General features: G+C 45.3%; 2 protein-coding genes, 1 non-coding gene and 1 pseudogene across 4 annotated transcripts; 3 read left to right on the top strand and 1 right to left on the bottom strand.

Annotated features, from left to right (window-relative positions):
- The first annotated feature begins 32,733 nt into the window (after window positions 1–32,733).
- LOC123188538 (pre-mRNA-splicing factor ATP-dependent RNA helicase DEAH7) lies at window positions 32,734–40,383 on the top strand. Its single transcript, XM_044600707.1, has 15 exons — window positions 32,734–33,146; window positions 33,317–33,532; window positions 33,687–33,757; window positions 33,868–34,093; window positions 34,181–34,360; window positions 34,495–34,610; window positions 34,717–34,814; window positions 34,941–35,040; window positions 35,630–35,807; window positions 36,655–36,884; window positions 36,968–37,147; window positions 37,524–37,772; window positions 38,109–38,170; window positions 38,288–38,440; window positions 38,528–40,383. Exons 1-15 carry the CDS (start codon window positions 33,011–33,013, stop codon window positions 40,122–40,124), a joined length of 3,792 nt encoding a protein of 1,263 aa, XP_044456642.1. The 5' UTR covers window positions 32,734–33,010; the 3' UTR covers window positions 40,125–40,383.
- Window positions 40,384–41,541: 1,158 nt separating this feature from the next.
- TRNAH-GUG (transfer RNA histidin (anticodon GUG)) lies at window positions 41,542–41,613 on the bottom strand. The gene has a single exon. It is a non-coding gene; the product is annotated as a tRNA-His (tRNA).
- Window positions 41,614–41,653: 40 nt separating this feature from the next.
- Window positions 41,654–47,127, top strand: LOC123188536 (protein MAIN-LIKE 1-like; annotated as a pseudogene).
- Window positions 47,128–47,386: 259 nt separating this feature from the next.
- Window positions 47,387–52,260, top strand: LOC123188537 (protein MAIN-LIKE 1). 2 transcript variants are annotated; one of them, XM_044600706.1, is made up of 6 exons: window positions 47,387–47,773; window positions 49,060–49,110; window positions 49,199–49,858; window positions 50,739–50,900; window positions 51,016–51,393; window positions 51,481–52,260. In XM_044600706.1, the coding sequence occupies exons 2-6, from the start codon at window positions 49,066–49,068 to the stop codon at window positions 51,958–51,960; spliced, it is 1,725 nt and encodes a 574-aa protein (XP_044456641.1). In that variant the 5' UTR covers window positions 47,387–47,773; window positions 49,060–49,065; the 3' UTR covers window positions 51,961–52,260. The 2 variants fall into 2 exon arrangements, with proteins under 2 accessions (XP_044456641.1, XP_044456640.1); XM_044600705.1 differs by having other exon boundaries at window positions 49,057–49,110.
- Window positions 52,261–72,089: the final 19,829 nt, after the last annotated feature.

The following is a 72,089-nucleotide window of genomic DNA, read 5'->3' as shown; positions in this document are numbered from 1 at the left end:
TCTAGTAACATGACTTCCAGAACATGATTACCATACCACTTTGGTGCGGATCTCACTCTAGTTTACCTACGAGATTCGGTATTAACTTGATCTGAAGTTACATGATCATCATCATTAGTCTTCCTCACTAATTGGTGTAGTAGTCACAGGAACAGATTTCTTGTGATGAACTACTTTTCAATAAGGGAGAAGGTACAATTACCTTATCAAGTTCTACTTTCCTCCCACTCACTTCTTTCAAGAGAAACTCCTTCTGTAGAAAGGATCCATTCTTAGCAACGAATGTCTTGCCTTGGGATCTGTGATAGAAGGTGTACCCAATAGTCTCCTTTGGGTATCATATGAAGACATATTTCTCCGATTTGGGTTTGAGCTTATCAGGATGAAACTTTTTCATATAAGCATCACAATCCCAAACTTTAAGAAACGACAACTTTGGTTTCTTGCCAAACCACAGTTCAGATTGTGTCATCTCGACAGACTTAGATGGTGCCCTTTTAAACGTGAATGCAACTGTCTTTAATGCATAACCCCAAAACGATAGTGGTAGATCGGTAAGAGACATCATAGATCGCACCATATCTAATAAAGTACGGTTATGATGTTTGGACACACCATTATGCTGTGGTGTTCTAGGTGGCGTGAGTAGTGAAACTATTTCACATTGTTTTAACTGAAGGCCAGACTCGTAACTCAAATATTTTACCTCTGCGATCATATCGTAGAAACTTTTATTTTCTTGTTACGATGATTCTCCACTTCACTCTGAAATTCTTTGAACTTTTCAAATATTTCAGACTTGTGTTTCATTAAGTAGATATACCCATATCTGCTCAAATCATTTGTGAAGGTCAGAAAATAATGATACCCGCAACGAGCCTTAACACTCATCGGATCTCATACATCAGTATGTATTATTTCCAAAAAGTCAGTTGCTCGCTTCATAGTTCCGGAGAACGGCGTTTTAGTCATCTTGCCCATGAGGCATGGTTCGCAAGCATCAACTGATTCATAATCAAGTGATTCCAAAAACCCATTAGCATGGAGTTTCTTCATGCGCTTTACACCAATATGACCTAAACGGTAGTGCCACAAATAAGTTGCACTATCATTATTAACTTTGCATCTTTTGGTTTCAATATTATGATTATGTGTATCACTACGATCGAGATCCAACGAACTATTTTCATTGGGTGTGTAACCATATAAGGTTTTATTCATGTAAACAGAACAACAATTTATTCTCTTACTTAAATGAATAACCATATTACAATAAACATGATCAAATCATATTCATGCTCAACGCAAACACCAAATAACACTTATTCAGGTTCAACACTAATCCCGAAAGTATAGGGAGTGTGCGATGATGATCATATCAATCTTGGAACCACTTCCAACACACATCGTCACTTCACCCTTAACTAGTCTTTGTTTATTCTGCAACTCCCGTTTCGAGTTACTAATCTTAGCAACTGAACTAGTATCAAATACTGAGGGGTTGCTATAAACACTAGTAAAGTAGACATCAATAACATGTATATCAAATATACTTATGTTCACTTTGCCATCCTTCTTATCTGCCAATCACTTGGGGTAGTTTCGCTTCCAGTGACCAGTCCCTTTGCAGTAGAAACACTTAGTCTCAGGCTTAGGACCAGACTTGGGCTTCTTCACTTGAGCAGCAACTTGCTTGTTGTTCTTCTTGAAGTTCCCCTTCTTCCCTCTGCCCTTTTCTTGAAACTAGTGGTCTTGTCTACCATCAACACTTGATGTTTTTCTCGATTTCTACCTTCGTCAATTTCCGCATTACGAAGAGCTTGGGAATCGTTTCCGTTATCCCTTGCATATCATAGTTCATCACGAAGTTCTACTAACTTGGTGATGGTGACTGGAGAATTCTGTCAATCACTATCTTATCTGGAAGATTAACTCCCAATTGATTCAAGCGATTGTAGTACTCAGACAATTTGAGTATATGCTCACTGACAGAACTGTTCTCCTCCATCTTGCAGCTATAGAACTTAATGGAGACTTCATATCTCTCAATTCGAGCATTTGCTTGAAATATTAACTTCAACTCCTGGAACATCTCATATACTCCATGACGTTCAAAACGTCTTTGAAGTCCCGATTCTAAGTCATTAAGCATGGTGCACTAAACTATCAAGTAGTCATCATATTGAGCTAGCCAAATGTTCATAACGTCTGCATCTGCTCCTGCAATAGGCCCGTCACCTAGCGGTGCATCAAGGACATAATTCTTCTGTGCAGCAATGAGGATAAACCTCAGATCATGGATCCAATCCGCATCATTGCTACTAACATCTTTCAACACAATTTTCTCTAGGAACATAGCAAAATAAACACAGGGAAGCAACAACACGAGCTATTGATCTACAACATAATTTGCAAAATACTACCAGGACTAAGTTCATGATAAATTTAAGTTCAATTAATCATATTACTTAAGAACTCCCACTTAGATAGACATCCCTCTAATCCTCTAAGTGATTACGTGATCCAAATCAACTAAACCATGTCCGATCATCACGTGAGATGGAGTAGTTTCATTGGTGAACATCGCTATGTTGATCATATCTGCTATATGATTCATGCTCGACCTTTCGGTCTCCGTGTTCCAAGGCCATATCTGTATATGCTTGGCTCGTCAAGTATAACCTGAGTATTCTGCGTGTGCAACTGTTTTGCACCCGTTGTATTTGAACGCAGAGCCTATCACACCCGATCATCACGTGGTGTCTCAGCACGAAGAACTTTCGCAACGGTGCATCCTCAGGGAGAACACTTCTTGATAATTAGTGAGAGATCATCTTATAATGCTACCGTCAATCAAAGCAAGATAGGATGCATAAAAGATAAACATCACATGCAATCAATATAAGTGATATGATATGGCCACCATCATCTTGTGCTTGTGATCTCCATCTTCGAAGCACCGTCATGATCACCATCGTCACCGGCACGACACCTTGATCTCCATCGTAACATCGTTGTCGTCTCGCCAATCTTATGCTTCCACGACTATCGCTACCGCTTAGTGATAAAGTAAAGCATTACAGCGCGATTGCATTGCATACAATAAAGCGACAACCATATGGCTCCTGCCAGTTGCCGATAACTCGGTTACAAAACATGATCATCTCATACAGTAAAATTTAGCATCATGTCTTGACCATATCACATCACAACATGCCCTGCAAAAACAAGTTAGACGTCCTCTACTTTGTTGTTGCAAGTTTTACGTGGCTGCTACGGGCTTAAGCAAGAACCAATCTTACCTACGCATCAAAACCACAACGATAGTTTGTCAAGTTGGTGTTGTTTTAACCTTCGCAAGGACCGGGCGTAGCCACACTCGGTTCAACTAAAGTTGGAGAAACTGTCGCCCGCTAGCCACCTTTGTGCAAAGCACATCGGGAGAACCGGTCTCGCGTAAGCGTACGCGTAATGTCGGTCCGGGCTGCTTCGTCCAACAATACCGCCGAACCAAAGTATGACATGCTGGTAAGCAGTATGACTTATATCGCCCACAACTCACTTGTGTTCTACTCGTGCATATAACATCAACACATAAAACCTAGGCTCAGATGCCACTGTTGGGGAACGTAGTAATTTCAAAATTTTCCTATGCACACGCAAGATCATGGTGATGCATAGCAACGAGAGGGGAGAGTGTGATCTACGTACCCTTGTAGACCGACAGCGGAAGCGTTCGCACAACGCGGTTGATGTAGTCGTACGTCTTCACGGCCCGACCGATCAAGCACCGAAACTACGGCACCTCCAAGTTCTAGAACACGTTCAGCTCGATGAAGATCCCCGGACTCCGATCCAGCAAAGTGTCGGGGAAGAGTTTCGTCAGCACGACGGCGTGGTGACGATCTTGATGTACTACCGTCGCAGGGCTTCGCCAAAGCACCGCTACAATATTATCGAGGACTATGGTGGAAGGGGGCACCGCACATGGTTAAGAATATGATCACGTGGATCAACTTGTGTCAAGGGGTGCCCCCTGCCCTCGTATATAAAGGATCAAGGGGGGGGGTGCGGCCGGCCAGGAGGAGGGCGCGCCAGGAGGAGTCCTACTCCCACCGGGAGTAGGATTGCCCCCCCTTTCCTAGTTGGAATAGGATTCAGGAGGGGGAAAGAGGAGAGCGAGAAGGAAGGGGGGGGGCGCCGGCCCCCCTCTCCTTGTCCTATTCGGACTAGGGGGGGGAGGGGCACGCGGCCCAGCCCTGGCCACCTCTCCTCTCTTCCACTAAAGCCCACTAAGGCCCATATACCTCCCGGGGGGTTCCGGTAACCTCCCGGTACTCCGGTAAAATCCCGATTTCATCCGGAACACTTCCGATATCCAAATATAGGCTTCCAATATATCAATCTTTATGTCTCGACCATTTACACAACATTGCATACATGATAGAGCCTATGGCTGAAGCATAGGGAACACCTTTCATTTTCTCTCTATCTTCTGAGGTGGTCGGGCATTGAGTCTGACTCAACTTCACACCTTGTAATACAGGAAAGAACCCTTTCTTTGCCTGATCCATTTTGAACTTCTTCAAAACTTTATCAATGTATGTGCTTTGTGAAAGTCCAATTGAGCGTCTTGATCTATCTCTATAGATATTGATGCCTAATATATAAGCAGCTTCACCGAGGTCTTTCATTGAAAAATTCTTATTCAAGTATCCTTTTATGCTATTCAGAAATTTAGTATCATTTTCGATAAACAATATGTCATCTACATATAATATCAGAAATGCTACGGAGATCCCACTCACTTTCTTGTAAATACAGGCTTCTCCAAAAGTCTGTATAAAACCATATGCTTTGATCACACTATCAAAGCATATATTCCAACTCCGAGAGGCTTGCACCAGTCCATAAATGGATCGCTGGAGCTTGCACACTTTGTTAGCACCTTTTGGATCGACAAAACCTTCTGGTTGCATCATATACAACTCTTCTTTAAGATATCCATTAAGGAATGCAGTTTTGACATCCATTTGCCAAATTTCATAATCATAAAATGCGACAATTGCTAACATGATTTGGACGGACTTAAGCATCGCTATGGGTGAGAAGGTCTCATCGTAGTCAACTCCTTGAACTTGTCAAAAACCTTTTACAACAAGTCGAGCTTTGTAGACAGTAATATTACCGTCAGCATCAATCTTCTTCTTGAAGATCCATTTATTCTCTATGGCCTGTCGATCATCGTACAAGTCAACCAAAGTCTACACTTTGTTCTCATACATGGATCCCATCTCAGATTTCATGGCCTCAAGCCATTTTGCAGAATCTGGGCTCATCATAGCTTCCTCATAGTTCGTAGGTTCGTCATGGTCAAGTAACATGACTTCCAGAACAGGATTACCGTACCACTCTGGTGCGGATCTTACTCTGGTTGACCTACGAGGTTCGGTAGTAACTTGATCAGAAGTTTCATGATCATCATCATTAGCTTCCTCACTTACTAGTGTAGGAATCACTGGAACTGATTTCAGTGATGAACTACTTTCCAATAAGGGAGAAGGTACAATTACCTCGTCAAGTTCTAGTTTCCTCCCACTCACTTCTTTCGAGAGAAACTCCTTCTCTAGAAAGGATCCATTCTTAGCAACGAATATCTTGCCTTCGGATCTGTGATAGAAGGTGTACCCAATAGTCTCCTTTGGGTATCCTATGAAGACACATTTCTCTGATTTGGGTTCGAGTTTATCAGGTTGAAGCTTTTTCACATAAGCATCGCAGCCCCAAACTTTAAGAAACGATAATTTGGGTTTCTTGCCAAACCATAGTTCATAAGGTGTTGTCTCAATGGATTTAGATGGTGCCCTATTTAACGTGAATGCGGTCGTCTCTAAAGCATAACCCCAAAACGATAGTGGTAAATCAGTAAGAGACATCATAGATCGCACCATATCTAATAAAGTGTGGTTACGACGTTCGGACACACCATTACGTTGTGGTGTTTCAGGTGGCGTGAGTTGCGAAACTATTTCGCATTGTTTCAAATGAAGTCCAAACTCATAACTCAAATATTCACATGCACGATCAGATTGTAGAAACTTGATTTTCTTGTTACGATGATTCTCCACTTCACTCTGAAATTCTTTGAACTTTTCAAACGTTTCAGACTTATGTTTCATTAAGTAGATATACCCATATCTGTTCAAATCATCTGTGAAGGTGAGAAAATAATGATATCCACCGCGAGCTTCAATGTTCATTGGACCACATACATCAGTATGTATGATTTCCAATAACTCTGTTGCTCGCTCCATTGTTCCGGAGAACGGAGTTTTAGTCATCTTGCCCATGAGGCATGGTTCGCAAGTACCAAGTGATTCACAATCAAGTGATTCCAGAAGTCCATCAGAATGATGTTTCTTCATGCGCTTTACACCAATATGACCTAAACGGCAGTGTCACAAATAAGTTGCACTATCATTATCAACTCTGCATCTTTTGGCTTCAATACTATGAACATGTGTATCACTACTATCAAGATTTAGTAAAAATAGACCACTCATCAAGGGTGCATGACCATAAAAGATATTACTCGTGTAAATAGAACAACCATTATTCTCTGATTTAAATGAATAACCGTCGCATCAAACAAGATCCAGATATAATGTTCATGCTCAACGCTGGCACCAAATAATTATTATTTAGGTTTAAAAATAATCCCGAAGGTAGATGTAGAGGTAGCGTGCCGACACCAATCACATCGACTTTGGAACCATTTCCCACGCGCATCGTCACCTCGTCCTTAGCCAATCTTCGCTTAATCCATATCCCCTGTTTCGAGTTACAAATGTTAGCAACTGAACCAGTATCGAATACCCAGTCACTACAGCGAGCATTAGTAAGGTACACATCAATAACATGTATATCAAATATACCTTTCAATTTGCCATCCTTCTTCTCCGCCAAATACTTGGGGCAGTTCCGCTTCCAGTGACCAGTTCCTTTGTAGTAGAAGCACTCAGTCTCAGGCTTAGGTCCAGACTTGGGTTTCTTCACTTGAGCAGCAACTGGCTTGCTGTTCTTCTTGAAGTTCTCCTTCTCCCCTTTACCATTTTTCTTGAAACTGGTGGTCTTGTTGACCATCAACACTTGATGCTCCTTCTTGATTTCTACCTCAGCATCCTTTAGCATTGCGAAGAGCTCAGGAATCGTCTTATCCATCCCTTGCATATTATAGTTCATCACAAAGCTCTTGTAGCTTGGTGGTAGTGATTAAAGAACTCTGTCAATGACACTATCATCAAGAAGATTAACTCCCAGTTGAGTCAAGTGGTTGTGGTACCCAGACATTCTGAGTATCTGTTCACTGACAGAATTATTCTCCTCCATCTTGCAGCTGTAGAACTTATTGGAGACTTCATATCTCTCAATCCGGGCATTTGCTTGAAATATTAACTTCAACTCCTAGAACATCTCATATGCTTCATGGCGTTCAAAACGTCGTTGAAGTCCAGGTTCTAAGCCGTAAAGCATGTCACACCTAACTATCGAGTAGTCATCAGCTTTGCTCTGCCAGGTGTTCACAACATCTGGCGTTGCTCCTGCAGCAGGCCTGGCACCCAGCGGTGCAGGATGTAATTCTTCTGTGCAACAATGAGGATAATCCTCAAGTTATGAGCCCAGTCCGTGTAGTTGCTACCATCATCTTTCAACTTAGCTTTCTCTAGGAACGCATTAAAATTCAACAGAACAACAGCACGGGTTATCTATCTACAACAACATAGACATGCAAAATACTATCAGGTACTAAGTTCATGATAAATTAAAGTTCAATTAATCAAATTACTTAAGAACTCCCACTTAGATAGACATCTCTCTAATCATCTAAGTGATCACGTGATCCATATCAACTAAACCAGTCCGATCATCACGTGAGATGGTGTTCTTTTCAATGGTGAACATCACTATGTTGATCATATCTACTATATGATTCACGATCAACCTTTTAGTTTCAGTGTTTTGAGGCCATATTTGCATATGTTATGCTCGTCAAGTTTAACCCGAGTATTCCGCGTGTGCAAACTGGCTTGCACCCGTTGTATGTGAACGTAGAGCTTATCACACCCGATCATCATGTGGTGTCTCGGCACGACGAACTGTAGCAACGGTGCATACTCAGGGAGAACACTTATACCTTGAAATTTAGTGAGAGGTCATCTTATAATGCTATCGCCGAACTAAGCAAAATAAGATGCATAAAGGATAAACATCACATGCAATCAATATAAGTGATATGATATGGCCATCATCATCTTGTGCCTTTGATCTCCATCTCCAAAGCACTGTCATGATCACCATCGTCACCGGCTTGACACCTTGATCTCCATCGAAGCATCGTTGTTGTCTCGCCAACTATTGCTTCTACGACTATCGCCACCGCTTAGTGATAAAGTAAAGCAATTACATGACGATTGCATTTCATACAATAAAGTGACAACCATATGGCTCCTGCCAGTTGCCGATAACTGTGTTACAAAACATGGTCATCTCATACAATAAAATTTAGCATCATGTCTTGACCATATCACATCACAACATGCCCTGCAAAAACAAGTTAGACGTCCTCTACTTTGTTGTTGCAAGCTTTACGTGGCTGTTATGGGCTGAGCAAGAACCGTTCTTACCTACGCATCAAAAACTACAACGCGGTATAGTGATTACTTTTTGATCTTCAGAAAGAACCATGTTCATTGAATCCGATTTAACTAAAGTTGGAGAAACTAACACCCACCAGCCACCTGTGTGTGAAGCACGTCGGTAGAACCAGTCTCGCGTAAGCGTACACATAATGTTGGTCTGGGCCGCTTCATCCAACAATGTCGCCGAATCAAGAATCAACTAGTGACGGCAAGCAATATGTATATACCCACGCCCACAACTCATGTGTGTTCTACTCGTGCATATAACATCTACGCATAAAGATGGCTCTGATACCACTATTGGGGAACGCAGTAATTTCAAAAATTTCCTACGCACACGTAAGATCATGGTGATGCATAGCAACGAGAGGGAAGAGTGTTGTCCACGTACCCTCGTAGACCGTAAGCGAAAGCGTTATGACAACGCGGTTGATGTAGTCGTATGTCTTCATGATCGACAGATCCTAGCACCGAAGGTACGACACCTCCGTGATCTACACACATTCGGCTCGGTGACGTCCCACGAACTCACGATCCAGTAGAGTGTCGAGGGAGAGCTTCGTCAGCACGACGGCGTGATGACGGTGATGATGATGCTACCGGAACAGGGCTTTGCCTAAGCACCGCTACGATATGAACGAGGTGGTGGAGGGGGGCACCGCACACGGCTAAGAAATCAATGATCAACTTGTGTGTCTATGGGGTGCCCCCTCCCTGTATGTAAAGGAGTGAAGGAGGGGGAGGGGGCCGGCCTCCTAGGCGCGCCCCAAGGGGAGTCCTACTCCCGCCGGGAGTAGGATTCCCCCTTTCCCTAGTTGGATTAGGAGAGAAGGAAAGGGGGGCGACCCCCCTCCCAATTCGGATTGGGCTTGGGGGGTGCCCCCTCCTTTGCTCCCTTCTCTTCTCTCCCACTATGGCCCAATAAGGCCCATATACCTCCCGGGGGGGTCTAGTAACCTCCCGGTACATTGGTAAATGCCTGATCTCATCCGGAATCATTCCGATGTCCAAATATAGTCGTCCAATATATCGATCTTTATGTCTCGACCATCTCGAGACTCCTCGTCATGTCCTTGATCATATCCGGGATTCTGAACTACCTTCGGTACATCAAAACACATAAACTCATAATGCGATCGTTACCGAACATTAAGCGTGCGGACCCTACAGATTTGAGAACTATGTAGACATGACCGAGACACGTCTCCGGTCAATAACCAATAGCGGAACCTGGATGCTCATATTGGTTCCTACATATTCTACGAAGATCTTTATCGGTAAAACCGCATAACGATATACGTTGTTCCATTTGTCATTGGTATGTTACTTGCCCGAGATTTGATCGTCGGTATCTCAATACCTAGTTCAATCTCGTTACCGGCAAGTCTCTTTACTCGTTCAGTAATGCTACATCCCGTAACTAACTCATTAGCTACATTGCTTGCAAGGCTTATAGTGATGTACATTACCGAGAGGGCCCACAGATACCTCTCCGACAATCAGAGTGACAAATTCTAATCTTGATCTATGTCAACTCAACAAATACCATCAGAGACACCTGTAGATCACCTTTATAATCACCCAGTTACATTGTGACGTTTGGTAGCACACAAAGTGTTCCTCCGGTATTCGGGAGTTGCATGATCTCATAGTCATAGGATCATGTATAAGTTATGGAGAAAGCAATAGCAACAAACTAAAAGATCATCATGCTAAGCTAACGGATGGGTCAAGTCAATCACATCATTCTCTAATGATGTGATCCCGTTAATCAAATGACAACTCATGTCTATGGTTAGGAAAAATAACCATCATTGATTCAACAAGCTAGTCAAGTAGAGGCAAACTAGTGACACTCTGTTTGTCTATGTATTCACACATGTACTAAGTTTCCGGTTAATACAATTCTAGCATGAATAATAAACATTTATCATGATATAAGGAAATATAAATAACAACTTTATTATTTCCTCTAGGGCATATTTCCTTCGCCTAATACAAGAGCAGGCGTTCCAGTCCAATCCGGCGCGCCGCTCAGTCGCTGACGTCAAGAAGTCTTCGGCCGATACCACGACGTCGAGTGCCCATAACTGTTCACGCGTAGTTGGTTAGTGTGTATAGGCCAGTGGCCAGACTCAGATCAAATACCAAGATCTCGTTAAGCGTGTTAATTGATGTAATCGCGAACGCCGACCAGGGCCAGGCCCACCTGTCTCCTTGGTGGTCTCAACCTGCCCTGTCGCTCCGCCACAAAGTAACAGTCAGGGGCCGTCAGGAACCCAGGCCCACCACTACCGGGATGGAACCACCTGTCCTTTCAGCCCCCACATTGAAATCACTTGCGGGTACTCTACAAGCCGACCCGACTTTAGTCACCACCATGTATCATATAATATGTAGTATGTATAAACCCGTGATCACCTCCCGAAGTGACCACGACCCGATAATATAGCATAGCAAACGGAGAAGAATGTAGGGCCACTGATGAAATACTAGCATCTTATACTAAACATTTAGGATTGCAGGTAAGGGTAACAATTGTAGCAACAATGACAGGTTATGCAACAGAATAGGATTAACCGAAAGCAGTAACATGCTACACTACTCTAATGCAAGCAGTAGAGAGAAGAATGGGGGCTTGCCTAGTTGCTCTGGCAAGAAGGAGGGGTCGTCAACACCATAGTCGAACTGGGGTTGCCGACAGTCTCAGGGTCTACCAGAAAGAAGTAACGAAGGGGAAACACAATAAATAACAAAGCAATCAAAGCATCACAAAGTGTAACATGGCATTACGTGGTGCTAGAGATGATCTAACGCAGGGATAGGTGATACCGACGAAGGGGGGAAATATCCAGGAAAGTATTCCCGATGTTTCGCGTTTTCGGACAGATGAATCGGATGAAGAAAGTTGCATGTTCGATATGCTATGGACATGTGGCGGACGAACAGACTGCATATTCAGATTCGTCTCGTCATTCTGGGCAACTTTCATGTACAAAATATTTTCATCCGAGTTATGGATTAATTAATATGATTTTCCAAAGTTTAAATGATCTTCTGAATTTCCAAGATTTATTTTAATTCAAAAATAGAAGAGTAATTGCTATCGGTACACATAAGTGTACCCAGAAGTGTGCGCATGAGACTGGCATGTGGGCCCAGTCAACTGCCCAATCAGCCATTGACTGGTCAAGGGGGGCACTAGGGTCCCACTTGTCACTCACTGGGACTGCCTAGTCAGCGGTTTTACTAGTCAAAAGACCAGTGGGACTCATGTGTCAGTGAGACATTTCAATTAACAAATTTTTGTTATGTTAATTAGTGTTATTAGCTGTGGGGCCCAGCAATCTGCAGCATAGTGTTTAAAAGTCTAATTAATCTAACAGATTAGATGGGGGGCACATGTCATTATCAATTATTCAACTAAAACATTTTATTAGGTTTTAATTTGGTGGTTAGGGGAATGGTTAAACCGGGCAGGCCCACACGTCAGTGGGTCAACCCACTGTTTAGAACGTGCGCGCGTGCGTGCCCATCGGCGAGCTCAGAGAACAGCGGCGCGCGTGGAGCCGGCGGCTCCGGCGACCAAAAGGAGCAGCACCGGGTGCCAAATGGATAAGCGCGAGACGCCGCGTCGAGACGTGCCTTCGCCTGGAGTTAGGAGCGGCTGAAACAGCGTCGGGGTGACGGAAGGCGGCGACTACGGCGGAGCTTGCGGCCAACGGCGCTGGAGGGCACGGAGAGGAGGGGGGGGGGGGGGGGGGGGGGGCCGTGGAGGGCCGGAGGCTCACAACGGAAGCGGGCAGTGTGCTCGATGGAGCCAGAGGAGGTCGGGGCCAAGCGGATCGACGACGAGGTTAGCGGTGGCGTCCGACGGTGTCGGAGGAGGGGCGCCGGTCGACGAGGGGACTCCAGCGAGGGGAGCAAGGCGAGGAGGGCCGGATCCACGACGGGGCCTCCGGGATCCGTCCTTCTCCGGCGAGGAGGCGGCTTGGCGCGACACAGACGTGGAGGACCAGGCAGGTGCGGCCATGACAGGAACTTCTGCGTGGCGGTGGCGCGAGGACGACGATAGGCGGCGGATCCTCGGGCGCGGGCGCGGCGGCGGTGGTGGGGCTCCGGCGCGGCAGGGGATGGGGATGGGGCACAGGGCCTGTCTGCCCTGGCGCTGGGGGGTCTTGCGTGTGTGGCGGCGCTAGGAGGGAGACGAGGGAGAGATGGGGATCGGGACGCGGGGAGTTAGGTTTAGCGGTGGGAGGGGGTTGGCCTAGTAGGCCAGGGGGCATGCGGGGTGGGCCGGCTGGGCCGGCCGGTCACTCGGCCAATGGGCCATGGCCCAGTCGAGGGGGAGGGGTTCATATATTTTTACTTTGTTTACATTTCTTTTATGTTTGTCTTTCTTTTCTATTTTATCCTATTTTCCAATTTACTTTAATTTTATAAGTTATATAATTAGAATATAAATTAGTCCTTCTAAATATACTGCTGCCAGAAAAAGTTTGGTACCCAAATAATTTTAGTTAGAACACATCTACTATTTTAAAAGCATTAAATTAATAGTTTAAGCCATTGTTTATTTATTTTATAGCATTTAGCTACTTTATAAAAGTGTGATTTCTCCACCAATATTACCCATGATTTATTTGCTACATTTTGAACATTTTAGTGTCCATGTTTGAGAAGTTTATAATTTCACTTGTTATTTGAACTTGAATTTGAACGGGACTTGATTCACCGCGAGATTAACAACAGTAACCGGGGTGACATGGCATCGTTAGCAGAGGGTTACTGTAGCTTAACTATCCGGGCGTCACAGCTTTCCTATGGACTCAATGTGATCTTGGATCACTAACATAGAAAATGAAGAGCCTTGAGCTTTTGCCAATCTTTGTCCTTAGCATTTTGAGGGATCCACATCTCTAGTCCATGCCATGTCAATCATTAAACTTTCTAAAATATTCAACTTAAATAAATATTGGTTAAATAATGTAGATGTTGTTATGAATTACCAAAACCACCCGGGGATTAGTTGCACTTTCACCTTAGAGTGCACAACTTCAAGGTCTAGGTCTACAAAAAAGTAAAGGGATACATGCCAAAGGCAACATGGGCGATGCAGCATTGAAACATAACCAGCGAACTGGCTAACAAAGCTATCAAGGTAGCAGAGGGCGGCTCCCAGCCGGTGGCCTCCCTATGTCGATCGACGTAACTCGGTGCACCTTGCCCGTATCCTTGATTCGAGCTCCTCCATATCTCCTCTATCCTGAGTTCTTGTTAGGAGCTTCCACAATTGTAGGAAAGACACAATTTTATATAGAAGGTCAGTCGGATGTCGAATTATTTTCCCCTCTATTAGCGCTTTGTTCCTAGTGGTCCACAACGGCCATGCGATTGCCCCGAAACCTAGCCAAGTCATTCGCTTGTCTCTCCCTCTCGTTGAGGCAACCAATCCGTATAAGTCAGAGAAGCCGCTATGTTAGCAATTTGCTCCTTCCTCTGTCCTCTATCCCCTTCTGTACATGTAGCGGGTGATCTGCGAGCTAGGTTAGCAATTTGCTCCGTCGCCTCTCTCTCCCCATCTGCTGGACCACCGTACCTAGTTCTAGCGCCATTAGCCCTCTCATCCTATAAAATGGCCTCACCCAGCACGGCCAGCAGCCACCATCGTCGTTGTCAGGGAGCATGTACGTCTGTTCAGCCATCAAAAAGGAGCAGACCATCTTTTGAGGCTTAAAGATCCAGAGTATGATCCCCTATTCGATACATGTTTCTTCCCGTTTGTCAATTTGCCCCAACGGCAACATTGCAGTACAAAATAGGTAAACAGATGTTGTTCTCATCCTTAATTTGCAAAGTGTCTGTAAAATACAGTAAGAGTTGTGCATGAATATTATGAATTTTATGTGAAAATGGCTAACAAGGAGTTAATTTGTATGACTGGAGTGGATTGTATTTTCTCTGTATTCTTTTGATTCACTTTGTTGATTTAAACTTCACTTTAATGTCCAGCTGAATTCTCTGAAAGCATTACTTGTTCTTCTTATTCGTGATTTTCCTTGTTGCACTCCACATTCTAACAATGTTTTGGAATTAACGATATTGATATGTGTCACTTGTTAGTATGTCAGTCGTCTTATTACCAATTGCAGATACAATGAATTGTTCCATTGTTATATGTAACACCCTCGATGCGACTATAGCTCACACGTGTCGAGGCACGACTTAGAGACATAATCGCATTGAAGGCGTATGTCGCAAGTTAGGCAATCTTCACAACATCCCATGTAATATAAATAATAAAGGGGAGATAACATAGTTGGCTTACACTCGCCACATCAATCAAGTACATAAATAACATTACATCATCCAAACACTCATGGCCCGACTACGGCGCCAAAATAAAAGATAACCCAATATGCGACACGGTCCCAATCACCCCCAACTGTGCACCACTACTGATCATCGGGAAAGGAAACGTAGTAACTTTGAGAGTCTTCGTCGAACTCACACTTGAGCTCAAACGCGTCTCCTGGAGCGGAATCATCAGGCCCTGCATCTGGTGTAATAGTAATCTATGAGCCACAGGGACTCAGCAATCTCACACCCTCGCGATCAAGACTATTTAAGCTTATAGGTAAGGCAAGGCATATATATATATGTGGAGCTGCAGCAAGCGACTAGCAAGTATGGTGGCTAACTTATTCGCAAAAGAGAGCGAGAAGAGGAGGCAAAGCGCGAGCGAGAACTAGAGAGCAACCTGCGCAAACATTACTCCAACACCGTGTCCACTTCCCGGACTCCGCCGAGAAGAGGCCATCACGGTAACACACTCAGTTGATTCATTTTAATTAAGTTAAGCTTCAAGTTATCTACAACAAGACATTAACAAATTCCCATCTGCCCATAATCGCAGGCACGACTTTCGAAAGTTCAATCCCTGCAGGGGAGTCCCAACTTAGCCCATGACAAGCTCTCACGGTCAACGAAGGAATAGACCTCCTCCCAAGACGTTCCGATCAGACTCGGTATCTCGGTAATTCAAGACACTTCGATAGCTTAAAACAAGACCAGCAACACCGCCCGAATGTGCCGACAAATCCCGATAGGAGCTGCACATATCTCTTTCTCAGGGCACACTCAGATTGTCTAAACTTCCGGTAGGCCAGCCCAGAGTTGCCCCTGGTAGCCACCGGCGGCTGACAGTTTGGACCAACACTTAGAGGAGCACTAGCCCGGGGGGTTAAAATAATGATGACCCTTGAGTCTGCAGAACCCAAGGGAAAGAAAAGGCTAGGTGGCAAATGGTAAAACCAAGGTTGGGCATTGCTGGAAAAGCTTTAATCAAGGCGAACTATCAAGGGGTTCCCATTATAACCCAACCGCGTAAGGAACGCAAAATCCGGGAACATAACACCGATATGACGGAAACTAGGGCGGCAAGAGTAGAACAAAACACTAAGCGAGAGGCCGAGCCTTCCACCCTTTACCAAGTATATAGATGCAATAAGATAACAAGATAATATAATGATATCCCAACAAGTAAATAAATGTTCCAACAAGGAACGGCCTCCAATCTTCACCTGCAACTAGCAACACTATAAGAGGGCTGAGCAAAGCGGTAACATAGCCAATCAACGGTTTGCTAGGACATGGTGGGTTAGAGATTTGACATGGCAATTTGGGAGGCTTGAAAGCAAGTGGTAGGCATCATAGCATTGGCATAGCAAAAAAGCGAGCAAACTAGCATAACAAAGATAGTAGTGATTTCGACGGTCTGATCATCTTGCCTGCAACGTTGTCAGAGTTGACTGGGTCCTCGAAAGCTAACTCAACGGGCTCCTCGTTAGCGAACTCGTCTCCCGGCTCTACCCAAACAAGACAAACAAGCAACAAGACACAATCAACCACGTGCAAGACTCAAACAATATGATGCAATGATGGTACGCTATGCGGGATGCGATGCGGGATGCAAAATGCGAGATGTGACAGGAAATGCAAGAACCTGGCCTCAACTTGGAAATCCAAGTGTGCCACTGGAAAGATGAGATGAAATCGCTTGAAAACGATATAAAGAACGCCGGAATCGGAGTTACGGTTTGGAAATGGCAAGCGATACAAAAATGACACCGGTCTGCGATTTACAGCAAGTAGGCATCTAAATGCAATGAAATGAACATGCTACAACATCCAAATATGACAACAAAATACATGACAGGGATGCACACAAGATGCTTAACAAAAGTTTAGCACTGAGCTACGGCCAAATCATTCATTAACAGGTTCAAACAAGCATGGCAAAAATGCATATGACAAACAGATCTCAAACTTAGTGAAATTAACACTTGTCTGGAATTTCAGATCAGGCAGCCCTCTTCGGAGCCACAAAACTACATGCTACAGGATCTGAACATGGCAAAGTAAAACATGACATGGAGCTACTCAAAGAGCTTAACAAAAGTCCCTTAGTGACCTTGAGCCAAAAGGGATCAGAAAATACAATTGCAAGCATGTGAACATAGCAAAAACATAATCAGTTTTCAGACTTGGTGAAAAACTGACACATGCTGAAACATAACTCAAGTAGGCATGTTTATGAGCTTGATGCACTCACCACGGGGCAAGTCATGGCAAGACAAGCATACATCCATGAAGAAGGCACAAAATGCAAGCTAGACATGGCAAGAGCAATGGCATAGCATGCACGGATCAACTACAACATCATCGGCAAAATTGCAAACAAGTTGACAATCTGCCCGGATTCACAAAGTAGCAAAAATAGAGCTCGATTGACTCAAGTTAGGGTGCCCCATAATTGCAAACAAAGACATGGATGGATATAGCACTACAATATTAACAAAACATCCTTACTGATCATCCTCGAAAGAGGCACGAATCATTAGGAAACAACAAGAACATATGGCCATATGAGATAAACAGCTCCAGGACTTAGTGAAATGCTAAGTCCCTGAAAACAGAATTAGCAAGTGCACCACTTTGCAAGCTTGCACTAGTCACCACACACATCCTAAAAATACATGGGTTGCACCTCTAGAGAGATGACAAAACCCTTTACAAAACACATGTAGAGCATCAGGGCATATCATGCACACATTAATCATGGCAAAAATGACAAAAACCTAAATGGAGTAACAGATCTGACAATTAACTCAAGTAGCCCTCTTCTAACAGCATTTCGGGCATCAAGATGAGCTCAAATGAAAATGATGAATGGAATGAAATGATGTACTCTCTAAGATGAACATTTTGATATGCTATATGCCCAAATCAGAGCTATGGATGCAAAGTTACGGGGTCATGAACATGTGCACATGGACTGAAAATTTCGGGACTTAGACGAAAAACAACCTCCGGATTAGGGTTTACTATTCATCGCGAGCCGGATCCAGATCGGGCGGCGCGCCATTCGAGGTTGACCGGGGCAGCTCGCCGGAGCCGATGGCCGCGGTGGCCGGAGCTTGACGGAGAGGCGGCGGCGCGGCGGCTGCAGAGGAGAACGGCGGCGAGGTCGATGCGGCGCGGGGCGGCGCGGACCGGGTCGAGGCAGAGCGGAGCGGCGGCTGCCGGCGTCGAGTCGGAGCGGCGGGCGCCGGTCGCCGGACCGCGGGAAGAAGAGGCGGGCGGCGGCGCGGGGCTCTGGCCCGAGCGGTCGGCAGGGAGGGCCGGCCTCGGGCCCTCGCGGGCCGGCGCAGGAGGCGGGGAAGTGGGCGCGGTGCGACAGGTGGCGGCGGTTGATTGGCGGCGGCGATGTGTCCGCTAGGAGGCGGACATGTCCGGCGGCGGCGTGAGCAGGTTTTAGGGTTACGGGGGAGACGGAGATCCGAATTTCGGGGGGGGGGGGCGTTTAAATAGGCATAGAGGGAGCTAGGAGAGTCCAAATGGGGTGCGGTTTTCGGCCACGTGATCGTAATCAAACGCTCTAGGTGATGGAGCAGAGTTAGGTGGTTTTTGGGCCAAATTGTAGGGGTGTTGGGCTGCAACACACACGAGGCCTTTTCGGTCCCTCGGTTAACCGTTGAAGTATCAAACGAAATCCAAATGATACGAAACTTGACAGGTGGTCTACCGGTAGTAAACCAAGGCCGCTTGGCAAGTCTCGGTCCAATCCGGAAATGTTTAATCCCCACACACGAAAGAAAGCTAGAAATGACCACCGGAGGAGAACGAAGCGCCGGGATGCAAAACGGACAACGGGGAAAATGCTCGAATGCATGAGATGAACACGTATGCAAATGCAATGCACATGATGACATGATATGAGATGCATGGCAACGACAACAACACATGGAGACAAAACCCGAACCCGAGGAAATAAATATAACTTAACGCCGAAAACGGCAAGAGTTGGAGTACAAATTGGGAAAGTTACATCCGGGGTGTTACAACACTCCACCACTACGAAAGGATCTCGTCCCGAGATCTAGGACTGAAAGAACGCCGGGAACTCAGAGCGGAGGTGATCGTCGCGTTCCCAGGTAGCTTCACGGTCGGAATGATGTGACCACTTGACTTTGAGAAATTTGATTGACTTGTTGCGAGTCTTGCGTTCAGTCTCTTCAAGAATAGCAACTGGGTGCTCACGATAAGAGAGATCTTCTTGGAGCTCAATGTCCTCGAAGTTGACGGTGCGGTCAGGAGTCTTGAAGCACTTTCGAAGCTGAGAGACATGGAACACGTCATGAACATTTGCAAAGTTTGAAGGAAGCTCGAGTTGATAGGCGAGGTCGCCTCTCTTGCTGACAATCTTGAAAGGTCCCACGTATCTGGGGGCAAGCTTCCCTTTGATACCGAAGCGACGAGTACCTTTCATAGGAGAGACACGGAGGTAAACATGATCTCCGATCTCGAAAGCCAAATCACGGTGCTTACTATCATAGTAGCTCTTCTGGCGGGATTGGGCTGCTTTGAGGTTATCACGAATGACTTTGCACATTTCTTCTGCCTCTGTGATTAAGTCATTACCCAAAAGCTGACGTTCACCGGTTTCAGACCAGTTGAGAGGGGTACGGCACTTCCTGCCATACAGAATTTCAAATGGGGCCTTGCCCGAACTTGCTTGAAAACTGTTGTTGTAGGAGAATTCAGCATAAGGAAGACAATCCTCCCACTTCATGCCGAAGGAGATCACACAAGCCCTGAGCATATCTTCAAGAATCTGGTTGACACGCTCGACTTGACCGCTAGTTTGAGGATGGAAAGCTGTGCTGAAGCGGATGTTGGTGCCCATGGCCTTCTGAAAAGAATCCCAAAACTTCGAGGTAAAGATGCTGCCACGGTCTGAAGAGATCACTTGTGGAATACCGTGCAGAGAGACAATACGAGAGGTATAGAGTTCCGCCAATTGAGCTGCAGTGATCGACTCTTTGATAGGCAGAAAGTGAGCCACTTTGGTGAGTTTGTCGATGACAACGAATATAGCATCATTGCCACGCTTGGACTTTGGAAACCCAGTCACGAAGTCCATTTCAATGTGGTCAAACTTCCATTCTGGAATGGCAAGAGGTTGGAGGAGACCAGCTGGCCTTTGGTGTTCTGCCTTCACTCTTCTGCAGACATCACATTCATTCACGAATTGAGCGATCTCGCGCTTCATTCGAGTCCACCAATAAGCCTGCTTAAGGTCCTGATACATCTTCGTGCTCCCAGGGTGGATGGAGAGGAGAGAATTGTGAGCCTCGTTCATGATCACTTTACGGAGGTCACCTTTGGGTACAACAATACGATCCTCGAAGAAGAGAGTGTCCTTGTCATCAAGGCGGTAGCACTTGTACTTGGACTGACTCTTGGCAATCCCAATCTTCACCTTTTTCACCATAGCATCAAGAAGCTGGGCTTGGCGAATCTGGTCTTCCAAGGTAGGAGAGACTTGAAGGTTGGCGAGGAAACCTTGAGGAACAACTTGCAGATTAAGTTTGCGGAAAGCTTCACAAAGCTCGGGTTGATAAGGCTTGAGAATCAGACTGTTGCAGTAAGCTTTCCTGCTCAATGCGTCAGCAATCACATTGGCCTTGCCTGGAGTATACTCGATACTCGGATTATACTCTTGAATCATTTCGACCCATCGAGTTTGCCTGAGGTTGAGATTAGGCTGAGTGAAGATGTACTTGAGACTCTTGTGATCAGTGAAAATGTCCACTTTTCTTCCCAATAGAAGATGTCTCCAAGTCAAAAGAGCATGCACAACTGCCGCCAACTCGAGATCATGAGTGGGGTAGTTCTTCTCATTAGGCTTCAACTGGCGAGAGGTATAAGCAACAACTTTCTTCTCTTGCATCAATACTGCGCCAAGACCTTGGAGAGAGGCATCACAAAAGACCTCGTACGGCTTGGATTCATCAGGCGGAGTCAGAACTGGAGCAGTGATCAATTTCTCTTTCAAAGTGTTGAAAGCAATATCACACTCCGGAGACCAAACGTACTTGACGTGCTTCTGAAGAAGATTAGAGAGAGGCTTCGCGATCTTAGAAAAGTTTTCAACGAATCTTCGGCAATAGCTTGCGAGACCGAGGAAGCTACGGAGTTGCTTCACGTTCTGAGGAGGTTCCCAATTCACAATTGCAGACACCTTCTCAGGATTCACGGCAATGCCCTTGGCAGAGATGATATGACCAAGATAAAGAACCTCATCAAGCCAAAATTCACACTTGGAGAACTTGGCGTAGAACTGATGTTCCCTGAGCTTATCGAGAACCAAACGCAAGTGCTTGGCATGATCTTCCTTGTTCTTGGAGAAAACCAGAATGTCGTCGAGATAGACCAAAATGAAGTCATTGGTGTAGGCGTTGAAGATGAAGTTCATCATGCGAGAGAACATCGGAGGAGCGTTGACGAGGCCAAAAGACATGACAGTGTATTCATATGAACCAAAGCTTGTCCTGAAAGCCGTCTTGGGAATATCTTGCTCACGGATTCGAATCTGATGATAACCCATACGGAGATCAAGCTTGGAGAATACTTGGGCACCTTTGAGTTGTTCGAACAGCTCATTGATGTTGGGAAGTGGATATTTGTTCTTGATGGTCTTCTTGTTCACTGGACGGTAATCAACACAAAGTCGGTCCGTTCCATCCTTCTTCTTCACAAAAAGAACACCACAACCCCACGGAGAAGAACTAGGCCGGATGAGACCCATTTTCTCTTGAATATCGAGTTGCTTCTTCAGCTCCTTCAACTCTTCAGGTCCGAGCTTGTAAGGACGTTTGCACACAGGTTCCGTGCCAGGCTCAAGATCAATAACGAATTCAACTGGCCGGTGCGGAGGCATTCCTGGAAGCTCTTCTGGAAAGACGTCTTGATATTCGCAAACGACTGGAATTTGAGAGATGGCATCCAATTCACCCTTCTCATTGAGAGAAAAACAGACGGATGGTATTATCCCGAGCGGCAAAGACAATTACATCCTCAGACGAATGAGTCAATTGAATCTGCCTGGCTGCACAATCAAGCTGAGCCTTGTGCTTAGAAAGCCAATCCATTCCGAGAATAAGATCAATATCCGAGTTACCAAGGATCATTGGAGAAGCCAGAAACTTGAAATCACCCATCGAGATAGAAATATCCGGAACTTCGTAGTTAGCAAGCAAGCATCTACCCGGAGAGACAACTGCTAATGGCTTATGCATAACTTGAGAAAACCACCCATGCTTAGATGCAAAAGGTCTCGAGATAAAACAATGCGATGCACCAGTGTCAAAAAGAACTTTTGCAGGAACATCATTAACAGGAAGGTTACCCATGATGACATCTGAAGAATCCTCTGCCTGAGCTGCATTCACCATATTGACCTTGGCGTACTTGGGGTTATGCTTGACCACAGCTGTACTTGCCGATCTGACAGGAGGAGGAGGAGGAAGACGCCTCTGGTTGAAGCACTTGTTGGCATAGTGACCCTTCTGTTGGCACTTGTTGCACGTGACCTCTGAAAGCGGACGGTGGTACGGAGCACTCGATCTTGGAGCTTGAGACGAAGTCTTGTTCTGAAAGCCAGGGTTGGGTGGGTGGGAAGAACCACTGCCACCTTTGCTCTTCTGCTGATACGGCTGACGGAACGGAGGAGGAGGAAGCCAATACTTCTGCTGCTTGGCCACTTGAGTAGAGGAAGAAGGAGTAACATCTCTGACTCGCTTCTTGGAAGCATCACACCTCAACTGAGCAGCCTCTTGCTTCAGTGCCATGTTGTAGAACTCATCGTATCTCAAGGGCTCGAAGAGAACAAGAGCTAGCTGAATTTCTTCTCTGAGACCACCCCTGAACTGATATATCATGCTCTTCTCATCAGGGACGTCCTGCTTGGCAAAGCGGGCGAGCTTCTGGAACAACTTGTTGTAGTCATAGACAGACAAAGAGCCTTGCTTCAGATTGCGGAATTCCTCACGCTTGCTTTCAACCACGCTCTGGGAATATGATGAGCTCGGAAATCTCGACGGAAATCATCCCAAGTGATAACACGTCCACCTCTGGAATCCTTGTACTGCTGGAACCATTCTGCAGCTTGATCTTTGAGTTGGAAGGAAGCGAACTTAACAAAGTCCTCAGGCCTGACGTTACTGCACTCGAAATGCTTGCACAGATCCACAAGCCAATCGTCAGCATCGGTTGCCTCAACACAATTGCTGAAAGTCTTTGGCCCGTTAGCAAGGAACTGGTTGAGTGTAGCAAAGTGATTCTGATTGCTGCCTTGATTCCCTTGGTTGCCTTGATTGCGCTCTTGAAGAATTTGCATGATCAACTGTGTGTTTGCATTGGTTGCGGCCATCACAGCTTGCCATGCCTCCGGAGGAGGTGGAGGTGGTGGCGGATCAGGATTCGGAGTCGTGCGCGTTGGAGGAGCCATCCTGAAGAGGTTGACCACCATTAGCACATTGACAGACAAATATTGAAGCTGAATCCAACGGAATGAAAATTGCAACATATAGTCTTCACATCCGAACAAAATGAACGAATGCATTCCTCTTGAAATGGTCACATATCCATAAATTGAGAAGCCACGTAGAATTAAGGTAGAGAAATAAATCAACAAGGTACGGATCAAGAACGAATAATCGGTAAGAAATCCCAATCTCAAACCAATATCCGTGGAAGAAGAACTAGAGCTACTAGAATTCCCACCTATGAAACTCCCGAACCTTTCCGGTTATGCAATCAGGTGTTGGGGATACAGGGGAAGCATAATATCTCACCCAAACTAGCAAATCCTACATCCAGCTGTATCCATCCTTCAACACATAACCAAGAAACCTTCGGAAACCATCTACCTCAACCTTCGAAAAGCATCCGTTATACAAGTTATGGCGATACTCCCGAACTCCCGCCCCAGTACTGGGTGGCGTCGAGGTTATCTCACCAACGAACTGCATAAAAGAGATTTTCGATGTCGGCGTACTAAACTCAGGTATTCCAGAACTGCAACGATAAAATTATGATGACAACACCTCAGAGCTCAACTCCCCGGGACACTTCCACTAAACCCCTGACAGGAGGCACCAAGACAATGTTCTCATCATAAAACCATCGGAACGATTCCAAGATACCCGCGTGATCCTAAAATTTTTTAGTGAAATTTGAGAAGAGAAGAGTCAAAACTCTACGTCAGGATGCCTTACCAGAGCGATGAGGAGACTGGGAAGTAAAAAGAATTCCTAAACTCTCCGATATATAATTCCTAAATGACTCAAAACATTTTTCTAGACACAACTCGGCCGCTAAAAACGATCAAGCAATGGGGCTCCTAAGGTCGGGGAAGGCTCTGATTACCAACTTGTAACACCCTCGATGCGACTATAGCTCCCACGTGTCGAGGCACGACTTAGAGACATAATCGCATTGAAGGCATATGTCGCAAGTTAGGCAATCTTCACAACATCCCATGTAATATAAATAATAAAGGGGAGATAACATAGTTGGCTTACACTCGCCACGTCAATCAAGTACATAAATAACATTACATCATCCAAACACTCATGGCCCGACTACGGCGCCAAAATAAAAGAGAACCCAACATGCGACACGGTCCCAATCACCCCCAACTGGGCACCACTACTGATCATCGGGAAAGGAAACATAGTAACGTTGAGAGTCTTCGTCGAACTCCCACTTGAGCTCAAACGCGTCTCCTGGAGCGGAATCATCAGGCCCTGCATCTGGTGTAATAGTAATCTGTGAGCCACAGGGACTCAGCAATCTCGCACCCTCGCGATCAAGACTATTTAAGCTTATAGGTAAGGCAAGGTAAATATATGTGGAGCTGCAGCAAGCGACTAGCAAGTATGGTGGCTAACTTATTCGCAAAAGAGAGCGAGAAGAGGAGGCAAAGCGCGAGCGAGAAACTAGAGAGCAACCTGCGCAAACATTACTCCAACACCGTGTCCACTTCCCGGACTCCGCCGAGAAGAGGCCATCACGGTAACACACTCAGTTGATTCATTTTAATTAAGTTAAGGTTCAAGTTATCTACAACCGGACATTAACAAATTCCCATCTGCCCATAACCGCGGGCACGGCTTTCGAAAGTTCAAATCCCTGCAGGGGAGTCCCAACTTAGCCCATGACAAGCTCTCACGGTCAACGAAGGAATAGACCTCCTCCCAAGACGTTCCGATCAGACTCGGTATCTCGGTAATTCAAGACACTTCGACAGGTTAAAACAAGACCAGCAACACCGCCCGAATGTGCCGACAAATCCCGATAGGAGCTGCACATATCTCTTTCTCAGGGCACACTCAGATTGTCTAAACTTCCGGTAGGCCAGCCCAGAGTTGCCCCTGGTAGCCACCGGCGGCTGACAGTTTGGACCAACACTCAGAGGAGCACTGGCCCGGGGGGGTTAAAATAATGATGACCCTTGAGTCTGCAGAACCCAAGGGAAAGAAAAGGCTAGGTGGCAAATGGTAAAACCAAGGTTGGGCATTGCTGGAAAAGCTTTAATCAAGGCGAACTATCAAGGGGTTCCCATTATAACCCAACCGCGTAAGGAACGCAAAATCCGGGAACATAACACCGATATGACGGAAACTAGGGCGGCAAGAGTGGAACAAAACACTAGGCGAGAGGCCGAGCCTTCCACCCTTTACCAAGTATATAGATGCATTAAGATAACATAGCAATATAATGATATCCCAACAAGTAAATAAATGTTCCAACAAGGAACGGCCTCCAATCTTCACCTGCAACTAGCAACGCTATAAGAGGGGCTGAGCAAAGCGGTAACATAGCCAATCAACGGTTTGCTAGGACATGGTGGGTTAGAGGTTTGACATGGCAATTTGGGAGGCTTGCAAAGCAAGTGGTAGGCATCGTAGCATTGGCATAGCAAAAGAGCGAGCAAACTAGCATAGCAAAGATAGTAGTGATTTCGAGGGTATGATCATCTTGCCTGCACAGTTGTCAGAGTTGACTGGATCCTCGAAAGCAAACTCAACGGGCTCCTCGTTAGCGAACTCGTCTCCCGGCTCTACCCAAACAAGACAAACAAGCAACAAGGATACAATCAACCACGTGCAAGGATCAAGCAATATGATGCAATGATGATATGCTATGCGGGATGCGATGCGGGATGCAAAATGCAAGATATGACAGGAAATGCATGAACCTGGCCTCAACTTGGAAATCCAAGTGTGCCACTGGAAAGATGAGATGAAATCGCTTGAAAACGATATAAAGAACGCCGGAATCGGAGTTACGGTTTGGAAATGGCAAGCGATTCAAAAATGACACCGGTCTGCGATTTACAGCAAGTAGCCATCTAAATGCAATGAGATGAACATGCTACAGCAGCCAAACATGACAACAAAATACATGCAGGGATGCACACAAGATGCTTAACAAAAGTCTAGCACTGAGCTACGGCCAATTCATCCATTAACAGGTTCAAACAAGCATGGCAAAAATGCATATGACAAACAGATCTCAGACTTAGTGAAATTAACACTTGTCTGGAATTTCAGATCAGGTAGCCCTCTTCGGAGCAACAAAACTACATGCTACAGGATCTGAACATGGCAAAGTAAAGCATGGCATGGAGCTACTCAAAGAGCTTAACAAAAGTCCCTTAGTGACCTTGAGCCAAAAGGGATCAGAAAATACAATTGCAAGCATGTGAACATAGCAAAAACATAATCAGTTTTCAGACTTAGTGAAAACTGACACATGCTGAAATATAACTCAAGTAGGCATGTTTACGAGCTCGATGCACTCACTACGGTGCAAGTCATGGCAAGACAAGCATACATCCATCAAGAAGGCACAAAATGCAAGCTAGACATGGCAAGAACAATAGCATAGCATGCACGGATCAACTACAACATCATCGGCAAAATTGCAAACAAGTTGATTATCTGCCCAGATTCACAAAGTAGCAAAAGTAGAGCTCGATTGATTCAAGCTAGGGTGCCCCATAATTGCAAACAAAGACATGGATGGATATAGCACTATAATATTAACAAAACATTCTTACTGATCATCCTCGAAAGAGGCACGAATCACTAGGAAACAACAAGAACATATGGCCATATGAGATAAACAGCTCCATGACTTAGTGAAATGCAAAGTCCCTGAAAGCAGAATTAGCAAGTGCACCACTTTGCAAGCTTGCACTAGTCACCACACACATCCTAAAAATACAAGGGTTGCATCTCTGGAGAGATGACAAAACCCTTAACAAAACACATGTAGAGCATCAGGGCATATCATGCACACATTAATCATGGCAAAAATGACAAAAAACTAAATAGAGTAACATATCTGACAATTAACTCAAGTAGCCCTCTTCTAACAGCATTTCGGGCATCAAGATGAGCTCAAATGAAAATGATGCAATGTAACGAAATGATGTACTCTCTGAGATGAACATTTTGATATGCTATATGCCTAAATCGGATCTACGGATGCAAAGTTACGGGGTCATGAACATGTGCACATGGACTGAAAATTTCGGGACTTAGACGAAAAAAACAACCTCCGGATTAGGGTTTACTGTTCATCGCGAGCCGTATCCAGATCGCGGCGGCGCGCCGTTCGAGTTGACCGGGGCAGCTCGCCGGAGCGATGGCCCGGTGCCGCGAGCTTGACGGGGAGGCGGCGGTGCGGCGGCTGCGGAGGAGAACGGCGGCGAGGTCGATGCGGCGGGGCGGCGGCTGCGCGTCGAGTCGGAGCGGCGGAGCGGCGGGCGCCGGTCACCGGACCGCGGGAAGAAGAGCGGGCGGCGGCGCGGGCTCTGGCCGAGCGGTCGGGGAGGGCCGGCCTCGGGCCCCGCGGGCCGCGCGGGAGGCGGGGAAGTGGGCGCGGCGCGACATGTGGCGGCGGGATTGGCGGCGCGATGTGTCCGCTAGAGCGGACATGTCCGGCGGCGGCGTGAGCAGGTTTTAGGGTTCGGGGGAGAGGGAGATCCAATTTCGGGGGGGTGTTTAAATAGGCATAGAGGGAGCTAGGAGAGTCCAAATGGGTGCGGTTTCGGCCACGCGATCGTGATCAAACGCTCTAGATGATGGAGCAGAGTTAGGTGGGTTTTGGGCCAAATTGGAGGGGTGTTGGGCTGCAACACACACGAGGCCTTTTCGGTCCCTCGGTTAACCGTTGGAGTATCAAACGAAGTCCAAATGATACGAAACTTGACAGGCGGTCTACCGGTAGTAAACCAAGGCCGCTTGGCAAGTCTCGGTCCAATCCGGAAATATTTAATCCCCACACACGAAAGAAAGCTAGAAATGACCACCGGAGGAGAACGAAGCGCCGGGATGCAAAACGGACAACGGGAAAAATGCTCGAATGCATGAGATGAACACGTATGCAAATGCAATGCACATGATGACATGATATGAGATGCATGGCAACGACAACAACACACGGAGACAAAACCCGAACCCGAGGAAATAAATATAACTTAACGCCGAAAACGGCAAGAGTTGGAGTACAAATTGGGAAAGTTACATCCGGGATGTTACATTATATTTCCCCAACTAGTCTGTCATGGAGTTAGTGGCAAGTGTTACTCTAAGTGTTGGTTCAACCACAGAAATAGGAGTTGAAGATGATGCCAATAGCTTTTCTGTGGCAATTCCCTTGTTGTACTCATCATGTTTGCCATGCACATTCATATCATTTGACTGATTTTTTCTTAAATTGCAAGGACGCAATTTAGTTTTCACAAATCATGGAATAACTATAGCAAGCCAAAACAACAACAAAATCTTCCATTCTGTGTAAGTTTTTTTTTCATTCACTTCGTGAAACCCATTGTATGAACCAAACCAATTCATTAATGTGCCTATGTAGGGTTCAACATATGAGCCCGAGTTTGATGATGCCTTACATCCCAAAAATGGTATGCAATTTGATACATGAGAGGATGGTGTGGCATTCTACAGATCATATGCTTAGGAGGTTGAGTTATCAGTTCGCTCATGGACAACACACAAAGATGAAAATGATGTACTGGTGTGGAAGAGGTAAATTAATAATCTTTTAAAAAATATGTCCTCGAAGGTTTTACATATGTGGTTTTGTTACCCGTTACAGGTAAATAACGTCCAAAAGGCCCATGATAAGTAGATGTGGTGGCTACCAAGTTAAAAATGTTCGTTCACAGCTCAAATGGTCTATAATGCTTCCTCCACTTGTATTACATAATTATTATGGTGAACCATTTAACACAGTAATTTAATCCCTAGGTGTATTCTTGCAGGATGAGGCTCTGGAGTCATTTCGACATGCATTATGCATAACATCAATCTTGAAGTCTGGCACCTACTATCAAAATGAATTTTCTGTGTTCATGCTAGTTGGACCGGTGACTGTTTTGTACTCTATCGCCTGAAATGCTCTCCTTGTGAAGTATGCCTACTATATGCCGCTGCCAAGTTTTATTTCAGTTCCTTTTGTGTAAACCTGGTACATAAAGGAAACAAATTTGTACTAGTCTATATGTACTTCTGTGTCATTTATGCACTTGGATGCTTCCAGTACAAAGGTGATGTGTGTAAGTAGTTCGGGATGCCAACATAATGGAACAATTTTATGTATTACCATGGTTCAAGTGGCTCTGTGTAACTATTTATGTTGTGCATAATCCTATATTGTTAAACCTGAGAGACCGTTGAATCAGGTTAGTGTTGTAAAGTTTCAGAAATTTATGTTCTGCTCCAGGCACAACTGAGGAGTCGGATCAAGACTAATTCTCTCCATTTATATGTACTAGCGCATATGCTCGTGCGTTGCAACGGGAGATATAATGGTGTATCCATCGAAAGGCCCAACAACATCCAAATGATGCCATCCGGCAACGTCGGGAGGGCGCGCAATGGGCATGGCTAATTCACGTGGGGTGATTAGTTAGTGTGGGCCCATCCTTAAATTCACCGGGGGAGAGAGATTAATTAGGGTGAGGAGAGATTTATGTTGCTTCGTCCCCAGATGCGTTGCAGAGCGTTGCAACGCTCGCAGGCGAGGAAGTCTTTTACCAATTCTACATTAAGAAGCATGCTACAGATACAATGCTTTTGATACGATTTTTGTACGATGATTCTGATCTTAAAAGGCCCCCTAATTTTCAAATCTTAAAGGCATTATTTGTAAGTTGTTATAAAAAAATCTCGCTAAAAGGGTTCTGTTAGACCATCTCCAGTATATTAGAAATAATGAATTATAATTCCTTCGCATTTGAACCGACAATCCCTAGTTAGTTACACATACAATACTTTTTGATACAATTTTTGTATGACAATTCTGACCCTAAAGGACCCCCCTAATTTTCAAATCTTAAAGGCATTTCTTTCTTGTCAAACTCTCCTTCCTTATTTATATATATTGATCATGCCCTCGTATTATAATTCCTTTGCAACATATTATTATCTCCTTCTTTTTTAAAGGAACTCTCCTTCCTTATTTAAGCTCACGTAATATCTTTGCAAGGTTGTTCTCTCCCTTCTTTTTTTGGGAGCTCACCTTCCTTATTTTCGCCCAAGGATCCCACGCTGGTATTATATGGTCATTATCCTCTCCTTCCTTTTCTTTGTGCCAAATTCACTTTCCATATTATGCTTGCTAATCACGCCACTCTTTTTCCTTATTTGTGCCCGCTGATCATGCCACACATCTCATGAAATCTAAGCCATATGTCAGCCATCTTTGTTGCCATTAATTCTCCAGGCTGCTTATTGATTTTGAATAGGAAACATATATAAATCGGTCGAACAGATCGTAAAGCAGCGAGGTGGTACTAATTTATAAAGAAACAAACCTTTTGTTCACATCTAGATGCTTTAGTTTTGTTGCTTGGAGCCTTGGGCCTAGACGTACAGCGTTGGGAGTTTGATTCCACGTGAAGACATTTATTTTCTGCGTGATCTCGGTTTTGCGTCATATTTTTGCCTGGGCCGATTTCGGGCCAAGGCCTAGTAAGGCGATTAGCCCAGCCTGTATGCGAAGTTGTATCGAGGATGAAGCGTACCAACAGCGTGACGGATGAAATTGACGTACCAAATCAAGGATGGACGAAATTACGATGGTAAGAAATAATAGCCCCTTTATTAGTAGGTATAGATAATATAGGTAAAGACTGGTTCTTTCAAGTGATGTATGCGAAGTTGTATCGAGGATGAAACGTACCAGCAGCGTGACAGATGAAATTGACGTACCAAACCAAGGACGGACAAAATTACGGTGGTAAGAAACAATAGCCCCTTTATTAGTAGGTATAGATAACATAGGTAAAGACTGGTTCTTTCAAGTGATGTGCAAATTCCGCTCTCTGTTCCAATGCAAAATGGTGCCTCCACTAGTTGTGCTGTGACATGACGTTAATTGGACCGTGTCTATATATATGCTCATGCAGCTTAACAATTACTTTGTGGCCAAATCCACCAGGGGAATGGTCGAATGATTTCTCAGGTTCTGAGAGAAATCACTAAAGATGTGTTGTAGTTCAGACACATCTTTTACACGTTATTTACTTGTGTCCTTAATTCAACACAAAATTTAGGATAGAAGGCTGAAGTAGAATTTGAACTGGGCATAGCGAATGCACAAGCATCAACATGGGGAAGGTCCGCATATACCAAAAATACCCGTTTCCCGCTGCTTCTACAGAATAAAATATGTGACTCACGATCTGAATAAAAAAAGCACATCATGTTGTTAGGAATTTTGAGGCATCGCTGAATCATAGCCTACAACGGTAGCGGCGGTGCCAAACCAAAAGCATGTCCTCGGCCGCGCCAAGCCATAGCCAGCCCCATCATGCACAGGGATAGATGGTGGGAAGGGACAGAGGAAAGAGGATTGCAACAACCATTAGGGTGGGAGTTATACTGAGAGGGCTCACATCATCATAGATCGCCAGAGAGGGGATCTCACGAAGAGATGCACACGAGAGGAAAGAGGAAAGTGAAGGGGACGATAGGATTTCAGAAAGACGCAAGGTCTATTCTATAAAATGTACCATCGGCCACCCTATGATGTCATCCAGTCCATCTATTCTCCATCTTGTGGCCCAGAATCGGTCGGTGCATCAATTCCATCGTTTCACCCCCCCTCCCCTCCTCTTTCTATCTCTGTTCTCTCATGTGGGCTGTGCCGGCGGCGGCATAAATCAAAGCACGGCTACGGAGGTGATTCCGCGGGGGCATGGATCCCTCTTCCCTATCTTCTAATTGCAGTGCCCTCTTCTCCTTCCTCTTCCTCTTCATTTCTTCACGCAGATGGTGGCGTATCTCTCCGGCCGGGCGTGCCGCGCGCGCTGCGTGCTGGGCGATGGGCGTGTGGGCGTGTGCTTGCCTGGCGTGCCTGCTGCGCGCGCGCGCTTGCCGGTCGAGCGCGTGTGTGGTGTAGTGCTGTGTGCGTGGTGCACTGATGTATGTGCTTCTTTGTGCAGGCTGCAGCAGTTGGAGGGGAAAACGGAATAGGAAGTCAGGGGTACCCAAACCCAACCATGATTTATATCCTTCATCAAAACCAAACAAAATAGACCTGTTCGACCCACATAAAGCTTTGAAAAACAAAAAAAGGACCCACATACCGCCTTCAGATCAATCAGTCCCGAATCGACCCAACACGTCCCTCCCGTACCGCCTTCTCTCTGGCTCTACATCTGATTCCCCAAACCGACCCCGCTAACCCGCGCCTCCTCCTCTCTATCCCGCCGCCGCAGCTCCTCCATCGGCCAGCCGCCCCCAACGCCGGCGAGCGAGACACTGCCGCCCTCCCGACGCGGCCACTGGGGCCACGCCCGCTATTGAGCCAGCGTCCTCACTCCTCACCCCGGCCACCTCCCTCTCCGGCTCCAACGGCGCCTCCCCACGATGAGTTCCGACGGCAGGCTGGACCTCGACGCGACGACAAGCACCCTCGGCCCGGAGGATGACACGGCGCAGGGTCTGATACTGCCGACCAAGGATAAGGTCATGTACCGGCCTCCGCCGGGGAGATCCGCGCTAGGTATGATGCTTAGGCTGTGCATCTTCTAATCTAGAGCTATCTGCCAGTCAAACACGGCGCCAATTGCGATTTGTAGACTTAATGAACTGATCCCACTTCGTATTTAACACGTGTAGCCATGCCAGGAGCTTAGAGATTTAGAGTGAGCTAATCGCTCGTCTGTCTTGCAGGTTTGGACCTGCTCGCACACAAGAAAAGAGAAAAGGAAGGTAACAATTCATTTAAGCGGCCTCCTGAGAAGGTAGTGACGGCTGCTTCTTCTATGGATGAAGATGAGAGGCCAGGATCTACAGAAAATGATGCAAGCAGCCTGTCCGGTGGTGACCGTGGCAGCGTGGCTCGCCGTTATCGAGGAACCAATTCCAGTGAGAAAACATTGTCGAAAGGTGCCTCTTCTTCTCTTGATCCATTGACCATATATACAGCTCTGTCGTAAAATATCTACTGAGATATATACCCTCACTGTGTTACGGCTGTATGCCGACTATTCATTTTCAGTGATGTAACTTAGTCAAACTAAAGCTTTATACTCTGTTTCAGAATCTACAGTCACTGATGAGAATGAAAGGGGTCTTACACCCAGACATCGAGATGAATCCCATCGGCAACAGGTCAGTAATAACAACATTCTCTCGCTTGGTTTAGGGCTTACTCTGTCAAGAGTTTTATTACTTTATGTTCACCTTACTAAACTCAGCATTTATTTCCTTGTTGCTTACAGACCCCCGCCTCTAGGTACGAACTGAATGATGACAGAGGATCCCGTGACAAACGTGGTGCACGCGAGACATCTGCATCCATTGGTTATAGTAGCAGTGGAAGGCGAGGATACCGTGATGACAGGGAATCGAATAGTAGGCGTAATGAACGGAGCAGATCTACATCTATCGACTACACAAACAAAAGAAGTCGGGATGACTATAGCTCGAGAAGCTCAAGAACACCTGGTACTTTGTTGGTATAGTATTCTTTGTCATTTTTGGTTCTCGACTGGCTTAACATGCAAGCTGACAGGAGTGTGGTTGCAATTACAGCAAGATCTGACTGGGACAGTGGCCGATGGGAATGGGAAGATACACCTCGCCGGGAGTACCGTGATGATCGTCCTGGCTCCCAAAGACATTATCCAACACGATCTCCTATGCTGGCTGCTGCATCTCCTGATGCACGATTGGTGTCTCCTTGGCTAGGTGGGAATACACCCCGTTCCGCAGGTAAAGGCAGTTCAGCTCTATATTTTGTGATATTTAACTTTGTTTCTGTGAAAGTAAACATGTTACTTCATATTTCACTGACCTGACTATAATTTACTCATACTCATATTATCTATGCTCTTTTAAATGTCCAGCATCCCCTTGGGATCATGTTTCTCCCTCACCTGCTCCTGTGAGGGCTTCAGGTTCATCAAAAGGGTCTTCGTATTCAAGTTCCAGTGGAAGATCTCATCAGCTTACCTTTTCAAATGTAAGTCATGATTCTTTTCGGATCACTTTATAGGTTCTTCTAAACTCTGATTTTGTTTCTTCGATCCGTGGTCATTGTACCTATAATCATTACCCTCTTATTTCAGGATGCTGAAGCTGATAGAAGCCCCTCAGCTGCTGATAGGAACTATGAGATTACCGAGGAAATGATGCAAGACATGGATTATAATGCTGACCGTGCTTGGTACTTATCCTTTTAGGAATTCCTTATGTCCTAGTGTTTATAAATGAATATAGCAACTCAACATTCTTATATTGTCAGAAAACCAAGTTTAGCTAGTCATTCTTCTAACCTTCACAAATTCTTCAGGTATGATTGTGAAGAACACAACACTGTGTTCGATGGTGATAATTATGCTGCAGATGATAGCTCCTACAAAAAGAAGGAAGCACAATTGCCTAAGAAATTGGTATTTTTTTAATGTTTAATCACACTTTGAAGTACTCCATTCTAACATTCACTAGCGCTATTCATAGGAGTAGGAGTAGCACATATTATTGCGACCCCATAGTAGAAAACTATGTCAGTGTATATGGTAAATGACTTGCATGTTGGGTCTAGTACTTTATCTTCTAAGCACAAATTTGTTCTAGTGAAGTGTCATGTATTGTGGCTTCAGTTTTCCTGTAACCATCTGATATAGTACTCATACATGTCAAAATGCATTGTAAAAAGTCAAGTTGAGAGACATCTATTGTACTCCCCCCGATCCATAATAATGAACTAAAACCATGACACTTATTATGGATCGGAGGGCGTAATATTTTCCTCTGTTAAGTTCCGGATCCTGGTGGGCTGGACATAATGAATTAAATGCTTCATCAGCAGGAACTTCTATTAATCTTATTATAATATTCGTACAGCAAAAATTAGGATGCTAATTCAAGAGTATCACATTCACATATTTCAATTGCATTTCAGCGAATATGTTAGTTTATCATTTACTCGTCGATTTAACATGTATACTCTGGTTTTCTAACTATTTTTATTGCTTGCAGACTCGTAAAGATGGTAGTCTGATGACCCTTTCTCAGAGCAAGAAATTATCACAGATGACTGCTGATAATGCTCAGTGGGAGGACAGACAATTGTTGAGGTCTGGAGCTGTTAGAGGAACGGAGGTGCAGACAGAATTTGATGATGAGGACGAGCGTAAAGTAATACTTCTTGTTCATGGTATGTTCTTTCCCTTCAGAAGTTCATTTTGGTGATGTTCTGCTTGCAGCGTTAGTTGTGACTAAAACAAGCATCATACCAAACCTTTTGTGAACCATCCCCCATTTCTCTTGCATTAGAGTTTCAAGAATATTCCTTCTTGTGAAGTGATGGAAACATTAAATATGTTTGTAATGTATAAATTAACCAGCACAGTGCTAATAGCTACTCCCTCCATTCACAAATATAAGATCTTTTGGATATTTCAGTATGGACTATACACGGACTGAAATGGTGAAAAACACACTAAAACGCGTCTATATACATCCGATTAACAAAAAAGTTGGAGCATCTTATATTTGTGAATGGAGGGAGTATTTGTCTGCTTTCCCATCTCCATTCGCTGGTATATGTGCTGGCTAAGTGCTCCCATCTCCATTGCTAGTATATGTGCTGACTAAGTAGCTGGTGGACATGAGTGTTCAATGTGAGCCTGCGATCTTTCTGATCATTCACTCTCAAAAGCTTCTACTACCTCCATCCCAAATTATAAGACGTTTTGTTAGGCTATTTTATAGCCTACCAAAAACATCTTATAATTTGGAACAGAGGAAGTATATGACGATAGCAAGCATCAAACCGCTCACATGTTTCCATCCTTCATATGTCAATTTGGACATATATTTGCGATTCTTCTATGTTTCTTTGTTTTACATAATAGTACATAGTAGCTAGGTTTGAAGCGAATAGAACATGGCTTGGCCCTGGCATGCCCTTGATGTTTTTTCTTGATAACATTTTTTTCTGCTTGTTTACAGTACATTCATGCACTTGAACTAAAACCAGTCGATGGCTTAATTTTTGGCAGATACAAAACCTCCCTTCCTGGATGGGCGAGTTGTATACACAAAGCAAGCAGAGCCTGTAATGCCACTGAAGGATCCAACATCTGATATGGCTATCATTGCACGAAAAGGTTCTGTTTTGGTTAGGGAAATTCGTGAAAAGCAGAGCCAGAACAAGTCGCGGCAACGCTTCTGGGAGCTTGCTGGATCTAATCTTGGAAATATATTGGGCGTTGAGAAAACGTCTGAACAGGTAAACTATTTCCACATTTCATGTGTATGTCTTAAAAAATGTTGTGACTTGTCCATATGTTTTACTCACTTCTGCAAAATCAGGTTGATGCAGATACTGCTGTTGTTGGTGATCAAGGGGAGATTGATTTCAAGGAGGAAGCAAAGTTTTCGCAACACTTGAAGGAAAAAGCAGAAGCTGTCAGTGATTTTGCAAAATCTAAATCTCTTTCTCAGCAAAGACAATATCTTCCCATATATACTGTTCGAGATGACCTGCTACAGGTTTGTACTTGGTTTTATAGACTTATTATGAGTGTTCTGTTTGTTTAATTATTTTTGTCTTACTTTCCTCTACTACAAGACACATCTCGAAGCTGTATGATTACTTCTATATACCGTGAATTGTGATTTACGCAAAATCCGAAACGGTTGCAAATTTGGAATATGGTTGAGTGAAGACCATTAGATCACCTAGGAAGGACATATATACAAATCCCTACTACTTCATTCAGATAGGAATAGTTTGGAATCTAGTTTCCTTTTAGAACACCTTCTATATTCATGCACCATTCTGGACTTCTTTCTGTATCTTCTTGTATTTAGTATCTCTCAAATGATTATTGCTAATAACCAGTGTTATGCTGCTGCTATGGAGCAGGTTGTGCGTGAAAATCAAGTAGTTGTGGTCGTTGGTGAAACTGGTTCTGGGAAGACCACTCAACTTACTCAGTATCTGCATGAGGATGGATATACCACAACTGGTGTTGTTGGCTGTACTCAACCGAGACGTGTGGCTGCCATGAGTGTTGCCAAGCGGGTCAGTGAAGAAATGGAAACCGAACTGGGTGATAAAGTTGGATATGCTATCCGATTTGAGGACGTCACTTGTTCTAGCACTATAATAAAGGTACAATTCTGCTTGTGCTTTAGTTCACATCAACATGTCTTGTGTATATTTGCAGTGTTAGAAAAACTTGATTATAGAAAGGTTCAATTCATAGGCTGGTAACCTCATTGTTGTGTTAGCCTTATGATTTCTGATTAGATATAATTGGCCACATTCCGAGAACTCTTTAGGTTAACATTCTTAGCCTTATGATTTCTGATTAGATATAATTGGCCACATTCCGAGAACTCTTTAGGTTAACATTCTTAAGTTCAACAATTAATTTTGGTTGACTTTCAGTTGTTTAGCATAGAATTCCTAACGCATATTATATTTTCCCTTCTGTTTGTTTTGCAGTATATGACAGATGGAGTGCTTCTTCGTGAAACCTTGAAAGATGCTGACCTTGATAAATATCGGTATGCTGTTAACCTGCCCTTGTTCTCTCGTAGTGCTGATAAATCTTGTGATATTCATATACCTCAGTTTTGGAATATTGCTTGCTGTATTAATGCTTTCCCCCCTCTTTTATGTAGTGTTATCGTCATGGATGAAGCACACGAAAGATCCCTCAATACTGATGTTTTGTTTGGCATATTGAAGAAGGTTGTTGCACGTCGGCGGGATTTTAAGCTAATTGTCACATCTGCAACCCTAAATGCAGACAAATTCTCAAAGTTCTTTGGAGGGTAAGAGAACTTGCTATATCTTTTTCTCCATTATAAAGATTTGAATCCACTGTCTGCAAACCCTATAATTATTTTCTTTGTCTGCAGTGTGCCTGTATTTAACATTCCAGGCAGGACATTTCCAGTAAATATCTTGTTTAGCAAAACACCATGTGAAGATTATGTGGAAGCGGCAGTGAAGCAGGCCATGACAATTCACATAACGAGTGGCCCTGGAGACATCCTCATCTTCATGACCGGGCAGGAAGAGATCGAGGCTACTTGCTATGCTCTTGCTGAGCGCATGGAGCAGCTAATATCGTCATCCACGAAGAATGTACCCAAGCTCTCCATCTTGCCGATTTACTCGCAGTTGCCTGCTGACTTGCAGGCCAAGATCTTTCAGAAGGCAGAAGAGGGCACTCGCAAATGCATTGTTGCTACCAATATTGCTGAGACGTCCCTCACAGTGGATGGTATCTTCTATGTCATTGATACCGGGTATGGAAAGATGAAGGTATACAATCCACGGATGGGCATGGATGCTCTTCAGGTTTTTCCGTGTAGTCGAGCAGCTGCAGACCAGCGTGCAGGACGTGCTGGAAGAACCGGCCCTGGCACATGCTACAGGCTGTTCACAGAATCAGCTTACCAGAACGAGATGCTCCCTAACCCCGTGCCAGAGATTCAAAGGACTAACCTGGGAAACGTGGTTCTCTTACTGAAGTCCCTCAAAGTCGAAAACTTGCTTGATTTTGACTTCATGGACCCACCCCCCCAGGAGAATATCCTCAACTCCATGTACCAGCTCTGGGTGTTGGGCGCCTTGAACAATGTTGGTGGACTTACAGAAATAGGTTGGAAGATGGTGGAGTTCCCATTGGACCCGACTCTAGCAAAGATGCTTCTCATGGGGGAGAAGCTGGAATGCCTTGATGAAGTATTGACCATTGTATCCATGCTCTCAGTACCCTCAGTTTTCTTCCGGCCAAAAGATCGAGCAGAGGAGAGCGATGCCGCAAGGGAAAAATTCTTTGTCCCAGAGTCTGACCACCTAACACTCCTGAATGTATACCTGCAGTGGAAGTCAAACCAATATCGAGGAGACTGGTGTAATGACCATTTCCTCCATGTTAAGGGTCTCCGTAAGGCTCGGGAAGTGAGATCTCAACTGCTAGACATACTGAAAGCCCTGAAGATCCCACTGACATCATGCCATATGGAATGGGACGTGGTAAGGAAAGCTATCTGCTCGGCGTACTTCCATAACTCGGCAAGGTTGAAGGGCATAGGAGAGTATGTCAACTGCCGGAATGGGATGCCGTGCCACCTGCATCCGAGCAGTGCTCTGTATGGTCTCGGGTACACCCCTGACTATGTGGTGTACCACGAGCTTGTCCTGACAACCAAGGAGTATATGCAGTGTGTGAGCGCAGTGGATCCGCAATGGCTGGCGGAGCTGGGTCCTATGTTCTTCTCTGTGAAAGACACGGACACCTCCCTTCTGGACCACAAGAAGAGACAGAAGGAGGAGAAGACGGCCATGGAAGAGGAGATGGAGAAGCTGAGGCAGGAACAGGCGGAGGCAGCACTCGTGGAGAAGGAGAGGGAGCGACGGAAGAGAGCCAAGCAGCAGCAGCAGATCTCTATGCCGGGTCTGAAGAAAGGTTCGACATATCTGAGGCCCAAGAAGATGGGTTTGTAGATAACAAAGCTGGAAGAAGCTTTTGCAGTGTATTTTGTTTTTTGTAGGCCGAGGGAAACTTGTACAATAGTTATATGTTGGTGATTCACTCACGCCTGAAGGAATGTAGTGTAGTTCAAGCCTGCACTCTGCAGCATGTACAACACACATGAATGTAACATTTACATCACTTGAGGAGACGGCACTGTTAAGCACTTGTCACGATGGCAAAGCATTCTTCTTGGTGCTTGTTTGTATGTCAGTACTTATTAAATTTTAATTCTCGGTACTTGACTGACTTGGCTCAAATTTTTAGATTGATTGACATGAAGTCCACCATTTTAATTACTCGGTTCTGAAGTGAACAATTCCTCTGGTGCATCCGCTTGGTATGATTTCTGTAAGGATTTAAGAGATAAACGAGTTTGTGCATGGCTATAAACATCAATTTAAGAGATAAACAAGTTTGTGCATGGCTAAAAAAAACATAAATGTGTGGCTGTATGTCAGTACTTATTAAATTTTAATTCTCGGTACTTGACTGACTTGGCTCAAATTTTTGGATTGATTGACATGAAGTCCACCATCTTAATTACTCGGTTCTGAAGTAAACAATTCCTCTGGTGCATCCGCTTGGTATGATTTCTGTGAGAATTTAAGAGATAAACGAGTTTGTGCATGGCTATAAACATCAATTTAAGAGATAAACGAGTTTGTGCATGGCTGAAAAAACATAAATGTGTGGCTGTATGTCAGTACTTATTAAATTTTAATTCTCGGTACTTGACTGACGTGGCTCAAATTTTTAGATTGATTGACATGAAGTCCACCATCTTAATTACTCGGTTCTGAAGTGAACAATTCCTCTGGTGCATCCGCTTGTTATGATTTCTATGAGGATTTAAGAAATAAACGAGTTTGTGCATGGCTATAAACATCAATTTAAGAGATAAACGAGTTTGTGCATGGCTAAAAAAACATAAATGTGTGGCTGTATGTCAGTACTTATTAAATTTTAATTCTCGGTACTTGACTGACGTGGCTCAAATTTTTAGATTGATTGACATGAAGTCCACCATCTTAATTACTCGGTTCTGAAGTGAACAATTCCTCTGGTGCATCCGCTTGTTATGATTTCTATGAGGATTTAAGAAATAAACGAGTTTGTGCATGGCTATAAACATCAATTTAAGAGATAAACGAGTTTGTGCATGGCTAAAAAAACATAAATGTGTGGCTGTATGTCAGTACTTATTAAATTTTAATTCTCGGTACTTGACTGACTTGGCTCAAATTTTTAGATTGATTGACATGAAGTCCACCATCTTAATTACTCGGTTCTGAAGTGAATAATTCCTCTGGTGCATCTGCTTGGTATGATTTCTGTGAGGATTTAAGAGATAAACGAGTTTGTGCATGGCTAAAAAAAACATAAATGTGTGGCTGCTGGGATTCGAGCCCAGGTCTCCACGGCCACAACGTGGAATTCTCACCACTAAACTACAGCCACATTTGTGCACATGTAAGCCTGAAAGTCTTTATAACATCAATACAAAGGTGCTGCTCGCTCGATGAGCTTTTCTCCTCGTGGGCCCCGCCTGCTCCATTCTCCACTTTCCCTACTCCGCCTCCACCTCCGCCCAAGCCCCAGGTAAGGAAAAGGAGGTGCCCTAACAGCCTCCGGAGGCGGAGGCGAGCGGCGCGTCACCTACCGCCCCTCCCCGGCGAGCAGGTACTCTCCGACTCCTCGTCATTCTCAACATCCCTATCACTATCGGGCTCGGCTAGACGGAGCCCTTGTTCTTAGATCCATCGATGTCACTTCTCCGTAATCTCAGTATCTCATCCTCGGGTGTTCGTGAATCGTGATTGGAATGCTATGCAAAAAGTAGTCAGCGTAGGTTTAATGCATTGTGTAGTTGTTCCATGCATGCGTGTTCCCTGTTGGCAACTGAACTGATTGCGCCGCCTGACTTACCATTTGCCAAAGTAGTGGTGATTGCTGCGTTCGCCGCGGGTCCGCCTTGCGGTTTGTTCGAATCATCGAGCGTGTGGTGGTGATAACAAGAGCAGCGTGCGGGTTTGGTTGGTTCTTCCGCTGACTTACCTGATTCTTGTGACTTCCCATGGACCATGGTAGACGCATGGACTGTTCTGCATTCTGTTGGTGCATTGTAAAAGGCCTCATTTAGATGGTTGACTGCTTTTCTTTTCCAGAGTTGCCATTTTACTTGGATCAACAAGGCACTGATGGATGCACAATAAATAAATCACACACTTTTCCGTATACCGATAGATATTATGGATATTGTTTCCTTTTCTCATTCGTTTCAATTACGACCCAGCTTTGAAAAGGATTAATCTTACATCTTATGATACATGAAAGATCAACTGTGATGGAATAAGTTGAGTTTGGTTCTGAGATTCCAGTTCATTGACAAACAATGACATGGCGGGATGGAGCCCAAGGGGCGAGAGAGCTGAGATTCATCTCGTGGATTGAATAATGCTGATATCTGGTAGCGCCTTGGAGGATATCGTTCTACGTTTAGGGCAAGATCTGCATATATGGACCTAACTTGAAGCTAACCAAGTTCTGTTCTTAGTCAAATTAAATATGGCAATCAAGTCAAATATTTTATATTCTGAATTTCCAAGACTCTATTTAGTGGTAGTTTGCAGGTGCAGTGCTGTACAAACTAGGGGGAAGGCCACCACCCACCACAACGCCAAACGGAGCCTTTACTCCCCTAGTTCAATATGAGAAGAGTACATAACAAAAAACATGCAGATGGATTTAATTTTGAGGACAAGATTGTACTAACTTCTAAAGTGTAATAATTCTGGATCAGTCTTAAATCTTAATTATGATAAATTTTCTTTTGGATTGGTGAATCTTGCTGTCTTGCATGTGTTTCATCTCTAGCTATTGCGATGATTGACACACAGCACAGTCACCCTGCATGATTTGCTGACCCGGCAGGTTTTCGCGGCACTTATTTATTGTAAGGCTTTTCTAGAAAAAACTTATATTTGACAAAACAAAATCAGTCTGTTTATTGTTTGCCATGTTGTGCCCATTTGCTGGATCTGCTGTGAGAACATTTGAAAATTCATGCTATATCGCCTCATTAAAAGCTGGATCTACCTAGGGGGTGGGTGATAACGTACACACACCAGCAAAGGTTCCATTTTCCGTTTCTCCGTTTGTCACGTGCTTAGACTTTATATTGCATGAAATAGATTGTAATTAGGTCACTTATCCGGTTTCATCGGGATCATGTCCCGCACCCCAAGCTGCCACCCCGAAGAACAACAACCCCCTTGGAGCCTTACTCTTAGAGATGCCGTGATTCTCGTCTCACGACCCTTTTCCTTGGCCTGGTCAAACCCAGGTCCTGGTAACTGTGCTTTACACAACGATTTATCATCAGAGGCTATAGAGCTAACTTGCTTGGAGAAAGGAAATTAGTATCTATGAATATTTACCTTGTGACCATGAGGTTATGGGTTCAAGTCCTGGAAACAGCCTCTTGCAGAAATGCAGGGAAAGGCTGCATGCCAAAGACCCAAAGTGGTCGGACCCTTCCCCGGACCCTACGCAAGCGGGAGCTACATGCACCGGGCTGCCCCCAAAACTTGGCATGATTTGGTGCCAAATCTTGTACCTGGATCATTTACTACAAAAGTTTGAAAGTTATTTTGAGTGTCGCAAATAGTTGCCCTCTTATTTTGTTTTGTTAGACATCTGTTTGTGGACCTTGAAAAGTTGCAACATACTGGTGGCATCTAAAGATGTATCATGCTCATCTCCACAGCTGATTACTTAAGGAAAAAACATTATTATTACTCAGACCGACCTCACTGATATTTCTGCCAAAAAAACAGTAAAAACAAATTCAACATCTGCCACTGTTTAGATTTTGGAACAAATAGTGGCCATGGATGGACCTTTTGTGCATGTGTATGTAATGCACTTTACTTGTGCTTTCCCACTATCCATGAATCATCCTACCAGTGGGAGTGGTGGGTAGTCGGCAAATTATAGGACAGGAAAATGTTCAAAACATACTTTAACTAAAAAATGTATTTCCCATAGACGTTGTCTATCTGAAATTTTGAATTATTGTGTGCTTGACTATATTTATGTTGCACAAGCATCCCTTAACTTATCAGACCCTGTGTGTTATTTTACTGCTCAAAATATTCCGTTAGAAATGGTGTGTAATTGAATCTAGTGATTGCTGGGCATCACTTTCAACAGTTATAAGAAATGGTGTCGCTTGTCATTATTCTGGAATATGCACTCTAGTGTATTGCTTCCAATATGTTGTTTCCTTTTTAATTTTTTTTACACATCATTTGTATCAACTGGATCTGCACAAATAACAACATCCCTGTTCGGCCACCTTTTTGCTTAACCATAGTGGATGTGGAACATTTACCTTCAATTTTTTTACCATGTTTTCCAGGATAAGATGAATCCCACAGCTCATGATCAGACAACACAGCAACAAAAACCAAATGGCCGAAGAGCAGTTGGTAGCTCGCAAACCTGGACAGTATGTGGCTCTTTCCTCCTCCATTTCACTCGGTCGTCATGAGCAAAAATATGTACTGACAAGCTCTATTTTCTACAGCGGTATGGTGTTCTGCTACCAAGCCAGCAGACACGGAAGCAAAAAGAATGGATTCTAACTGATGAACAACAACAAGTAGTCAATGCTAGTGGTCTTGGACATCTTGCTCTTACGACAGGATTTACCATTGACCGTTCCTTGCTTACAGCCTTCTGTGAGAGATGGAACAACGAAACAAATACTGCACATTTCATGGGATTTGAAATGGCACCGTCTCTCCGTGATGTATCATATATTCTAGGAATCCCAGTGACTGGTCATGTGGTGACGGCAGAACCCATCGGTGATGAAGCTGTGAATCGCATGTGCTTGCATTACTTAGGAGAGAGCCCTGGAAGCGGAGAGCAACTATGTGGATTGATCAGATTAACCTGGTTGTACAGGAAATTCCATCAACTGCCAGAAAACCCCACCATCAATGACATTGCATTCAGCACCCGGGCGTACCTTCTATATTTGGTTGGCTCCACCTTATTTCCCGACACAATGAGGGGATTTGTATCCCCAAGATACCTACCACTTTTGGGGGATTTCAGGAAGATACATGAGTATGCTTGGGGGGCTGCAGCCCTTGCTCATTTGTACAGAGGATTGTCTGTCCAGTAACACCAAATGCTACTACCCAGTTTCTCGGCGGTGCAACTTTGCTCATGGTATTGTCTCTTGTGTATTTAGTGTTATATGTGTAGCTTTGTGCCATCTTGATCACTAACTAGAGATTTGCCTTGTTATCTCTAGCTTTGTGCCATCTTGTTCAATAATTAGAGATTTCCCTTGTTATCTCTAGTTTTGTGCCATCTTGTTCACTAATTAGAGATTCCCCTTGTTCCTACAAGGCTTGGATTTATGAGTATATTCCTTTGACTCAACCCCAACAAAAGAATCAGAACACGTTGCTGCCCCGGGCATGCCGATGGAACTTTGGAGGAACAACACGTGGGCAGAGAAAGAAAGTTATGGAATGGAGAAAGGATTTCGAGCAGCTTCAGTTGTCCGATGCAAGTGCAAATTACCTATTTTATAATTTATTCCTACAAATGAACTGCTGTTGAATTAATTTCTTAATCATTTCTTCAGGTCAACTGGAATCCTTACAAGGACATAAATCCAGCGATTGTTCCAGGATATTGCATCGCAGCAGATAACATTTGCCACTCTCGGACATGGCTAATCAGCTTTAACATAAAAGAGGTGTATGTACCTGACCGGTTCAATAGGCAGTTTGGGAGGGAGCAAGGTCGCCTCTATCAGGTGCCAATGTGGGCAAGAAGAACTTGGAGTAAGGGGAAAGACTGGAGGGTTGAGTATGCTCGTGAGATTGAGGACTTCCATCAATTGGTTGGTTGTCGTTTTATCCCTTCTACGGAAGCTAACATAAACTCCCTCCCGAATGAGTCTATAGCTGGACAGAGTACTACCAGATGCAGCCGGAATGCATCTCAAAACTTCTCTATGATGGTAAGGCCCCAATAGGAATCTATTTTCTTTGTACATTTTTAGTATATGAGGTGATCCTTGATGCGATCATCGGTTGTGGGGTGTAGGTTGAAGATTTAAAGAATGATCTCCCGGTAATTGATCGTTATCTGGAGGGACAGGTGCTCCCCGTGGAGGTTGCAAGCTTCCTAGAGAGGGTGAGTACGATGATCAAAACTTACTTCCCACCGCAGAGCAATGAAAGGAAAGACGAAGCAGCTCAGAGCAAGAATGTCAGAGCAAAGAATCCAAGAAAGAGGGTGAGAAAACCTTTGCTCTCTGAAGATCCTTCAAGCCCTCAGGATTCTGTGGTAGACCGGTATGCAGGTGCGCTGGTGCCTTATCAGGCTAGCAAGTGTGACAGGGTGTTGGATGGCACCGTGCCTCTGCTAAACAGAGGGGAAGCGTTGAAGGAAAACGAGGTGATGGATCCCTGGCAAATGTCGCATTTGACAGCAGAGTCGTCTTCCTCTGGAGACTCGAGCTTGCCGGAATCAAGGAGGCGGGGGTGTGAGGAATCCGGAACCCCGAGGAGCAACCAGGGGGTCCGAAGGAGTGGAAGGATGTGCGTGCAGCTCAAGATGTTCAAGCACAGGGACGGGGTTGGGGCCGAGGAGACCAACCGGATCTTCCTCTGATAAGGGAGTGACGCTGCCCGTCGTTTGGTCTTGGGCATTGTACAAAGTAGCGGACCTGTTGTCGCGCTGCCGCAGACAGTTTACTGTTTTATGTAGCGTTTGCAGGCCTTTGGTCGTGGTGAGTGAAAACCTAGCCTTTGGCATGCGTGTGTGCACACATGAGTCGTGTAGGCTGGTAGGGCTAGGTGGATGCTGCGCAACCTTTGTGGCGTATGCGCCGGATTGGATGTGCTATCTATCCTCTCCAGTTAATCTGCGGTACTTGCGTTTTGGTGGTGGTGTGCTTTGTGGCCCTCTGTGTTTTCTTTGCGCGGTAGATATGCACAAGTGCAGGCCATGACAGAATGCCAGGATAGGATGTTGCACCAAGTAGATAGAGCAGTATCACGTGCGGTGGTCTCTCAGAATTTCATGTTGGGGGCACGCCCAATCTTGAATTTTGAGAGGAAAAAATGTCGCAGTCATGGCCGGGTGAGAATGCAGGGAAATTACCGTGTGCCGGATGGCTTTGGCATGCCCCCTACTCCTACTCATCAACAAGAAGCAATCTGAAGGAGAAAGTGGCGAGGCAGCCGTGAGTGGGCGAGGGACGCGGTTGGTTGTCAAGTAGGGCTGGTAGCACCATTCAGGAATTGCCATAAATTTGGACTGCTCTACAGAAAAAGAGGGAGCGAGCTTGCAATGCATGTTGTCCTGGTTGCCACGTTTCGGCTTCACGGGCGTCCACTGGAACCCCATGTCAGCGCGAGCCTTTCCTTTCCCAAAGGAGCCAGAGTCAGGCCAGTCATAATAATATATGACCGCCAAGAGAAGAGAAGAGCAGAGCAGAGCAGTCCGTTCGTCGCCAAAAACCCGCTGGCCGCTGCCCTTGCCCATTCCAGTCTGCACTTCCTTCGTCTTCCTGCGATTCACCCTGGTTTGCTCTCTCCCTCTCTCGATTGTATTAGCGTTTCAGTTCAGTTTCTTTTTCCGTCTAGGATCGTCCTTTTCTTCTTTTTGAATAAAAGGGTTCGTCTAGGATCATCATCTGCTCGTGATTGACTAACTCGACTAGAGTTCCTAATTCTCGTCGTAGATCTCTCCTTCGCCAGCCCCCATTCACTTCTCCTGATTAGGGTTCTCGGGGTTTTGGCCCCCCTTCTTTCCCCCCTCAAGCTTGCGTGCTGCCATGGTGGCGGGGTTTGAAGCCGGAGGATACGCTTGTCCAGCATCTTCGCTCTACTCGAGAAAAAAAAAAGGCTTTACAAGGCGAAATCCGTAATGGCCAGATGCGTTTCTCTGGTATTTTGTGACACCGGTTTCTCATCTTATTTTGCTGCGGTGTACTAAATGGCTGGATCATCTTCTTGATCTGGCGCAAGTATCAACTTAGGGCTTGCTTCTCTTCCTCCGGTGTATAGTCAATTTAAAGGAGTAGTGAATTTCTTACACTAGTTGCATAATAGTGCATCTTTGTGTTTATTTCAACTATGGCCTTCTTTCCAACTCGTTTTTCAAAAAGAGAGCAAAAAAAAACAAAAAACTATGGCCTTCTTTGGCTGGTTGGTTAGTAATAGTACGCTCCTTTTCTTTTACCTTGGGTGTCTGTCGCCTGTCAACCGGTCTGAATCTTATTCTTGTGCCAATGTAGGCAAGGCATATCACTGTGAACACACCATCATGAATAATTTTGCTGACGCCGTATTTCAAGGAGTTGACTCACTGCAGTCGTTTATGCTTTTATGGAATTCTGGTTTCCATGCCATTGTCTTGTCTCACATTCTTGTTGATTACAATCTGTATTTGCTTGCCCTTTTACCATTCAAACTCTCAACAATTGGTTTTGATAATTAAATGCAATTTAAAGGCCAAACCATTGAAAGTCTGAAATCTACATTCTTCCCAACTTCCTGTTACCGCACATCATCTATGCTCTGTTCAGACCTTCCATTAATTTTTTATTCTAACAATAGATCATGTCTCTGATTCTTATTTTGCATACACTTATTACATAACTCTTCAGTCTGCCCCCCTTCCTAAACATTTACTGTAGTTTTGTCGTTGTTGATGTTTTCTCTTTTGGACTTTGTGGTTGTTTTATGGCCTGTAAGCTTTTATCCTCTCATAATATAACACATGCAGCCCTCGTGCATGGTTTGAATTTTTTCTTACCGTGTTTTGTTCCATTTGAAATAACTATGGTGTTTTATCTCTATGCAGCAGAACTAAATGGAATCCTCGGAGGCGGTACCAACAGGCAAAGGTCGCAATCAGGTAGTTATCTTCATAAACCAAGTGACACCAATTTGCCAAACTTTCCTTTGGTTCTTGCATGTATAACATGCGGTGCTTAATCATGCAGGAAGCTCGTGAACTATCACTGTGCCAGACGACGGAGGAGCTCAAGACATGGAATCTGAATGAACGGCAGCAACAGTTAGTCGACGCCAGTGGGCTCGGAAATCTGAAATACATGGGAGATCTGGCCATCAACCGCACTATGCTCAGGGTATTTTGCGAGCTTTGGAGCAAAGAAACAAACACAGCAAGGTTCCATGACTTTGAAATGGCACCATCACTCAGGGACACTGCCTACATACTGGGAATTCCGATCATAGGCCGTGCGGTGACCACCGGGGCTGTGCTCAACATGTCGTCAGAAGAGCTGCTCCTCCAATACCTTGGCCGAGTTCCTGGTTCAAAGGACTGCAGGGGTAGCCGTGTGAAGCTCTCTTGGTTACACTCCAAGTTTAGTCAGCTCTCGGAGCATCCCACTGATAAAGAAATTGCGTGCAAAACAAGAGCATATCTCTTGTACTTGATTGGAGCAACCCTGTTTTCAGACAAAGACAAGGGCTATGTCTCTCCAAAGTACTTACCACTCTTGTCGGACTTTGACAAGGTACGAGAGTACGCATGGGGCACTGCTGCTCTTGCTCATCTTTACAAGGCTCTCTCTGCATTAGCGTCTTCTCACTCTATTGCCAGAAAAAGACTATTCGGCAGCGCCACTCTGCTCATGGTATGTGAACTCTCATTTATCAGGGTCAAATCTTACTTCGGTCATTTTCTTCCAGTTCTATTTAACTTCGCAAACCCTTCTTCTTTGTTGAATAAAATTTTCGCCTTAGGTTTGTGTGAAACAGTGATAATGTTACTGTAGACTAATTTATTTTCAAACAATGGGCACTAGCACGGTAGCACCCATGGCATTTTGATCATTAATGGATGGCAAGCCTCACCAGCGGGTGTGCTGAGCCTGCACCCCACACCGAGTGATGCTCGGTTCTCTAATGTTACTGCAAACAGAAAATAACTATGTATGCATGCACAGTGGAATAAGAGCTGAAAAGGCACAAGTGAGATGATACATTCATACAATTGAAAAAAGGAATTGGATGTTAGGAAAGAATGAAATGCCTTTTGTCCTTCATAGACTCTTTGCAAATAAAGTTGTTTTGGCCTTCTGGGTTCTCGCTCTACTGTTACATTGTGAAAAAAGATTACAATGTATTTTTTTTAGCTCTTAGCATTATGAAGAAATATTATAATATGTTTTTGAGAATATCGATGATGCTACATTCACAGAGAAATATGAACAGGAAAAGGAAAATGTGATCTAATTGCATGTATTTGATATACAGAACATGTATAAAGTTTTCACAATTGGATGTTGTCTAAGAATTTACAGAGCTGCTCATGGTTGACACTTGACACTTCTTAAAACGAGAAAGAATTTCAACAGGAGAATGACAATTGGTAAAAAAAAAACATTGGATGATTGGAAAGAATAAAATGTTTCCTTTTTTTCGAGTATTCTTTTTAAAATCAAGTTGTTCTAAGTTGTGACACTGCTTCAGTATGGAAGTGTTCTAATGTATCTTTTGAGTTTCTGTGCAAAGGGGTGGATATATGAATATATTCCAGCGATGCGCCCTGAAATGGAGGATGATCCAGCACTTGTCGTCCCACGAGTATGCAGGTGGGCCGGGCACGCAATATCCCAACCAGCAAAGGAAGCTTCAGATATCAGAAAAGCTTTCAGTCAGCTTCGAGTTTCAGATGTGAGTTTCCCTTTCGGTAATTCGTAGCCATACTTTATCCTTTGTTAGTTATTATTTATTACTTGGCATTTGGATATATGAATTTATTTCTGATAATGCAAGTATTTTATCTTAGGTGAACTGGGAACCTTACAAGGGTATGGATCCTGCATCTATTCCCAACATCTGCTCGGCACCCGATAGCATCTGCTTCTCCAGAACATGGCTGATCAACTTTAACGTGAGGGAAGTATATCTCCCAGATCGATTTGCTCGTCAGTTTGGTCAAGAACAGCATCCGGCCGGCGATGTTGGTGGGTTCCAGCGACATCAGTGGAACGCGTCAGTGGATTGGAGCCTGGAGTATGCATCAGAGATCAAACATTTCGAGCAGTTGATCAATGCTACTCGTCCTGATCATACAGCAGTTGCTGCCACTTGTAAAACGACTGAGGATGTTTTTACGCCAGCGAGCACGGCACGAGAATTTCCTGGTCTCAAATTGCTTGCAGTGGTAAACTCTGGTCCATAAAGGTAATGCTTATGAGGGCAAGCTTTGTCCACAGTCTAAGTGACCTATCATTCATTCATATAATTGTAGGTGGAAAGCATCAAGAAGGAGCTCCCAACCATCACGCGATTTCTGGAGCAACGGTCACTTCCCGTCGAGGTAGCCACGTCGTTTGCTCGGATCCATGAACTACTGGAGGATTCTCACTTGAAGGAAGGAAATGCCGCAGTGGATGCTGGGGGCGAGGGGACCTCTGAGTTGACTGCACCGCACCCTCCTGCCATTCCACCGCATGGGCCTGTGCCTGATGAAGCGGTGCAGAACGGCAGCGATCATCCTGCGCCGGAATGCTGTGACAAGCCGACGGGGGAGGAGGAGGAGGAGGAGGGAGACGGCAAGGCGGGGGAAGAGGAGGCATCGGAAGGGAGCGAGGACAGTGAGGAGGACGGAGGCCATAAGGGGCGGAAGCGACCGCCGCTTCGGAGGAGCAATCGAAGCTGCGTGCAGGCCAAGAGGTTCAAGAACCGGGGAGGGAAAGGGTCCCAAGCCTCTGACCCCATCGTGCTGTGACTGCTGCATTCATCTGCTCACTCCGTGCCATAATATAAGAGCGTTTTCAACACTACTTATATTATGGGACGGGGGAGTACCATTTTATTGCCGGATATTACATTGCAGTGATTTGTTACGCTCAGATTTATACCGGGACGTCGACGGCTAGATACCCACACGGGCCATTTCCCCTCTTAGCCACTTGCAAGAACTAGTGAGATTTGCTTTGGCTGAATAAGAGTCATCGGTAGCTGAATAATGTGAGCGAAACGAGCTATTAGAGCATGGTTAATAGTATAGCCAACTTGCTCTTAGTCATTAACTTCTTTTTTCGAGATATGCCAATGACGTATCGTATTTTTATAAAAAGAAGAAAGCATTGTTTATAAAAACCCATGGTAGGATGCAAACATCGCAACAGGTACATCAACACCAACCAAAAAAGAAAAGGCCTACTCTCCCACGAATCTAGTTAACCCCGCTACTCTAACTCCGGCAATTTTTCATATTTTGATCTATTCCAAAATTTGCTGCACCAAACTAGTGGGTGTTCTAACTTGCTCAACTCAATTGAACACTCTTGCGTACCTTTGTTTCCAGAGATGCCAAGCGGTTGCAATGACGAACGAGTCAAAACCCCTCTTGTCCATCTCGCGAAAGTTTGCACGGGTCCTCTCCCACCATTCCATGAAGGAGTCATCTTCCTTCGGGATGTGTATGTTAACCCGCAAGCTGTCAAAACAACCATGCCACACCCGCCTCGCGTAAACACGTTGTGCCAATATATGTATGGTCCACGGTGTCCTCCTCCTGAAGACAAGTGTAACAAGCAGAAGGAGCATCCGGAAGTACATGCCTGAAAGCGCACGTTATCTCCCAGATGGGAGGGTGGGGTGGTGTGAATGAGAGATTTTTAGAAATTCGTCAAACTCTGAAGAATTTGACGAAGACCAGAGGGGGGTGAATGGGAGATTTTTAGAAATTCGTCAAACTCTAAAGAATTTGACGAAGATCAGAGTGAAGAAATAGAAACACAAGGGAAACTAAGTCATCACAGAATCAGAGTACATGCAATCAGGATACGTAAGAGTGAAGAACATGCAATCATACAATCATGAAGAATATGAACTGAGGAAATGAAAGATAGAGTGATGAAATTCTTCAGTTTAAATTCGTCAGAGCATAGATCACAAATTCTTCAGCGGTGGAATAATGTAAAAGAGGGTGAGGAATTTGAAATCAGGTTGGCTCGGTGAAGAAAATGCAATTTGGTAGACTACTTCCAGTTGCTGCATCAACTGTACGTCTGGTTGAGGTGGCTGAGTCGCAACTCAGAGGACACACAGTCCTTACCGTATTCCTCTTGAGCTAAGCATACCTCGCCCAATCACTCGTTGTAAGTCTTCAAGGTAGACTTCCAAAACCTTCACAGACTTGTTCACCGGCACACTGCAATGACTCTTGGTGTACTCAGAACTTGACGCCTAACCGTCTGGAAGAATAACAATCTTCGAAGGTAACAGGCGTCGGATCACACAGATCAATCTCTTCAGTGATGCTCAATCACTTTGGCTCTGGGTTTTTCCTCACTTAGGATTCTCTCAAAGTCGTCAGAGGATGGGTTGCTCTCAAATAACAAGTGTCAAGTTCTCTTGGAGCAGCCAACCAACAAGTGGTTGTGGGGGGTGAGGGAGTCCTGGACTAGGGGGTCCTCGGGGTGCCGGCTCATCTCACGTGGGTCGGATTGTTGGGCCGCACCATGTCCGGACCGAAGACACTTGTGCCTTGGTGTGTACCCCAAGTCAAGATGGAAGATCCGGTGTTTCCTTGATGTAACCGATTATCTATAAACCCTAGTACCCCTGGTGTCTATATAAACCAGGGGGTTTAGTCTGTAGAGGCTAGGAGAACAATTGCCATCCTACTAGTTGGGTTTAGTTCCTCCGATCTCGAGGTAGATCAACTCTGTAATCCCCATATACACAAGCAATATAATTAAGCTGGATGTAGGGTATTACCTCTCAGAGAGGGCCCTAACTTGGATAAATATCGTGTTCTACGTCCCTTGTTCCCCATCGATCCAAGATCCACAGTTCGGGACCCTACCCGAGATCCGCCAATTTTGACACTGACATTGGTGCTTTCATTGAGAGTTCCGCTGTCAGATCATCAAAGGGTTGATGGCTCTCCTGATCATCGGAGACGGCATCAAACACTAGGGACATCTTCATCCCGGGCAACTTTTCGCGTTCGGCAGCAACTTCCTGCACGCCGACTCGACTGGTCATCTCAACTAGGTCGACATCTTCGCCCCCGAGCAGCAAGTCAGGTTTGGCAACCTTGAGTATGTCACCGACGCTCGGGGCGATCTGATATTCACGGGCTTTTTGGCCGTACCTTCAACAAAAACGACCTCCTAAGCATTGACTTTGGGACCTCTCCCTGGTCCGATCTCCGGATCGGCCCCTGCCGTGCTATCGGCCTCGAGCTCAGAAACACTACCCACGTCTGAAGACCAGGAATCAATCCTATCCGGACTCTCCCTCCCTATTGTGGAGTCGGCCTCGAACCTTCAGGGGATTTCGGCGTCCGAAGATGGGGATCCAACCCCAGCCGAACTCAGCTTCTTAATTATGGATGCGGCTTTGAGCCCCGACACTGGCATGGTGTCCGAAGATCAGGGTCTGGCCCTGGCCGAACTCATGCCCCACTCCACTATCACGACAGGGGTCAACCTCGAAGAGGCCTCATACACCGACCAGGCCAACCTTGCCTTACTAAATGAGGCGCTGGATCAGACCCAGATGATGACTATTGTTGACGGCCAGTCCTCGACTCACGCTCAACGGAGCCTTGAGGCAGGCCATAGGGAATTTTACGTCCCACCCACCACCCACCTCATAGCCACTATCAAGGACTTAACCGACACGCTGGATTATGCCTCCGAGGAGGATGACGAGATGGACGATGATGGCGAGGCCACGGCCCCTCCCGCCACTGGCCGATGGACGGCCACATCCACCCACAACATTTACATGGTGGACACCCCCAAGGACGAATGTGACGGCACCAATGGTGACGACACCCCCAGAAGGGATAATAAACTAGGGGAGGAGCCCCCCAAGCGCCGGAGGCAATGATGACGCTCCAAGGGGCGACGAAGCAGGGAAAGTAACACGGGCACCGCAGGCGACGACACCCTGGACAATGCGAAGACCTCGGTGACCCTGCCCCCAAACACCAATCTGATGGCTTAGAGGGGCATGAGGGTCAGCATACTCCCGATGACCCCAATGATTCCAAAGATAGCAATTATATGCCCCTCTTCGAAGAGGAGGTCAGCCTTGGACCTGAGGACTTTATCGTCCCAGAAGATCCATTGGGGCAAAAGTGATTGAAGCAACAACTAATGGCTACCACGCGAATCTTGAAGAAGAAGCAACAACAGATAAAAGCCGAGCAAGACACCCTCAATGACAGTTGGACGAAAGTCCTAGAAGCTGAAGACGGGTATGGCTATGAACAACAGACAACGAGCTACCCCAAGCGCAAACTATTGCCACAATTCGACGACGAGGCCTTCGAGCCCGTACCGCCTAGACGGACTCAAGGTGACCAGCCCGACCGCCCCCCCTTGAGGAAGGGACATGCCGTCTGGAGAGCCCGAATACTCACCTGCTCCCCCTCACCATAAAGGCAAGGAGGCGGCACAACCAGCATATCAATACAATCAGCGACACGATCTGACCGCTAGAGTGGGTTAGTCAATGTCCATTTACGGATCAAGAGACTACCCTCACGAAAGAAGAAACAGATACCAAGCATGGCTCGACCAAAACGATAGAGCTCCGATCAACGCTGGGCACGGATGGATTCTTAGGTTCGACGCGACGTGGCACGAATAAGGGGCGCCACTCACCCAGTGTGCTTCACGGATGAGGTGATGCAGCACCAATTCCCAAAAGGGTTTAAACCCATGAATATCGAGCCATACGATGGCACTACAGACCCGGCCGTGTGGATCGAGGACTTTCTTCTCCACATTCATATGGCACGAGGAGACGACCTTCACGCTATCAAATATCTGCCATTAAATCTCAAAGGACCAGCCCGACATTGGTTGAGCAACCTCCCCGAAGACTCCATAGGGAGCTGGGAAGAGCTAGAGGATGCCTTTCGAGCCAACTTTCAAGGCACCTATGTCTGGCCTCCGGACGTTGATGACTTGAGCCATGTGACCCAACAGCCCGGGGAGTCAGCTCGATAATTCTGGAATCGGTTCCTTACTAAAAAGAATCAGATAGTTGACTACCCGGATGCCGAAGCCATAGCTGCGCTCAGGCACAATATCCGGGATGAATGGCTCCCGCCAGCTTGGCCAAGATAAGACAAAGGCAATGGCGGCTCTTACCTCCCTTATGACCCGCTTCTATGCCGGTGAAGATCGTTGGTTGGCTCATAGAAGCACCAACCCAGAAGATCCTGCCACTTCGGAAGTCCGGGACAGCAATGGAAAACCATGCCGCAACAAAAAATAAGCGGCAACACAATGGCACCAAGGCCAATGACACGACAGTAAATGCCGGATTCCGTAACTCCAAGTCAGGGCTGAGAAAAAAGCCCTCTAAAGGAAATCAGGATGGACCCACCAAGTTGGACATTATCTTGGACAGGCCATGCCAGATACACGACACCGCAGAGAAGCCCGCCAATCACACCAACCATAATTGTTGGGTAATTAAGCAGCCCAGTAAAGCAACAGCCAAAGACGCGGGCAAAAGCTCCTGCGGTGAGGATGACGAGGAACCTCGCAGGCTGAACAATGGAGGACAAAAACAATTCCCTCCTGAGGTTAAAACAGTAAATATGATCTATGCCACTCATATACCCAAGAAGGAGAGGAAGCATGCACTTCAGGATGTCTACGCCATAGAGTTGGTGGCCCCGAAATTCAGTTGATGGTCGGGATGTCCGATCACCTTCAATCGCAAGGACCACCCAACCAGTATCCGTCATGGTGGATCGGCGGCTTTGGTTCTCGACCTAATTATTGGTGGCTACCACCTTACCAGAGTCCTTATGGATGGCGATAGTAGCCTCAACCTGATCTATGAAGATATAGTAAGGAAAATGATAATTGACCCGTCAAGGATCGACCCCAGCGGCACCACCTGTTGGGAAACGTAGCAATTCAAAAAATTTCCTACGCTCACGCAAGATCTATCTAGGAGATGCATAGCAACGAGGGAGAGTGTGTGTCTATGTACCCTCATAGACTGAAGGCAGAAGCGTTTGACAACACAGTTGATGTAGTCGAACTCCTAGCTCCGACTGATCAAGCAGCGAACATACGTCACCTCCGAGTTATGTACACGTTCAGTGCGATGAAGTCCCTCACCTTCTTGATCCAGCAAGGTGCCGAGGAAGTAGATGAGGTCCGTCAACATGACGACATGGTGATGGTGATGGTGAAGTGATCCACGCAGGGCTTCCCCTAAGCACCGCGAGAATATGACCGGGAGTGTAAACTGTGGAGGGAGGCACAACACACAACTAACAATTGATGTTATGTGTTCTAGGCGCCCCCTCCCCACATATATATAGGTGGGAGGGGGAGGGGAGCGGCAAGGGTGCGCCCCAAGTAGGAGGAATCCTACTTGGGGTCCTCCCGAATTCGGCCTCCCCCTTCCATATTTTCGGAGGGGGGGGGGAAGGGAAGAGGAAGGAGAGAAGGAAGGGGGGGGTGCGAACCTCCTCTTTCCCTTCTCCCACTCGGCCTCCTTCCTTGGGGGGCACTACAAAAAAATACACTTCTGTGATGATACGTGTTTGTCACAGTAGGTCGCTTTTTTTGTCATGCATGTACATCCATGACAAATTTATGACAGAATCAAGATAGTCATACCTGTGCTGTCGTAGAAGTGTTCCATGACATTACCAAAATTATCATCACGGAAGTGTCCACTTCCATGACGATAAATCGCGCGTCACAGAAGTGCTTTCGTCAAGGGTGACCGACACGTGGCATTCACCGTAACGGAACGCCGTTAAGCTATCGGGTCGGGTTTTGGATCCGATAACCCGTTAATAGCCCCGACCAATGGGGATTTTCCATGTGTAAAATCATCATTGGCTAGAGGAAACACGTGTCGGCTCATTGTCGGGACAGATGTCATCCACTCACTGGACAGAAGGCGCCTATGATACGTCGACACATGGCACGGCCCAACAAGTTTAAATGGGCCGACCCAACTAAAGGACCACAAGATTTTGCGGACCATAATGGGCCGGCCCAGCTAAAGGCCCACGAGATTTTGCGGACCATAATGGGCTGGCCCAGCTAAAGGCCCACAAGATTTCGTGGGCCATAATGGGCCGGCCCAGGTAAAGGCCCACAAGATTTTTGTGTGCCATAATAGGCCGGCCCAGGTAAAGGCCCACAAAATTCTTGCGGATCATAATGGGCCGGCCCAGCTAAAGGCCCACGAGATTTCGTCGACATTAATGGGCCGGCCCAGCTATAGGCCCACAAGATTTTGAGGACCTTAGTAGGCCGGCCCTTAACTGGCTGCCATGTTTTGGGCCAAATGCCGGCCCATATTTGATACGGTCTATTAATGGCCTGCCACGCTCCGGGCCTAATAGTGGCCCATATGAGATCTGGCCCGTTAAAAGCCTACCACGTTTCGGGCCAAATTACGGCCCAGATCAGGTCCGACCCTTTAAGAGGTTTTGGGCCTAATTATGGCCCATATCAGATTCGGCCCGTCCACTGGACACTATGCTTTTGGGCCCACTTGCTAAAGGCCCACTTAGTAATTCGGCCTCATATTAGTTTTGGCCTGTTAATGGCCTGTTTAACATTTCGGCCCTATATTAATTTCAGCCTGTTAAAATCCCATCATATAGTTGGGCCTAACTACGGTCCGGTTTGCATCCAGCCTGCTCGCAGCTGATATCTGATTGGGCCAAACAAGGACCAAGACAATTTTTCGGCCTGTTAAAAGCCCGTGATTTGATTCGCACAATCATGGGCCGGGGTTCATTTCGGGCTGCTGCCGGCCCGTGAGCTGATCGACACGTTTCAGGCCCAGCCTACATCGTGATTGCATGACGGCCCGATTATGTACCTTAATTTTATGGGTTGGCCGGTTTACTGCGAAGACAAGATATATATACAGTAAAATAACTGCAGCATCATGAATAAGAAAAAACCTATACTATACAATAAAGAAATTACGACATATTACATCCACTGGGCATCAAAGTTCACCACTATGATAATAAAGCACAAGCAGACAACAGATTACATACACTGGGCATCAAAGATTGCCACAAGTGCAAATAAACACGCCGACAAAATAATATACAAAACCGACATCACTTCAATAGAGTTCAAGAAAGGTTAGCCCTGCTGGGGAGCTGCAACGCAAGCAGCTGAGCAAGATGATAAGACTGCGCTTGTTCAACACTTATATCTTCCTCACTCTGAAAGATAAACAAGCAGACAGATGACAGGTTTTGCATATAAAAGTATCAGTGCTGACAATTTATCACATTTCTTACTGACGAATAAAGTGACACAGTTTAAAATTTCATTAACACAATATGGTATTGTTTAGGTCAAGACATGACAGGAAATGACATTGTGAAGGAGTTGGCAACTTCACGACACCACTGGATTGCAGATCAAGAACTCATAAGTATCAATGGTTAGTGTGCTGTCAATTTATACCATTTCAGATTGGCAAATAAAGAGACAGTTTAAATAATAGTAGAATGATATGACATTTTTCATAGTTAAGACATTGCAGAATATGACATTGTGCTGTAGTGGGTAGGTTCACCACACCACTGGATTACAGATGAAGAACAGAAGCATACATGCAGTGCAAAAGAAGATCACTTGCTCTGTATAGTTTAATTTACATGGTATGAAGAAGGAACTTGGTTGTACAACTGAAAACTTAAATTGAGAAAGGACGAACTTTTGTTTATGAACTACATATAATAAACTTTAAACAAGCAATTTGATGCAAACACCAAAAATAAACAGCTGTTGCAGTCATGCCTAACCAAATATATACAACAAAGTTTGAAGGCTTGAGATGGACAAACTTACATTATTGGTGAAGACAGGCTCTATAAAGGCCTTGTCCATGCTGATGGGGGGGCAATTCAAAAAGTTTACCACAGAATCTTCTTCAAAAGCATTGCCTTTATTCTACATTTTGGTAAGAGTAAATATAGATGTGATAATATACAAAAAATGGAGAATATTTAAGATAAGATGAAGAGTGATGCTACATAACCAAGTAGCTATAAATGTAAGTGCAGCGATACAGGCAAAAGGTACAACCAAGAGCAATGCACAGCTAAACTTCTTCAGTACCAACCTTATGGTAAGAGTAAATATAGATCTGACGTGTAGAAAATGGAGGGAAAAGGAAAATAAGCTGCAGAGTGATGGTACATGAACAACTACCTGTCATTATAAGTACACTGATAAAGGACAACATGTACTTACAAGAACAATGTAGAGCTAAAAAAACATTGGCATTGGATATATTCTACACTAATGTAACCATTCATACTGAAAGTGCTAGTGATCGACTAGAGGGGGGGGGTGAACAGGCGATTTTTATGAAAGTCTTCAAAACATGGAAGTTTCGAAGACAAATGATAGAAATAAACGTATTACCATGCAGTGGAAGGTAGACTACACTAGGCAAACCATAGTCAAGTATTCAATGAAGTGAAAGCACAATGACCAATAGCAGCTAGGCAGTAAGGATCAGGTAGGAAGATATTGTGAAGCCAATCAGAACAAGCATTCACTCAGTGAAGACAAAAGATAATGCACTCATACAATGACTTCACAGGACCAACAGTAAGTAAAGGGAAGGGAAGGATGAAACCAGTGACTCGTTGAAGATAATGATTTGTTGGACCAGTTCCAGTTGCTATGACAACTGTACGTCTGGTTAGGGAGGCTGAGATTCAACTCAGAAGACCTCGTCTTCACCTTATTCCCCTTGAGCTAAGGACACCCAGTCCTCGCCCAATCACTCTGGTAAGTCTTCAAGGTAGACTTCCAAACCTTCACAGACTTCGTTCATCGGCGATCCACAATGACTCTTGGATGCTCAAAACACGATGCCTAACCGGCTAGAGGATTCACAGTCCTCAAGTGTAATAAGTCTTCAGATCACACAGACAGGAAGACTTAAGTGATGCCTAACACTCTTTGGCTCTGGGTGTTTAGGGCTTTATCCTCGCAAGGAATTCTCTCTCAAAGGCTTCGAGGTGGGTTGCTCTCAAACGACAAAAGCCGTACTCTAACTCTGAGCAGCCAACCGTTTATGGTTGTAGGGGGTGGGCTATTTATAGCCACTAGGCAACCCGACCTGATTTGTCCGAAATGACCCTTGGTCACTAAGGAACTGACACGTGTTCCAACGGTCAGATTTCAAACACACACGACAACTTTACTTGGGCTACAAGCAAAGCTGCTTATCCAACTCTGGACAAGATTTGCTCTCATAGTCTTCACTCGAAGACATAGGATTTTGGTTAAGCATCACTTCAGTCATTCTGACTGGTTCACTTGGACCCCACTTAACAGTACGGTGGTTCCTATGACTCAACAAAGAAGAAAAAGAACGACGAAACAACTAAGTCTTCGCGCTCCATAGTCTTCATGCGATGTCTTCTCTTGTCATAGTCTTCAATGTGAATGTCTTCACATACCACCTTTGACTTCAATGTCTTCATTCATTTTTAGGGGTCATCTCTGGTAGGAAAACTGAATCAATGAGGGACTTCTACCTGTGTTATCCTGCAATTCTCACAAACACATTAGTCCCTCAACCAGGTTTGTCGTTAATACTCCAAAACCAACTAGGGGTGGCACTAGATGCACTTACAATCTCCCCCTTTTTGGTGATTGATGACAAACTGGTTGAAGTTTTCAACGGGGAATAAAATGTGTGAAATCGTAAAGGATAGGGTATTGTCTTCATAAGTTGCAAGGGCTCCCCCTGAAGATGTGCATATAAGTAATTTGCTTTTGGAATGCAAATGCACATGGCAGGTTGTACTTGTGGAGATCCTCTTCAACTTATGATGACAAGTCATTATGCAAGATATGATGTAACGAAGATAATGACAAGCATAATGAAAAATGGACGTCTGCAACATGATCTAAGTGCGGAATTTATCGTCGCACATGCGGAATTTATCATCGCATCACAGAATAGGAAATAAGTAGCAGACGACCATCGAGTTTAAGTGTTACAACTCAAAGAACCAAATGTATTGAAAACGAGAGTTGTAAGCACTTGGCAAAAGTAGCAAAAAGTAAATTAACCACCCATATGGACCCGCTTGAAGACTATCAACCCATATGCTTCTCCCCCTTTTGTCAGTGAGGACCAAAAAGGTTTGAAGACATAGAGCGCCTACTCGTTCCCATGAGGTGCAGGCGAAGCAGCAGGGTCGTCGTTGAGATCGGGTGGTGCAGAGGAACTTGGTGCAGTGTCGACACACGCTGAAGTTGGAGGAGGTGAAGTTGCATCATCTTGGTCATCGATGACTCTGGCATTTACGGTCGCAGCTGAGGACGAGTATTCAGAGTCTTCAAGTGAGGGAGTCCGACGCAAGTGAGCATTTCTGGAAGGAGTTGAGTGAAACTTGAAGCGTTCGGTGAAGCCATCGTCATGCAGATCAGCTTCAGCACCGAGTAGGGTCAAACTCTTCCATGACCTCCGACAGGTTTCATGAGTGACAAAGGCATTCTTGGTGGTCAGATTGCGAATGCGGTTGACATCCACCAAGAGGCTTTGCATCTGACGCTTAAGCCAGTCGTGATGTTTATCCTGTTTCTACTGCAGCGCGACGAGAAGCTCTCGGTCATTGAGGACACGAGATTGTCTTTGAGGCCTTTGCGCAATGGTGCTACCAGTGGCATCAGTTTGAGCACGAGGGGCACGTGTGTTTCCAGCAAGGGGATAAACACGAGACACTGCTGGAATTCCTTCAATGGGCTGGGTGAAGCTTTGGTGATCAGCATTGTGAAGATAAATGGGATCCTTAGCAGGCTCTAGGTAAATGGCTTCAACTGACAGATCAACCTCGGGCAAGAATATAAGATGATTGCGCGCAGACGGCTGATAGTTGAAAGCCGAGTGACGCTTGATCAGACGCATGACCCATGGAGCATAGAATTTCAACCCGAAGATGTCAGAGCCAGACGCAACCAACTGCCTGATGAAGAAGTCTTGAGCATTGAAGCTGATGCCATTGAAGATATAGAAAACCAAAGTCTTCATTGCTCCTTCAAGCTTCACTGCAGATGAGTGTCCTTTGACAGGCCATAGAGTCTTCCTGATGATGTGGTAAATGGTGCGAGGCAAGTACTCTAGGTCTTCAATAAAGAACTCAGATGGGTATTCAGCGTCATGAGGCAAAGGCTTCATCATGCTCAGCATTTGACTCATGTTGGGTTCTGGCTTCTGAAAGATGCTTTCCAAGGCATTTTGATGTTGTTGACAACCTGGTTCATAGTATTCACCAGGAGTGTGCAGTCCTGTGAGCTCAATGATATCAAGAGCTTTAGCTTCATGATGGACATTGCCTGTCATCCACTCAAGGACCCAAGTCTTCGGATCCCTGTTGTAGCCTCGAATATGAAGAGTGGCATAGAATTGAAGCAACAATTCTTCGTTCCAGTGCTCCTTGTCAGTGATGAACCGCAACAGACCAGCATCTCTGAAACAGTCCAGTGCTTCTTTGAGGCAGGGCAGACCAGCTATAGCTTCAGAGTCGAGGCGCATATGTGGAAATATGCGCCCCTGATTGTATAGGACACATGAATAGTAGCTGCGCTGCTGATAGCTCTAGAACCGATCTGAGGAAATGCGCGGTCTTGTATAGGGGTTCTTGGAGCTGTTGAAGAAGGTATTATGTGCCACGAAGCCATTCGCATTGAAGACCCCAGGTGAAGTGGCAGTGCCTGGGAATCGTGGAAGTCTTGGCTTGGGCTTTTGGACTTGAGGCCTGTGCTCAACATGGTACTCAAATTGTGGACCAGCAGTAGGCGGAGGAGTCAGAATGGGCCATCGAACCATAACTGGCTGACCACGATCAAATGCCAGCTCCATTGTGTGAGGTCTTGAAGGGGGAATAGGGGCATTGGCATTGACTTCTGGCGCCTCATTGGCTTCGGGCGCCTCATTGGCTTCAGCCATGACAACGTCATTGGCGTCAGCGGTGATGTTGGTGGCCACCTCAGGGTTGTTAACCTCCACTTCAGAAGCTAGAGGGTCGGTCACATTCTCCTCGAGAACAACATCTTGGTGAGACGGGGGTGTAGCAACTCTTGGGGCTTTTTCTTCATCGGTTGATGCAGCCGGAACATCTTCAACCATTTTGGCTTCGAATTCAGAGACAGTCACAGTAGGAGTGGCACTGGAAACACTTGACGTGCAACAGATTGGTGGTGCACTTCTCCTTCTAGAACGCTCGAAAGAGGGACTTGAGGCCTTGGTCCTTTGCGAAGCCTGTGTAACACTGGCGACATCATTGGAGATGGAGTTGGCTGGGCCTCAAGGTCATCTTCTTCTTCTTGCACGGGTGGTGTGACTTGCTGTTGGGGAGTACTCGGGGTGTCTTGTTGTTGTGGGTGATCAGCCCATGATGCATCCTGAGCAGTTGGCGTCAGAGGACGACCAATGCTGATGAGTTCGATGTCCGTAAGCACAGGCCATGATACCAATTGGTGCTCGATCTGAGGAAGGACTTCATCATCTTCAACATTGTCATGATGACCAATGTCTTCAGCAGCGGTGGGGTCAGCTGCTGGAATGTCTTCAGCTTCAGGAACCTCTGTGGAAGCAGGCTCATGAACAATCAGTTGGCGCTCGTGGTGTTTAGATGTAGGGCGAACCATTGAGATAGGTTCAACAACTAAGGGCTCTGTGGGAGCAGCCCGATCCTTCTTGGTTTTGCGCTTCTTCTTAGAGGGAGCGACATCAGAAGCTTCAGGATTCTTCCTCTTTCTAGCTTCAGCCTTGGCAGCCCTTGCCTTCTTTAATTCTGAAGCCACTGTGGGGACCTTAGGCTTCGAGCCTATCATACTGGCTGGGAAGACAATGGGATGTGCTTCCTGCCTTGTTGCTTCGGGTTCGGCCACAGTTGGCTTCTTCTTCTTCTTTGCAGCCATCCTAGGATCGATGCCAGGACGTCCAAGAGCCTTGCGCTTCTCAGCCTCATTGTAGGCTTGCACACACTTGTCAGCCAGGCTCTTCATGCGCTCACGAGAACCTTTAGCTTCTTCACGCTTCTTGAGAAAGGCTTCCTTGAGCTCGTGCAACATAATCTTGAAGTTTTTCACATCTTGCACACTGAGCTTGGCCATGTGCTTCTTGAACTGAGCTTTCTCATAGTCGATCTTTTGCTTTAGTTCAACGATGCGCTGAGCTAGATCTAGCTCAGAAGCAATGGCGCCAGTGAAGGCGACACTGAGGCCAATTGGAAGTTGCAGATCTTCAAAGCTGAGGTTGGGCGTGTCAAACCACTCATCAATGAAGTTGTGGATGATTGCCACGTCAAAGAGAGGCAAATCATTGAAGATTTTTGCTTCTTCCTTGCTCTTAATCAGTTGCTCAAGAGCGTCATCTGCAAGATCTTCATCGCTGGACAGATCAATGGCGTCGTTGCACAGAATAGCAGCAGCAGTCAGTTCTTGGCTGGCGGGTTGCAAGGGCATCTTTACTCTCGAGGGCTTGGAGATGCGTGGCAAATCTTCAGACTGCACACTGTGTTCAGGAGGTGCAGTGGCCAGAGGCTTCGCACGTGAGATTTTTGGTGCTGAGGTAGACTTTGAAGCTTTAGGCTTCTTCAGTTTCTTTGGCTTCGGCGGTGCAGGCGCTTCATCAGATTCAGCGTCATTTGCAGGCTCATCCACGGCTGTCCCTTGAACCATGATATGAGTGATGACACCTTCCAGGTTGTAGAAGGGCCCAACAAGATTGGGCTCAGCTTCGCGGGTGCCATCGGCATGGGGAGCAGAAGGACTAGGGTTGAAGTCTAGTCACAATGACTTCTTGTTTTGCTTAGCCGAATTCTTGGCAAACTGGAAGTTGCGCTTGAACAGATTGTCGTCACGACACCATAGCAATGACGATGGGTCTGCATCCGCAGGCTGTGGTCCACAGACCATGTAGGGATAGAAGCCTTGTTCAATGGCTTCATCTCTGGACCTGGGTTGAAGATTTTTGTATAGGATGTCTCCCCATGGTCGCTTGATGGCATTCTTCTCAGCATATTCTTGGGTCACAAACTTGTACTTGAACCATTGCTCGGCCCAGTATCTTCGAACCCATTGGATTCGTGTCTTGCGCTGATTGTAATCCTCTTCTGGATCTGTCTTGTACAACTCTGAGAGGTCATCAGGCAGATCTCTTGATGTTCCCCCTCGACGTTGTCTGCCACCCTTCCTTGCTGATTTCTCTGTAGCCATGAACTTCAAACTGAATGGCTTCAAAACGTTCAAATGTTTCAAAGGCTTCCGCTTGCTGGTCAAATAGGAACTGGCTTTGGGAGAATTTATATGATTCTGTAAGAATTCTGCAAATGAATGCAGACTATGAGAACCAAAGGATTCTCCCACGGACATGTACCTGTGACAGCATTAAGGTGCGAGGGAAGGGGAAGAGGTCATATGCATTCTTAGAAGATTTTGAAGATAAATCAGTTTAGAAGACATTGACCTCATAGTGCGAAGACATTCACTCATAGATAGAGAGTTGGTTCCAGATTTGCACGAATCCACGAATAAGTACAAGTGAGGAATCTAACTACTTTGTGAAGCATAAGTGAACATGCTAGGCATATTATGAGATGCAGTATGAAATAGATCCAACTTGTGTGAGCAGAAACTGCTTGTGGTAGAAAGTGATGAATCTATAGGATCAAAGGGGCCGTAAAAAGGAAGTTTTATTTACCACACAAAGAACTGCTAGATGGAGTGGGAGAGGAGGCCGAGCAGTTCGATCGTCCATGCTCTAACTTGGCGATGGAGGACACCTACGGCGACGGCGGAGAAGACGATGTCCGCGGCCGGCGTGAAGACGGCGTCAGTGAGGTCGCGGCAGCTAAGCGCTTCGTCGCCGGCGTCGTCGAGGGCTAGTGGTGGCGCTAGGGTTTGTGCGAGAGTGGAAGAAAGGACGGCACAATGTTATTACACAGGTGCCCCTGGCGATTCACATCTGAAGGGCACGTGGCTATCATGCAACATATCGGAGGTTGTTCCACGTTCCCACGCACGCCTGGATTGTCGGGTGGTCGTTCCCACTTCTCTGGGTTTCAGGTGAAAGGATTTAGCATTGAAAACAGACTTAATGTTTGTCTGTGTATCTTCTGCTGACAAGGACACAGAGAAGATATTCGACAATTTCAATAGAATGCATATGATTTGGAGAGATAGAGTTTGAGATAGAAAGCATAGAGAGGTTAGGGTCCGATCACATTCACTTAGTTCAAAAGATTCAACAAGAAGACATAGCTATAAGTGAATGCTGTAGAGGATAGAACACTAGTATATATATATATATATATATATATATATATATATATATATGAGAAAGACAATCAAATCAACATAGTGAAGATAATCATGAAGACAAGTTGAGATTGAAGCCAAACCAAATGTGAAGACATACCAGACGTAACACCATGAGTGAAACACTTCAAACAGAAAAATTTGGTGGTGGCGTTACCCACCGTATAGGAAGTATTAGACCCAGACACTGCGCACAATTATCGTGGCGCTCCGAAGTCAAATTCCACATTAATGTATTCACACTTAAAATGTAAGTCTTCATTGATTGAAGATATACTTTACTTCGTGTGTTGCACATCTAAGTCATCAATATGCATAAGTGTTAGGATGTGTGCCTGATCACAGGACATTTGAGGATTCCAAGATATTTAGCTCACACCGTAACTTGCAAAACCTCTTCTCATCCAAGGGCTTGGTGAAGATATCTGCCAATTGCTCTTCAGTGTTGACGTGTATGATATCAATATCTTCCTTCACAACATGATCTCTGAGAAAGTGATGACGAATTTCAATGTGCTTTGTCTTCGAGTGCTGAACTGGGTTGTTGGCAATCTTGATGGCGCTTTCGTTGTCGCAGTAGAGTGGCACTTGCTTCAGATGAATGCCATAGTCTTTGAGTGTTTGCTTCATCCATAGAAGCTGAGCGCAGCAAGATCCAGCAGCAATGTATTCAGATTCAGCAGTGGAGAGAGATACATAGTTCTGCTTCTTTGAAGACCAACATACAAGTGATCGTCCCAGAAAATGACATGTGCCTGATGTAGACTTGCGATCCACCTTGTCACCAGCATAATCAGCATTCGAGAATCCAACCAGATCAAACTCTGAGCCCTTTGGATACCATAGTCCTAATGTTGGGGTGTAAGCCAAATATCGAAGAATTCGCTTCACAGCTAAGTGATGCGATTCCTTTGGTGCCGCTTGGAATCGAGCACACATGCAAACACTAAGCATAATATCTGGCCTAGATGCACATAGATAAAGTAAAGAACCAATCATGGAGCGGTATACCTTTTGATCGAACTCTTTACCATTGTCGTCGGGACCCAGATGATGTTTGGCTGGCATTGGCGTCGTGTAGCCTTTGCAATCTTGCATCCCAAATTTCTTCAGGCAATCTTTGAGGTACTTCTCTTGAGATATGAAGATGCCGTTGCGTTGCTGACGTATTTGAAGACCAAGGAAGAACTTCAGCTCACCCATCATGGACATCTGATATTGCTCTTGCATCATATATCCAAACTCTTCACTGTATTTCTGATTGGTGCAGCCGAAGATAATGTCATCCACATATATTTAGCACACAAATAGTTCACCATCATATGTCTTCATGAAGAGAGTGGGTTCGAGGGAACCAGGTTTGAAGCCTTTGCTCTTCAGGAAGTCTTTGAGTGTGTCATACCAAGCCCGAGGGGCTTGTTTGAGGCCATATAGTGCCTTGTTGAGCTTGTACACCATGTCAGGATGTTTTGGATCTTCAAAGCCAAGCGGTTGTGCAACATACACTTCTTCTTCAATCTTGCCATTGAGAAAAGCGCTCTTCACATCCATTTGATACAGAAGAATGTTATGATGATTTGCATAGGCCAGCAGTATGCGTATGGCTTCAAGTCTGGCCACAGGAGCAAATGTTTCATCGAAGTCAATCCCTTCAACTTGAGTGTAGCCTTGAGCAACGAGACGAGCTTTGTTTCTGACAACTTGACCATGCTCATCTTGCTTGTTGCGATATATCCATTTGGTGCCTATTATATTGTGCTTGCGAGGATCAGGACGCTTAACCAGTTCCCATACATTATTCAGCTCAAACTATTGAAGCTCTTCTTGCATAGCTTGAATCCATTCGGGTTCCATGAAGGCTTCTTCAACTTTCTTGGGTTCAGATATTGAGACAAATGCAAAGTGCCCACAGAAATTTGCTAGCTGTGTTGCCCTTGAACAAGTGAGTGGACCTGGTGCATTGATGCTATCAATTATTCTCTCAATCTGTACTTCATTTGCAACATGAGGATGTACAGGACGAAGATTTTGCTCTTGCTAATCATTGTCATCGTTAAAAGGATTGTCTTCAGGCTGAGCATTGTCTTCAGTTTGATCAGGTGCGGAGATGATAAGTTCCTCTTCAGGCTGAGATTCAGATGGTATGATTTCTCCAGTTCCCATAAGTTTGATTGATTCACTGGACGGAACTTCATCTAGCACATTTGGCAGGTGCTCTCTTTGTGAGCCGTTAGTCTCATCGAACCACACATCCACTGTTTCAACCATTTTATAGTGAAAAAGGTTGAAGACTTTGTAGGAGTGCGAATCCTTTCCATATCCAAGCATAAAACCCTCATGTGCTTTTGGTGCAAATTTTGAAGTGTGATGTGGATCCTTGATCCAGCACCTGGCACCAAATACTCTGAAGTAACTGACATTTGGCTTCTTGCCAGTAAGGAGCTCATAGGATGTCTTGTTGAGAAGCTTGTGAAGATAAACACGGTTGATGATATGGCATGCAGTATCAATGGCTTCAGGCCAGAACTTTCTTGGAGTCTTGTATTCATGAAGCATCGTCCGGGCCATCTCAATAAGTGTTCTGTTCTTGCGTTCCACTACGCCATTCTGCTGCGGTGTGTACGAAGCTGAGAATTCATGTGTAATGCCCAAAGTATCAAGATAAGTGTCTAGACCAGTGTTCTTGAATTCAGTGCCATTGTCACTTCTGATGTGCTTGATCTTGACGCCATAGTTGTTCATGGCTCGATTGGCGAAGCGTCTGAAGACATCCTGCACTTCTGTCTTGTAGAGGATTATATGCACCCAGGTATATCTTGAATAATCATCAACAATGACAAAGCCATAGAGACAAGCAGTAGTAGTAAGAGTTGAGTAATGAGTGGGACTGAAAAGATCCATGTGGAGCAGTTCGAAGGGTTGAGTCGTTGTCATGATTGTCTTCGAGGGATGCTTGGCCCTCGTCATCTTTCCTGCTTCACATGCACCGCATAAGTGTTCTTTCTTGAACTTGACGCCCTCGATGCCTATGACATGCTTCTTCCTTGCAAGGGTGTGGAGGTTCCTCATGCCAGCATGCCCTAGCCTCCGATGCCAGAGCTATCATTCAGAAGCTTTTGCTAGAAGACATACGGCAAGTTGTGGTCCTGCTGAGAAATCTACCACGTACAAATCATCTTTTTGATACCCTTCAAACACTAGAGACTTGTCAGATTCCATTAGAACAAGGCAATGATATTTTCCAAACATCACAATCATGTTTAAATCGCAAAGCATTGAGACAGACATTAAGTTGAAACCAAGGGATTCAACAAGCATGACTTTATCCATGTGTTGATCCTTTGAGATTGCAACTCTACCTAGACCCAATACCTTGCTTTTACTAGTGTCAGCAAATGTGATGTGACTTTTGTCAGATGGACGTAAGGTTGAGTCCATGAGAAGGCTTCGCTTGCCAGTCATGTGATTAGTACACCCACTATCAATAATCCATTCTGAAGCAGCTGGTGTCGTACCCTACAGTGCAGTTAGGGGGATAGGCTTCACGAAGAGAATTGTGAAGCATAAACATTTGACGAACAAGTGGATTATGAAAGCTTAAATCAAGGTTAGGACTGATAGAGCAAGTGGCAAGTGACTCAGGAACAAAGTACATAATAAGTCCATTTGGGCATTTGATCTTGCGCCCTACAAGATGTTTAAGGTCCCCAGCAATAGCGTCAGGCGATTTTGGTTTTCGGCTGGAGACCTTTCCCTGCAAAAGAGAGTTAAGCTTTCTTAGCCACCCACATATTCAAGGGTGGCTTCGAAGCAATGAGTCTGAGTGCAGCATCTGAGAACTTTGGCTTTGGAGCCCTAGCAAAAAGTCTTGCAGGTGGACAATAGTACTCATAAGAATAAGCAGAATAGTTCTTGGTCTTATGAACATGGCGGTTTGATGAACCGCGCTCATATTCATAGGCCTGAGTATGGTTTCCCTGCAAAACATTTGCGTTAGTGCGACTCAGGTGAGTCCTCTGTCTGTATGAAGCCTTTGGGCCGTATGAAGCCTGTGGTTTGGGGTTTGTCTTCTTCATTTGTGGTGTCATGACGACATTCACAGGAAGATTCTCCAAACACCTTTTCGGCACCCAGACCTTCTTCATAGGCGGCCCATTCCTGTAGTTAGTACCAATATACCTGGCAAACACTTCACCATTCTGATTCTTAAACAGTTTATAGTTTGCATCAAAGGATTCATCAATAACAATGGGATTAGCATAAGTGAAGCCAGATAGGGTGGATGGATCCACTGAAGGTCCCTTTGCAGCAACCCATGTGGTTTTGGGGTACTGCTCAGGTTTCCAGTAAGAGCCATCATCATTCATTTTCCTTTCGAACCCAACACCCTCTTTCCTAGGGTTTTGGTTCAGGATCTGCCTTTTGAGGACATCACATAGTGTCTGATGCCCTTTGAGACTTTTGTACATCCCTGTTTCAAGCAACGTCTTCAACCTAGCATTCTCATCAGCAATAGCAGTGGCAT

The sequence above is a fragment of the Triticum aestivum genome, chromosome 2A (assembly GCF_018294505.1).
Source record: "Triticum aestivum cultivar Chinese Spring chromosome 2A, IWGSC CS RefSeq v2.1, whole genome shotgun sequence".
Lineage (NCBI taxonomy): Eukaryota > Viridiplantae > Streptophyta > Magnoliopsida > Poales > Poaceae > Triticum > Triticum aestivum.
The sequence above is the reverse complement of the archived record's forward strand: the minus strand, read 5'-3'. Positions and strand labels throughout refer to the sequence as shown.

Coding starts and splice junctions, on each gene's coding strand:
- LOC123188537 (XM_044600706.1), top strand. CDS start 49,066: ATGGAATCCTCGGAGGCGGTACCAACAGGCAAAGGTCGCAATCAG. Junction 49,111..49,198: donor CAGGCAAAGGTCGCAATCAG/GTAGTTATCTTC, acceptor TTAATCATGCAG/GAAGCTCGTGAACTATCACT. Junction 49,859..50,738: donor GCAGCGCCACTCTGCTCATG/GTATGTGAACTC, acceptor TTCTGTGCAAAG/GGGTGGATATATGAATATAT.
- LOC123188538 (XM_044600707.1), top strand. CDS start 33,011: ATGAGTTCCGACGGCAGGCTGGACCTCGACGCGACGACAAGCACCCTC. Junction 37,773..38,108: donor GTTCTAGCACTATAATAAAG/GTACAATTCTGC, acceptor TTTGTTTTGCAG/TATATGACAGATGGAGTGCT. Junction 38,171..38,287: donor GCTGACCTTGATAAATATCG/GTATGCTGTTAA, acceptor TCTTTTATGTAG/TGTTATCGTCATGGATGAAG.